Source organism: Camellia sinensis, chromosome 6 (genome assembly GCF_055761805.1).
Source record: "Camellia sinensis isolate YWXY chromosome 6, ASM5576180v1, whole genome shotgun sequence".
Taxonomy (NCBI): domain Eukaryota; kingdom Viridiplantae; phylum Streptophyta; class Magnoliopsida; order Ericales; family Theaceae; genus Camellia; species Camellia sinensis.
This window is the reverse complement of record NC_138966.1, coordinates 189,825,711-189,891,659: the sequence shown is the minus strand read 5'-3', so window position 1 is coordinate 189,891,659 and position 65,949 is coordinate 189,825,711. Positions and strand designations below refer to the sequence as shown.

At 38.0% G+C, this 65,949-nt stretch overlaps 2 protein-coding genes, 2 long non-coding RNA genes and 1 pseudogene across 15 annotated transcripts; 1 reads left to right on the top strand and 4 right to left on the bottom strand.

The window, feature by feature from the left end:
- Positions 1-12,611: 12,611 nt before the first annotated feature.
- LOC114301932 (uncharacterized) lies at positions 12,612-14,433 on the bottom strand (annotated as a pseudogene).
- A 2,700-nt stretch (positions 14,434-17,133) lies between these two features.
- Positions 17,134-27,491, top strand: LOC114261318 (protein FAR1-RELATED SEQUENCE 7). Its single transcript, XM_028201565.2, has 3 exons — positions 17,134-17,654; positions 20,903-23,250; positions 27,212-27,491. Exon 2 carries the CDS (start codon positions 20,911-20,913, stop codon positions 23,230-23,232), a length of 2,322 nt encoding a protein of 773 aa, XP_028057366.1. The 5' UTR covers positions 17,134-17,654; positions 20,903-20,910; the 3' UTR covers positions 23,233-23,250; positions 27,212-27,491.
- Positions 27,492-28,855: 1,364 nt separating this feature from the next.
- Positions 28,856-31,590, bottom strand: LOC114261319 (uncharacterized). Its single transcript, XR_003628905.2, has 2 exons — positions 30,207-31,590; positions 28,856-29,352 (listed from the first exon to the last, which is right to left on the bottom strand). It is a non-coding gene; the product is annotated as an uncharacterized LOC114261319 (long non-coding RNA).
- Positions 31,591-37,041: 5,451 nt separating this feature from the next.
- Positions 37,042-40,653, bottom strand: LOC114261320 (F-box protein CPR1). 12 transcript variants are annotated; one of them, XR_014333698.1, is made up of 5 exons: positions 39,280-40,653; positions 39,028-39,146; positions 38,859-38,956; positions 37,727-38,149; positions 37,042-37,334 (listed from the first exon to the last, which is right to left on the bottom strand). XR_014333698.1 is itself a non-coding variant. In XM_082875679.1 (2 exons), the coding sequence occupies exon 1, from the start codon at positions 40,390-40,392 to the stop codon at positions 39,298-39,300; it is 1,095 nt and encodes a 364-aa protein (XP_082731805.1). In that variant the 5' UTR covers positions 40,393-40,651; the 3' UTR covers positions 39,005-39,146; positions 39,280-39,297. The 12 variants fall into 12 exon arrangements, 1 of the variants encoding a protein (XP_082731805.1); XR_014333693.1 differs by having other exon boundaries at positions 37,727-38,159; positions 39,280-40,651; XR_014333692.1 differs by lacking the exon at positions 38,859-38,956 and having other exon boundaries at positions 37,727-38,159; positions 39,280-40,651.
- Positions 40,654-43,256: 2,603 nt separating this feature from the next.
- On the bottom strand, positions 43,257-46,219 carry LOC114287872 (uncharacterized). Its single transcript, XR_014331893.1, has 5 exons — positions 45,994-46,219; positions 45,463-45,566; positions 45,149-45,222; positions 43,799-43,876; positions 43,257-43,434 (listed from the first exon to the last, which is right to left on the bottom strand). It is a non-coding gene; the product is annotated as an uncharacterized LOC114287872 (long non-coding RNA).
- Between the last annotated feature and the right edge of the window lie 19,730 nt (positions 46,220-65,949).

The window sequence follows — 65,949 nt, the reverse complement described above, 5'->3', positions numbered from 1 at the left end:
TGACCTGGTTATGATGTAATATGGTATAAATAAATAATTGAATATAACTAAGTTATGAGTTAATATGATAGTAGTTATAACTAATATGGTATTAGTTATGATATAAAATCATATAAGTTCATAACTAAATATATGGTACATCTAAATGTACCATAGCATCACCCTTCATTCAGCACAGTGCAGAAGTTGATTTCGAAAAAGGGTTTAGTATCTCAAAAGAGTTGGCACGGTTTCCTTGGGTGTCACCAAAGGCAGCAATAATATACTAGATAGCGATCGTGCTGACATAGATGTTTGTTTTTCCCTTTCTTCTACATCTGGTATCTGATCATATAAAGTTCATGGAGATTTGATGAGCACTAGCTGAAACAAATTGAAACTGTAAATATGTGTATTTTTTCTTCTCTGGTTTGTGTGTGTAGTTTAAAGTTTTATTTATGTTTAGTGGAAGAGCAAGTCTTTTTCCTATGGTATGTGTGTGGGTAAAAATCTGACCACACTGCTTTCTTAGTGATCAACTGGAGAGCACAGTCAGAATAGATGGCTTCAGCAACCTGAAACAGAAAGAAAAGGCTCCGGCGGTGGTTCTTCCACCCGAGGGCACTCCGACGATCAAGTCAGTATGTTTCTCAAAGATAATCAAGTGCAAAACTTAACACTTAAAACATAAATTGCATACCTTAGACCCACGGGGGTGCCTCTCTTTTATAATATACTCAATCCAAGTCCTACTAGAAGTATGACTTCTATGAACTCCAATTTACTGCTTACTCTGGACTCTTTAAGAGATAAAGGTAAACTCCCTTAAGAATTTTATCTAGGCTAAGTCCCCTCTTTGTCCTAGGACTCTTGTCCCTTATCTGCTTATCTCGGATTCCGATATCTTCGGGGATAACCTCAGCAACTCCGAGATCACCTCGGCTTATCTACCTCGACACGTGGCACCTCGGCTGACACGTCGGCGTCACCATGCCACGTGTTGGTATTCAGAAAATATATCCCCACAACTGCCCCCTAGGTTCTATTACCTCGGCATTCTGAGGTGATGGAACCTATATTGACATTTCAACATTTCTTTTCTGAGTAATGGCTCAAAAACTGTTTAGCCGAGATAATCCTCTTCCAGCCGACGTGTTCTCTTCGGAGAACAAGGTTTCGATCGTACTTTCCCACGCGCATGAGCTGTCATGCATATCTAACCGTTTCTTTCCACGTGTTTTGTCTTCATTGGAGCGTGTCTGTGACGCGCCTGAAAGCTGTCTGTCATTTGTCTGCGCCGTCTGACGCCTGCGTTGCTCCAGGCGTAATAATTGCCCTAATTTTGCCGCCGTTTCAAATTTTTGACAAAACTCTTTTTTGCCTTTATTTTTCCTTCACTTTTTCATTCTGATTTCTTGCTCTTTCTCTCTCCGAAAGCTCTTTCTTCTTCGAATCTGCCATTGCTTCGATCTCTCTTCTGGAACTGTCCTTAATCTCCCATTCTTGTGAAGCTTTCTTTGCTGTTGCAACCGATTTCTGAGCTCGGCGAACATTGCCCCGGCTTCATTTGTTCTGGTAAGATCCTTTCCTTTCATTCTTAATTTCCTTTATGTGCTTTTATCATTACTGCTTTGTTGCTCGATTTCTCCCCTATTTTGAACATTTATACTGTTTCAATATTTTTCTTGCCATAATTCTTGACCTTTATCCATTTGTATTCTTCGTGTTTCTGATAGTCCATCTTTGTTCTTGAATCTGAAACTTCGTCTTTGTTTTCTCTTTTTTGTATCTGTCCCAGATCTGTGCCTTCGATCTTGATCTTTATAGTTCTTAGGTTTGGGATTTGTGCGTAGAACCTTCAAATTTAGGGAAAACTGAAACAAGCCTTATCAGCCCTTTCCTAGGTCTTTGCCGAGGTTCTTGTAACCCTTTAAAAACGCTCATCTTCTGAAACATATTTTAAGCTGACATAATGGGTATGTGGAGGCATAGGGTAAATACCCCAACAAAACCTGAATACTTTAGGCAGGAATTCTCTATCCCAGCCGATGTTCACCTTAAGCTAGCTGGGGATAATGATACCATCATGCCCACAGATCATACAATGCCTTTTCCTATAGTAGTTTTTACCGAATGTGGACTTCGGCTTCCACTTCACCCCCTTTTTCGTGAAGTTCTTTATTTCTATAGGCTGAACCCCATGCAACTTACTATCAACTCATATAGGGTGATTAACGGTATTATAGCTTTAGCTAGGCAGGAGAATCTTAGAATCACCCTGGCCGACCTTCAGTACTGCTATACCATGTGTCCCCTCAACCTGAAGGATAGGGGCTTCGTTTATTACCTTAAGCCGAGATCCACCCAGTTTAAAATTGTAGCCGACTTTCCAGACTCCAACAAGGGGGCTGGAGATGACTTTGTTATTGCGTCGAGAAATTGGGAATTTGACCCAGACGAAGATGTCCACCTCTACCCTCTTCCTCGAACAATTTCAGAGGGCAAGGGTAAGAGCCCTGAGCCAACACTTAGTTGTTTTTATTTAAGTCTTTAATACTTTCTGTTTTTGACATCTGTTTCTTTGTCCTGCAGATCTTCATCAGCCACCGAAAAACTTCCGCCAATCCTTCATCCCAGGAACAGATCTGAAAAAACTCCTTGACCTTCCAGTCCACAAACTAAAAGCCCCACTGTTACTAAACTTTATCCCTACATATAAATCCACTTTGCCCGACATCCCAAAAAGGAAGAAAAAGAGTCTCTCTCCACCTACTGCTACAACTGTAACCGCTTCTTCATCCCGAACAGACCAAGGATCCACCTCTGACCCAGCCGATCTTCTATCAACTTCGGCCCCCTACTTAATACCAATTCCGGAACGTAAACGTCGACGAAGACTTGTAAAGACTGCCGAGATGGTTCGTCCAAGGCCTGTCGTTCAAGATCTTCTTGCCGACCTTCCAACTGACGCCGAGGCTGTACCACCGCAATCAACGCTCCCACCAAAGCCAAAGAGAGTTAAAAAGGCTCAGCCCAAGGCCAAGGCTACAGACGCCGAGGCTGAGGATGCTTTGCCTATTTCTAAGCTGGAAAAAAGCAAAAAATCAACCTCAGCTGCCACCAAGAGATCTGCTGAGGGCCAACCCTCAGGGTCTACACAATCTAAGAGGCCAAGGTCATCGTCCGCAACGACCGCGGCGTCAAAGAGGCCCGACGTTCCATGGGCTCCTGAACTAACTCTGGAGGATAGACCCATCATGGCCAGTGAAAGTGCCGACGATATTAATGTTGGTGTCGCCCTCAGCACTGCTCTTCTCCTTCCAAATGATTTGGAGCGAAATGCTAAGCTTAGCGAGTATGAGAACTACGCTCTCATGCTCCAACACTCCGTTCAAGTAAGTGTTCCTGTTTGCACTTGCGATTTTTCCTTCTGTTTCCTACTGAGAATATTTTCTAACACTTCTGTTTTTCCTTAGGCCATTCAGCATGCCCATTCATTTTCAATGAAATCTTTTGAAAACCGGCAAAGATTGGTTGATATGAAGAGGGAAACATCTTCCATGAAGAAGGAGATCAGATCTCTTGAATCAAGGATGAAAAAATTGGAAGATCAGGCCGAGGCGGCTACTAAGGCCCAAACTTTAGCTCTTGAGAAGGCCGAATCCGCTGAGGCCGTGAAAAAAGCTGCTGAGGCCGAGAAAAGAGATGCTGAGGCTAAGAAGGCCCAAGCGGAGAAAGAACTTCAGCAAGCTCTGGCCACCAAAGGCCGAAGTCAAAGAGGCCGACGAAAAGGCCTATGCCCAGGGTATGGCCGACGTCGCAGAGGACTACAAACTTCAAGTTAGGCAGGCATGCAACAGGGGATTTTCCCTTGGTTGGATGTCCCTGATAAAGAAGCTTAATCTTCCTGCTGACTCGCCATTGCGCCAGGCCGACGTTATTCCTTTACCATTTCCTCCACCTCCTCCTGAAGGCGAATTAGAGACTGAGGCAGATGCTGAGGATGAGGATGAGGAGAAAAATGATGAGGAAGCCTTGGTGAGGAAATCCAAGGATGGTGCTGAAGCCAAGTCCCCTCCTCCTGCTGAGCAAGTTATGGACTTAACCTTGGATGAGGAAGGTGATGAGGTTGATGGGGCAACCAAGGAAATTGTCACTGAGCAGCTATCGTCCGATCTTCTCTTGATAGAAAGAAGTGTTGAGACAACAATCGCAGAGATTGATGCCGAGATACAAGCGGAAAAAGTGGCCGACGAGGTACCACCAGAATCGTCCGAGGTCCCAGTCCCTGTAGCTGCTGTTACTGAAGAGTCTTGATTTAAAATGCTTTTTGTACTTTGTTCCTTCTTTTTTCTGTACTTTGTATTTTGTACTTTTTTTTAGTTTCCAGACAATGTAAAACTCCTTTTTGTGGCCGATGTAACTTTTTCAATATGTAACTGCAACTGCTCTTTCTATAGATGCTTTTTAATCTTGTGATGTTCTGTTGATTGCTTCTGCATCGTTCTATACTTAGAAATTTTTGTATGCTTCTTCATGTTGCATCCTTTATGTAATCTTGTCGGGGTTACATACCTCGGGTATAACTACAAAACTTTTACTTCGGCAAAATACTGACCTGCAATTTAGCCTTTACTTCAATTTGTAAGTTTCTGTATACCTCGGCTGGTGACCATATGTCGGCTTAACATAAACTTGTAAATTGCTAAAATTTCAACAAGTGTTAAGCATCTTCCTTAGGGTTTAAACAACCACCATATTGCTATGAGAACTTAAGCAATAACCTCGGCTTAACTTCAACTTGTAAATTGCTACAAATTTCAACAAGTGAAGATAAGGAATTAGCTTAATTCCAACTTGTAAATTGCTACAAATTTCAACAAGTGAATTAAGGAATAACCTCGGCTTAACTTCAACTTATAAATTGCTACAAATTTCAACAAGTGAAGATAAGGAATCAGCTTAATTCCATCTTGTAAATTGCTACAAATTTCAACAAGTGAATTAAGGAATAACCTCGGCTTAACTTCAACTTGTAAATTGCTACAAATTTCAACAAGTGAATTAAGGAATAATCTCGGTCTTAACTTCAACTTGTAAATTGCTACAAATTTCAACAAGTGAATTAAGGAATAACCTCGGCTTAACTTCAACTTGTAAATTGCTACAAATTTCAACAAGTGAAGATAAGGAATCAGCTTAATTCCATCTTGTAAATTGCTACAAATTTCAACAAGTGAATTAAGGAATAACCTCGGCTTAACTTCAACTTGTAAATTGCTACAAATTTCAACAAGTGAATTAAGGAATAATCTCGGTCTTAACTTCAACTTGTGAATTGCTCGGCTTTTCTTCAACTTGTAAATTGCTACAAATTTCAACAAGCGAAGACAAGGAATCAGCTTAATTCCAACTTGTAAATTGCTACAAATTTCAACAAGTGAATTAAGGAATAATCTTGGCTTTTCTTTGCCCCCAATGTGAACCTGAGTTTGACTTGGGTTCACATTAATTATGTCTTCAATAAATATCAATGCATAACTTTCTTAATCATGTGTGTTGAAAGAATACTGAAAGGACTTTATTGATGATATCGGCCAAAATATGATGTACATCTAATGATAGAAAAATTTCAAATTACAAGTATTCCAAGGTCTGGGCAGTGCTTTGCCCTCATTGTCCTCAAGCCGATATGCTCCATTGCCTAATATTGAAGTAATTCTGTAGGGTCCTTCCCAGTTTGGGCCAAGCTTGCCTTCCCTGGGGTCCTTCTTGTTTCCGACGACTTTTCTCAGGACTAGGTCGCCGACTTGAAAATCTCTTGGATTGACCTTCTTGTTGTAGGCTTTGGCAAGCTGTTGCTGGTATACTGCAAGCTGAACGGCAGCTTTCTCTCTTCGTTCTTCAATTAAATCCAGATCTCGGGCTAAGAGTACGTCATTGGTGCCATTCTCTACTCCCTAGGTTCTGATCCCTGGGATGCCAATCTCCAATGGGATGACTGCTTCTGTGCCATAAGCCATGGCAAAGGGGGATTCTCCTGTTGATCTTCTCGACGTAGTCCGATATGCCCAAAGTACATTGGGCAATTCGTCTACCCACTTTCCTTTTGTTGCCTGCAGCCTTTTCTTTATTCCATCCAGAATTACTTTGTTGGATGCCTCTGCTTGCCCATTGCTTTAGGGAAAACTTGGTGTTGAGAAATAATTCTTGATCTTGAATTTTGCACAAAAGTTCTTGATGAGTTTGCTATCAAATTGTGTTCCGTTGTCGGCAACTATTGCTCTTGGAATCTCGAATCTGGTGATAATGTTTTTCCATATAAAATTCTTGACGTCCACATCTCGGATTTTGGCAAGAGGTTCTGCCTCTATCCATTTTGTAAAGTAGTCTGTTGCTACCAGTAAGTATTTTCTCTGTCCAATTGCCTGGGGAAGTTGTCCAACTAGATCCATGCCCCATTGGGCAAACGACCAAGGGCTGGATACTGGGTTTAGGTCAGCAGCTGGCTGATGTATCAAAGGTGCAAACCTTTGGCATTGTTCGCACTTCTTCACATAGGCTTCGGCATCCTTTTGCATGTAGGGCCACCAATACCCCTGGGTAATGGCCCTGTGGGCTAATGATCTGCCCCCAACATGGCTTCCACAAATTCCTTCATGGATTTCGTAAAGAAAATCTTCAACCTGCAAAGGGTGTACGCACCTTAAAAGCGGTCCAGTGAAGGACCTTCTGTAGAGATGGCCTTCTGCTGTTAGGCTGAATCTGGCCGACTTCAGTCTGATTTTATGTGCTTCCTTATGGTTTTCTGGCAGCTTCCCCTCTTTTAGGAATGCAATGATTGCATCCATCCAGCTTGGTCCCAAGTCTACGCACATTGCTTCTTGTTCGGTGCTCTCTTTGTCTATGCTCGGGGCCGACATGTAATCGATCATAATTGTCCTTGTTCTTCCAGTTTGAATTGAACTGGCCAGGTTAGCCAACGCGTCGGCGTGGGTGTTGTCATCTCGGCTAACTTGGAGTAATCTGCAGTTCTGAAATAAGGTTGCCAGTCGGATGACTTCCTTTGCATATGCCGACATTCTTTCGTCTCTGGCTGCAAATTCTTCTGTTGACTGGTTAACAATGAGTTGTAAATCACAAAAAACAATTACCTCGTCTGCCTCTGCTACTGCTGCTAACTTTAGCCCTGCAATTAATGCTTCATATTCTGCTTCATTGTTGGAGGCTTTGAACCCCAGACGGATGGACTGTTCTACTATTTCTCCATCTGGAGATATCAGCAGTACTCCTGCCCCTGCTCCCTGGCGGTTTGAACTTCCATCGACGAATAGTCTGAATGAATTGCCGATGTAGATGCTGCAGGGTCTGAGCTTCTCTTTCTCTTGCTTTTTTGTCTTTGGCTGGGATTCTTTTTGCTTGTTGGGACAATGCTCATCTTGGCTCGACGGAGCCCGATGTGTGATGGCCTCAGGTGTGAGTTCTGCGACGAAGTCGGCCAAAACTTGGCCCTTTATTGCATTTCTCGGCCTAAACTCCAGATCAAACTGGCCCAGTGTTACTGCCCATTTTGCTATCCTTCTTGTTAAATCTCTTTGTTGCAATAAGGACTTCAGTGGGTGCTCTGTTAGGACCACAATCTTGTGTGCCTGAAAGTAATGGCTCAATTTCTTTGAAGCCATTACTAAGGCTAGCATTAATTTTTCCAGTGGTAGGTATCTTGTTTCTACGTCGGCCAAAGTTTTACTTACATAATAAACAGCCTTTTGTTCTCCTTTTTCCTCTCGGATTAGTACTGCACTGACTGCGTGTTCTGAGACTGCTAAGTACAAAAACAGTTCCTCCCCTAGTACTGGATTGGAAAGAACCGGAGTTGTGGTCAAGTACTTTTTTAGGTCGGTTAAAGCGGCTTCACATTCCTCTGTCCATAGGAAGTCCGTGGCTTTTTTCACCAGGTTGAAGAAGGGTCTGCACTTATCTGAGCTTCTGCTGATGAATCTGTTTAGGGCTGCGGCCCTTCCAGTAAGCACTTGAACTTGCTTTGCTGATGTCGGGCTCTGTAAGTCCAGGATGGCCTTGATTTGGTCTGGGCTGGCCTCAATGCCCTTTCTTGTTACCAGATATCCTAAGAATTTACCTGATCCGACTCCAAAGGCGCATTTTGAGGCGTTGAGTCGAAGCCGATATCTTTTGAGTATGTGAAAGACCTCTTTTAGGTTAGCAAGATGACCCTTTGATTCCCTTGTCTTTACGACCATATCGTCGATGTAGACTTCTACTGTTTTGCCAATCAGGTGCTTAAACATCTTTGTTACTAACCTCTGATAGGTTGCTCCTGCGTTTTTCAACCCAAAAGGCATTACCTTGTAACAGTACAGGCCTTTAGGGGTGATGAACGCGGTTTTCTCCTCGTCTGGAGGGTATATGGCAATCTGGTGGTACCCTCTGTATGCATCCAAAAAACTCATCCTTTCATGTCCTGAAGTGACGTCTACCAGTTGGTCGATTTTGGGCAGAGGAAAGCTGTCTTTGGGGCAAGCTTTGTTGAGGCTGGTAAAGTCTACACAAACCCTCCATTTACCATTCTTCTTTTTTACTACTACTGTGTTGGACAGCCATGTTGGGTACTGAACTTCTCGGATGGCCCTGGCCTCCAGGAGTTTGTCTACCTCTTCTTCTACTGCTTCGGCGTGCATCAACGTCGGTCTTTTGGCTCGTTGAATCACAGGTTTTGCCGATCTGTCGACATTTAGTTTGTGGCAAGTGACCTCGGGGTCAATGCCTGGCATTTCATAAGGTGTCCAGGCGAACACCTCTATGTTTGCCCTTAAGAAATCTTCCAGTTCTTTCTCTTCTTCTCTAGCTAAGCCTGAGCCGAGAAGAAAGAAACGCTCTTCGTCGTCCTCTTGGACGAAAACTTTTTTTAGAGCCTCTTCGCTCTTTTCGGCTGGTTCCTTCCCGACGTCTTCTAGGACCTCCATGTCCTCATCTTCAACTTCTGCGTTCCTTGGCTCCCGTATACTACAGGTGGATTTCATTGCAGTCATGGAGCAATTTTTTGCTTGTAGTTGATCCCCTCTGACTTCTTCAATCCCATGCTCTGTTGGCAACCGTAGTAGTTGATGTAACGTTGAGGGAACTGCCCCCATTGCATGCAACCACAGCCTTCCTAAGATGATGTTGTATGGTGAAGGCGCGTCAATTACCAGGAATTCCGTCTGGATCTTCTTAGTGCCGGCTTGTACCTCCAAGCTTGTTGCACCCATTGGCCATGTCGGCGTTCCATTAAAGCCGACCATCGGGCCGCTGGATTGTTCTAAGTCATCAGGGTGAAGGCCTAGTTCCTTGTAACATCTGACATACATGATGTCGCAGGAGCTGCCTTGATTTATTAGGATGCGTTTTACTTGGCACTCCCCAACCTGGAGGGATACTACCAAGGCATCATTATGTGGATGTTGGACCAATTCCAGGTCGGCTTCAGTAAAGGCTATCATCGGTCCTTGGCATTCTTCTGGCCGATGTCTCTTCTCCCCGACTTGGTAGATATGCTGTAAATGTCTTACCCTCTGGGTCTCTCCTCTGACTTCGTTTTCGTTGACCCTAGAGTGGATCACATTAACTACTCTCAGTCCTCCTGCTGGTGGTAGTTGTGCTGGGGGAGGCGGTGCTGCTGGTGCTTGAGGCAACCTTGCCTATTCTTCCCTGGTCCTGGCCTCATCGACCAGGTCCCTCAGAAGGCCTTGTCTTACCAGGTCCTCCAAGTGTGCTTTCAAGGCTCTGCAACCTTGAGTTGGGTGCCCTTCTTCGTTGTGGTAGGTACAACGTCTACCAACGTTTCTTCCCATGAATTCCCCTGGTGCTCTTGCCGGAGCCCTGAAATAGGGTTGATTTCGAATCTGATCTAAGACTTTATGGATTGGGATCCGGAATACTGTTGTTACCGCCTGTTTATTTCTCAACTCTGTTTCTTGTTTGGTCGGTCCATTGTTGCCTCGGCTTCGCATCGGCGAGCCGTTTCCCTTTTCTTGTTTTATCTCTTTGTTTCCCGATGTATCTTCTTCGGCTCTGGCATACTTCTCGATTCTTGCCATGAGTTCTTCCATGCTTTTTGGCAATGTTTTTGCCAAAGACTTCTGTAGCGGGCAGTCATCTTTCAGGCCGTTCTTGAAAGACACGACCGCTACCTCTTGGTTGCATTCGGGTATTCGGTTGAACACCTCGTAGTACCTTTTCGCATAGGCCCTAAGGCCTTCTTTTTTGGCGATTCTTAGAGCCATCAAAGCATCAACCCTCAGGGGTTGCAGCTTGTTGGTCACGAACCTGGCCACAAACATCTCGGCCAGGCCTTCCCATGTCTTTATGTTTCCCTTTGGTAATTTATGGAACCAATCAGATGCAATTTCCCCAAAGGATGAGGGGAATACTTTGCAGAGGAACGGCTCGTTCCCGCTATATAACGCCATTGAATTCAAGTATAGTCCAACATGAAAGTTTGGATCTGACTTGCCATCATAAATTTGGAACCTCGGCATGCTGAATCTCTTTGGTGGTTCGAGTTTGTCCAGTTCCATCGAGAAGGCTGTCTTCGATTTTACTGGGGAGTTTACCTCGGCTTCAGCATTCTGCTGCCTCCTTTTGAGGTAGTCCCTCAGGTCTTCTTTGCTCCTCCCTGGAGCTCGACTGTCTTTGGATTTTAGTCTTTTTGGTACACTGCTTTCGACCTCATGGTGGGTCCGTTTGGATCTTTCTTCATGGGTTGTGTCAAAGCAGAGTGCTTGCTTTTGAACATGCCGATGTTCTTTGGGCTCTGGATTCTTCGTGGGGTGCGTCCTTCGGGACTCCTCTTGCCTCGGTTCTTCTCATCCGACTTCCCTGGAAGGCTGGTGAGAATGCCTTCCGCTCCTGGTATGCTGAGGGACGTCGGGGATTGTTTTTCTTCCGCCCCTCTGGGCGTTGGTTGTTGGCATCGGCGTATCTTGTAGCGGGTATGGTGGCTGCATAACATTATTTTGCATCATGAAGTTGACGACTGACTGAAGGTCTGCCAGCTTGTTCGCCAATTCTTTTACTTCCTCATCCCTCCGCAGGCACCTGTCCCTCCATACCTGGAGGTTATCTTCATTGTAGTACTTTCCTTGGCCTTGGTTTGTCCTTTTTGACGTGTCGCCTTCCGGGATGACGTCGTTCTCTTTGTGACCCTAGTTGCGGGCTTCCGTATTGTGGTTGTCTCCTTCAATGTCAAGGTCAATTGGTCTGCCACTCCCAGCGGGAGCGTCATCCCCAATATTTTCCTGCTGTCCGTTACTGGCCATCTATTCTTCCTTCGTTCCCACAGACGGCGCCAAATTGTGTGGGTAAAAATCTGACCACACTGTTTTCTTAGTGATCAACTGGAGAGCACAGGCAGAATAGATGGCTTCAGCAACCTGAAACAGAAAGAAAAGGCTCCGGCGGTGGTTCTTCCACCCGGGGGCACTCCGACGATCAAGTCAGTATGTTTCTCAAAGATAATCAAGTGCAAAACTTAACACTTAAAACATAAATTGCATACCTTAGACCCACGGGGGTGCCTCTCTTTTATAATATACTCAATCTAAGTCCTACTAGAAGTATGACTTCTATGAACTCCAATTTACTGCTTACTCTGGACTCTTTAAGAGATAAAGGTAAACTCCCTTAAGAATTTTATCTAGGCTAAGTCCCCTCTTTGTCCTAGGACTCTTGTCCCTTATCTGCTTATCTCGGATTCCGATATCTTCGGGGATAACCTCGGCAACTCCGAGATCACCTCGGCTTATCTACCTCGACACGTGGCACCTCGGCTGACACGTCGGCATCACCATGCCACGTGTTGGTATTCAGAAAATATATCCCCACAGTATGGTTAAAGATCCTCATTGCAATGGCTTTGGAGGAATGGATTAAAAAACTGCCTTTTCTGTTAAATGGTGTTTACCAACTCACCACATGGGCATGCCAATCCTTTTCCGTGTACAGTTTTTTTGTGTTTTTTAGTAAAATTGGTTGGAGGGGAATAGGGAAGGAAAAGTTGCATAGTGCAGACTCGAAACCAGATATTTCGCCTTGTTTTGCTAAACTTTCGAAAATGAGAAAACTTTAGTTGGAAGTAAAATTATTTTTAATTTGTATGCTGATTGAGAAATTCACATTTTTTAATCTATATTTATCGATTCTTGCAAATTTACAAAAGAAGATAGACGAGAGAAAAAATTAATTTCTGATTCAATCATCAACAGCTGAAAAGAGGATGAACTGATTAAAAATGAAGAATGGGTCTTAGCCTCTATAGTTTTTAGTTAGTTACTTGTTAATTCATTCTGTACTTGCTAATGTACCCATACAATTAATTCAAAGGCTTCTTGTGCATTAGATTGAGCATTTTGTTTCTTGAAATTGTTAAACAGTTACATGCTGGAATAAACCAAAGTTAAAGACTGTCTATACTAATTACAAGCAATTGAACCAGTGGTGAATGAGTTGAGGTAGATTTGTTCATGAATTTACTCCAGTTGTTTCCACAGCTCTAAATTTTTTTGACAAAAATGTATAACAACCACAACATAGTCCTGTAAATTGATGATAATAAAATAAAATAAATAAAAATGTGCCTAGAAGACCTCAGATGCTGCAGTATCTTTCTGCAGAATACCACTTAGACATGTCTCAACATGGTCGGAATTCTGTTCACAAAGTTTATCAACCAGAGAATGGCAAATACATTCACGGAGCGTGTAACCCATACTAAACATATAATCCAACACAAGTATAGCCTCATCCAGCTTATCTCCTTTGTGATAGACATTGAATTAGTCTCTCAAAAGTTTGCTTTTGCGGTTTGAGGTTATGTTTCAACATTGCAGTCAACCATTCCATCCCCTCGGCAACATACCCTTTATTGCTCAATCCAGTTATGATGAAATCATGAGTACATACTGCTGGTTCCACGCCCCTATTCTGCATATCCTCCCACAACTCTTTTGCTTCATCCACATCACCCATCTCACAAAGTTTTTCTATGAGGGCAGTATAAGTAGCAGCTGAAGGTTGCATACCCTTCTCTAAAAGTTCAGCCAAAAGATTTATACTTTCATCTATTTTCCCTTCCTTGCAGAAACCCTAAATCAAAGAATTGTACGTGATAATATCACGAGCAATTCCCTTCTCAGCCATTTCTTGAAACAACACATGAGCTTCCTCTGTTCTTCCATGCAAACACAGCCCTCTGATCATAATGTTGCAACTCACTGTGGTCTCTTTATAACCTTTACAACACATTTCATTGTACAGCTCCTTCGCCTCTTTGAGATTACCAATCCTACATAACCCATAAATGAATGCATTGTACGTGTATTCATTTGGAACTATTCCTTTGTGAACCATCTCAAACCAAAGCTTCCGAGCCTCCCCAATCCATTTCATTTTGCAAAGACCATGTATCATCGTTGTATACATGACCCTATCCGGAGCATACCCTCTATCCTTTAAATCATTGAAAATCCAAAATCCTTCATGCCGCATTCTTCTCTTGCATAGCTCTCTGATAATTTCCTGATATGTAAAGATATCAGGGCGTCGGTTCTTTCCAATCATAGCATGAAGGAGAGCAGACACTCTCGAATAGTATCTATCCTTGCAAAATCCAGATATCAATTTATTAAAAGCAACATTACTGGGAACAAACCCATCTTCCAAAACTTGCCTAAGAAGCCTAAAGCCTTTCAAAACATTGTTATCAATACAAAAAGCTTGAATCAAATACTCAACTGTATCCACATCCCCTGCAACACCACTGCCCATCATCTCTCCATACAACTTCCAAACAACATCGGTTCGCCTAGCTCTAACCGAACCCAACAAAGCCGAATTCCATGTTTCTAACAACGGGCAAATACCAAGCTTTTGCAATTCATCAAAAACCTTCAGTGCTTCCTCAATTGACCCATTTTCACACAGACATCTAACATAAGCCTCTAAAGAAGCGGGTTGAGGAGTAAAATCTACAGAAGTCAAAAACGATTTCGCAGCATTGGCAGCTTTAGCTTCTACAAGACCATCAAAAATCACATCACACGCCAATTTATCTGGTACAAAGCTACGTTGAGAGCTTAGCCAAAGATAGAAACGGAGAGAAAGAAGCACATTGTTTTGCTGCTTCCAAAGCTCAATAAAAAAGTTGGGATCGAAGTGATTGATTGAGGGAAAATCTGAGAGTAGAGTTTGTTCCCACCTGGGTCGAGTCCGAATGACCCTCGAAACCTCTTTGGCGATTTGGGTTAACCTCTGTGTCTTCGGCTGTTGATGGGTCTGAAAAAATTCTTCGCCGCCATTGCTGAGGCTGAGGTTTCGGATTTGGGGGCTAGGGTTTTGGATGGAGCGAGGGTTTTGGTGGCGGAGGAAGAGGGTTGTGAGAGATTGTGGAGGTCTTGCCATTCACTGTGGTGAGAGATGATTGTTATTAGGATATGAAAATGGACGGTTTTGAGTATATATACGGAAGGAAGCTCCAATCTTGTTCAAAAAAGGAAAAGGAAAAATGCATGGTATGGAAGCTCCGATCGAGTGATGAGGAATGAGAATGGATCGGATCGGAGCGGAACGATGAGCAAACGCTCGAATTCACTGCTCCAGATTGCTAAATCGTTAATTTTCTTATTTGGAGTTGAAAGATGGGTGATGAGGTTGATTTCAGTTGATTTTTACTTTTAGATTATTGTTAAATTATTTACTTTTAGATTATTGTTAAATTATTTATATAATGGGTAAATTACGCTCACCTCCCCTGAGATTTTTAACAAATACAGGGATCTCTCCTGTAATTTTAATAATTACAGTAACTTCCCTTACTTTAACTGACATTGTACAAATTCTCCCAATTCGTCAATTATACACAAACGACGTTACTTTTGTATACAAAATGACTATATTACCCTTCTCCTTCTTTTTTGCCGTTCACCGTCCGCTGCCCGCTTTTCCTCTCCTCTTCATCTTCTTCGTCTTTTTCTGAAACCCTAGCCCTAGATTTATGGTTTTGAGAGCGGTGGTGGACGATGATGGCAGAAGATCCATCAATGATTTTATAGAAGCAGAGAAATTGTGTATTTGTATCTTTTTTTGCTAATTTAGTGTAAGAAAGTTGAAAATTTTGCTTTAGATCATCTGGGTGTAGATTCCAAACACCACTAATTAGTGTAAGAAAGTTCAAATTTTTGCTTTAGATTAGTTAATGTAGATCTAGAATGTGCTCGGTAATGTTTGATTTTTGAAATCCAAACAGACAGTGAAATATATATATATATATATAAATATATGTTGGGTTTCAATTCTTTGCTAAAAATCCAAACAAGTGTATATGTATATATATAAAATATATGTATTTATATAAACATACATCTGGTAGACAAATTGTTCCTATGTTTATATATTTGTGTATATATATATATATATATATATCTGTTAGAAGAAAAAAAAATTATTCCCATGTTTGAATGTGTGTATATATACATATATTTGTTAAACAAATTTAGAAATTAATTTAATTGGATTTTATTTTCTTTGCTAGAAATCAAAATATATTTTCATGGGTTTCAATTCTTTGCTGAAAATCTAAACAAGTGTATATGTATATATATATAAACATACTTTTGGTAAACAAATTGTTCCCATGTTTATATATTTGTATGTATATATACCTGTTAGAAGAAAAAAAAAAATTCTTCACATGTTTGAATGTGTTTATATATATACATATATCTGTTAAACAAATTTAGAAATTAATTTAATTGGATTTTATTTTCTTTGCTATAAATCAAAATATGTCTTCATGTGTTTATATATATGTATCTGTTCTGTGACTGTTCTTTGCTAGAACTGTGGATGTTCTTCTTTATATGAAAACATAATTAAGTATTTGTTCATGTGTAATAAAGTTGTTCTTTAGATAAAGTTCCCATGTGGTTTCAAAAATGTTTTCATGGGTTTAAACAAAATTCCTTGTGGTTTTCTTTAGATAAAGGTCTTCTTTAGATAAATTACACAAACGACAGTACATATTTCATCCCTCTCTGGTTTTCTCAACAAGATACTTGAGGGCATTATAGACATTTCAACATATATCTTTAATGACATCAGCAGTTTCTGTTAGTTTTGTCAATGAAAGTAAAAAAATGGGGCAATCTGTACAATGTCAAGTAAGGTAGGGGATGTTACTGTAATTATTTAAACTACAGGGGAGGTCCTTGTATTTGTCAGAAACCTCAGGAGAGATAATGTAATTTGCCCTTATATAATTCATAAATATAAGATATTTAAAATATTTTATTTTGTATAAATGGTATCAAAACATTTTCTCAACTTCAACCTAGTTTCTCTCGACATTCTAATACAATTTATTTATGTTTTTTTTTTAAAAAAAATTTATTCATGGATTTGAAACTATTGCTTTATTAGTGCATTTGAGTCATAAGCCCCTAAATTTAATTTTAAAATTTTTAGAATAATAATCTTAAGTCCCAATATTTTGAGATCATAAGAATAATGAAAATTTAAAATCTCATATTACTTTTACATATCTATTCATATGTTATCGACTTGTCTACTTAATTAATATATTTGCCTATATTATTACCACCACCAGTCACCAGTCACCAGTCACGGCTAGCCACTCTAATGAAATTTTTTACAGCAACAATTTTTAGATGATCGTCAAATGGGCAATCCGATGGTGATGGGTACAAATTGAAAAAATTATCTTTCAAAACAATAATTTATTATTTATAACCAAATAATTTCATTAAATATATATTTCCAATCAAAATAAAACAATCCTTTGACCTAATCTCAAACCGGTGGTTACATGCACTAATTAGACTAATTAGTGTATTAATATTATTTATAATATTATTATTGATTATTGTTCATTAATTACATTACAAATATAAAAAATCTCTTAAATTATATTACAATATCAATTGATACACTAATTAATATATTAATTGATGCATGTAGTATTATTCAATCTCAAACACCTCTAAAAATAAATTTCTCCAACTATTTTCCCTTTTTTATATATTTAAAATACTTTATTATCAAACAAAAAATACTAATTTTAATTTGCTAGAAGCTCTACATATTAAGATGCTACCGCGGTGAGACCGTCAATCCATATCAAATGGTTACAGAAATTTTATGATCTGAGTTGGGCCCATCACATATCTCCTGCGAGTCCCACATATATATATGTGGTGTACGTACGGACCCTAGCCAGGGCTAAACCAACCGCACCGGAGGAGAGAGAAGATCGAACCCTGACGGAGTCGATAGCGACTCACTCTGCACATGAGAGAGAGAGAGAGAGGAAGAGGATATGAGTTGTTCTGTGTAGTCTAATGGATTCGCACAATTCGATCACGATTATCACCTGTTATCTATGATTCTCTGCTTCGTCAATCGAAATCACTCAAATTTCGCAAACAAAAAGATGCTGAATTGATCGTCCCCGCCACAATGAACCCATTCTCGGCCACAATGCATGTGATTTGTAGCCCTAGAACTGGCTCAGACACTTCAATTTCAGCTTGAACCACCTTATACATGCTCTTTGCTTGCTGTTTCGGCACAAAACCCTAACCGAGTCTCTGGACCGATATGCGAAGGTAAAACCCTAACACCTTTTCTGTTTTTCTCATTCATTGTACTGTTTTCAGGGTGAATTTTGTCTTTCTGATGGTTTTAATTGGGTATAGTTTTTGCTGTTGATTGAATGATCTCATGTTCTATGTGTATTTGTTCTTTGCCTAATTGAAATTGTTGATTAATAAAAAAAGTTGATGTTTTTTGAAATTACATTTGTGTTGAATTTGATTGGTTATCTGTTTCATGCTTGGGCTCATTTGGAATTTGGCTTCTTTAGTGGCTTTTTGGATTTTTATGGAAAAGACGGGCAAAAAAACGGAGACAATGGTTTGACAACATGCAGTGATTTTTTTCACTAAAATGTTTGGTTCCAAAACATTAATTTCGGTATGGCTGAATTATAATAATTATTTTTCTGGTTATTTATATGCTGTTATGTTATGCTTATTGCTCATGTACTGAAATGAATAAAATTGCGTGAGTGCCTCGTGACTTTAAGACCAAAACTCTTACATGCAGGAGTCATAGAGATGTGGAACAATAAATCAGTTGCTGATTTTGGCTATTACACTAAAAAGTTACTAATTTTTTTAGCAAGGGAGAATCATGCAAATTGAGTCTTAAGATTTTTGATGGGATAATTTGTTTCGATTGATCTATTAGTGTCAAGTTTGGTATGAGGCCTTTCATTTCATTATTTTATGTAATTATGTTGGAAATATAACATCGTGACTTGTGTTTCAACATTTTGGGCATTGGTTAGTTAATCAAAAAGTGTTGTTCAAGTGCTTATACAAGTTAGTAACTAAAGTTTTGTTCAATCTCGTGACAAGACTTGATGCAAGCTTTTGGATATGTTTTGAACAAGCACTAAGTACGTATGATGTATGAAAATCAGGGAAATTACTGATTTAATGAAGCACAAAAACCAAAAACTTTTACGCTTGAAATTTTTCATAGGGTCAAGAACACAAAAAGATTGGGCTGCCGTTCTATAAGAAGGTTGGGCTTAAGAGCTGCAAGATAAGTTTTATGTCTAACCACACTTGCTACACTTTGCATTAGTTGGACCTGCAGTTGAAAATTGCCATGTAATGAAAAACACAAATAGATTGCAAAGATAAGCTATAAACATTAAAAAAAACATGGTAATGGAAACCCTTCCTTTATTAATGCATATTTGAATTTTTTTTGGATTTACTTGAGGGTGTCTTTTCAACTGTTTGCTGACCACTCACAAATTGTGTGCACCAGTGAGTCTAGGGATAGATCTAGCAAGGTAAGTCCAGGTTTATCTCGAGATGTCTGGTTTTTGGACCATCTTGGCCAACTCACTTACATTTGTGGGCTTGTGCACCTTCTAATATTAACCACAAGTTAAAGAGGTACTCCATGTAAGCTCACTGGCATTAATTGAAGCTTGTAGGCCTTTATAGAACTTTTAGAGCAACCTTGTTAGTTCAGGAACCTGATTGGTGATCCCCAAAAATCTCACATGCTGTGCGTGAAGTTCTTTGACATGTGAATGACATATATGGAATCTCGTCTCATAACATTTTACATCTTCTTCTTAGCATGTTTCAAACTTCTCATGTGTCTGCTCAACTCAACAAGCCATTGTCCTAATTAGTTGAAATCAACTACATGGATCCAATTCCTTCAGTTGGCTCTACTAAAAGCCATATTTCAGTTTACTCCAAGAAGTTTCTTAACTTTTCATTATAAGTTACCAATCATTTACAGTAAGTTATTAATCATTAGTGTCAACAAAATTTTGATGTTCCCTCGAATGCAGGTTCACTTCTGATTAATTTCAAATGATACCAACCTAAATCTATTGAGGTTCTCCATGATCATTGTTGAGTTTCTATTAATAGTAGTATTTTTTTGTAAGCTTGTTTAAATGCCAAGGTCCTCATCCATGGATGTGTTTTCTTTTACAATTAGATTTTTAACATTAAATATCATTGAATCCATATGATGTTTGACTGAAATATCTGGGTTGTCCAAATTAGAAGAAATTAAAGAGATTTTTTTTTAAAATTAGAGAGAGGTGAATATTGGAACTTATGCTAGTGAAGCTGTTATATATATATATATATATATTTGTTTTTCTTTAATTTCATGCAAATAGTGAGTTCCAAAAATTTAAGCTAAGGAGCACAGAGAATTTGACTTGAGTCCAAATTCTTATTACACAAGGAGATGGGTCCATTTGCATGAGGATGCGAGGGTATAAAGAACAATAGGGTTTGCGAGGTATAAAGAAGGGGAGTTTGTAACGAGCTAATCTCGGTCTTCTGATTAATTATAGACCTCTCACAAGGATGTGAGGGTATAAAGAAAGGGGATGTGGATATGCAAGGCACCACTAGCTTGCTACCAAGTAATTTAGGCTTAAGCATTTTTGGTCATGTTGGCAGACCTACTTTCTTCAGGTTACTGGGGGCATGACAGGTAACCTACGTCATTGGGGCAGAATGGTTCAGAGTAGTGCATTTTTACTTAGTCAGATCACTGGACAGCTAACAAGCTTAATAACTTTTGTCGAGTTTTTGGGTGGAGGATTTATTTTGGGTCTATGCTTGAGCTCGATTGTCAATATGTGCTTAATAAGGATGTAAGATGCCCTTGAACGTGTCATTGGGTGACTCATGAATCAAATGATTTCTCTTTTCTCCTAAAATTTTCATGGTTGACTTTGAGTGTTTGAAATTATGAAATTTAATTTTTAAGTTATGACACGTTCAAGTTGCCTGACACAATTCAAGTGGTGTACAAGAAGTTGCGGCTTTGTAGGACATGGTACCTTTCTAGGAGTGTTTTTGCTAATTGGATTATTATCTGAATTAGATATGTTTTTTCTTTTCTTTTATTCTTTATTTATTTTTCAATAAGTGCAATACTGAAAGTTTTCATATCAGTCTGGTTCTGTCCTCTTTTCTTTTATATTCTTTTTGTTTTTACTTATTTTTTGGTGTGTGCATGCCAATTTGCAGTCCTGCCATCCTGTGTAGTTTATGCATAATGTATTCATTATCTTATTTGTGTTACGGATTGTAATAGTTATGTTGTATTTATTGCTTACAATCTCTTATGCTAATATTAATTTTGAGTAGAGTTTTACAAACTGGTATGTTGGGTATTGTTTTCAAATTGTTGTAATTCATAGTTGTTAACCCCCTTTGTTTACTTTATTATTTATTTATTTTTTCAATATTTGGACATTTATTTGTTGTTCTTTGTTATCTTTTGGCGTGGGGTTCAGATACTGATATGAATAGAGAAGAGCTTGGGAATGTCATGAATGTGAGAGTCAAACCAGCAGGTGGATTCGTTGTGAAAAATAATGGCCATAGAGAGGATGAAGGAGAGTCCAAACTTGAACCACATGTGGGGTTAGAGTTTGATTCAGCAGAAGAGGCACAGGAGTTTTATAATTTATATGCAGCACAAGCAGGGTTCAGAATTAGGATTGGTCAGTTGTACAGGTCCAGAGTTGACGGAGCGGTTATTTCTCGAAGATTTGTGTGCTCAAAGGAGGGTTTTCAAACCAACTCTAGAACAGGTTGTCCAGCATTCATAAGGGTACAAAAAAGTGATTCTGGGAAGTGGGTTCTGGCCAATATCAAGAAAGAGCACAATCATGAGCTCGGACTTCCAGGGGAAATTCGTCCACCCCATATACAAAGGAAAGTCCTTCCAGCTCCAAAATCGCCAATTGTAGTGTCCTCCAGGACAGGAATAAGATCACTTGAGGAGGAGGATGGACACCCAAGCCCATCAGGTGTCATTGATGTCAAACGCCTTAAGAGGGAAGAAACGGAAGGAATACCACACAAAGTAGAACCATACAAAGGTCTTGAATTCGGTTCTGCTAATGAAGCATACAAATTTTACTATGCATATGCAGCTGGTACAGGGTTCAAAGTCCGGATTGGTCAGTTGTTTCGTTCAAAACATGATGGATCAATTACATCTCGAAGATTTGTGTGCTCAAAGGAAGGGCATCAGCACCCTTCAAGAGTAGGTTGTGGTGCATTCATGAGGATACAGAGGCAAGAATCAGGAAGATGGGTAGTTGATCGTCTTCAAAAAGAACACAATCATGATCTTGATTCTCCAATGGATGCTAGTAGACTAATTAGTGCTGCTCCGAAGGGATTTAGAGATGAAGTAAGTAGTGGATTGGAAAACTTGGATTTAGTTGAAACAAATGGTGGCATAAACCTTGTCAAAAGAGGCCGTCAAAGTAATGTTGGAAGCGATTGGTATCCTGTGCTTCTTGATTATTTTCAGTCTCGTCAAGCAGAAGATACAGGGTTCTTCTATGCTGTAGAAGTTGATGATGGCAAATGCATGAGCCTTTTTTGGGCTGATGGCCGGTCTAGGTTTTCATGCAGTCAATTTGGGGATGCCATTGTTTTTGATACAGCATACAGGAGCAGTAGTTATTTGGTGCCGTTTGCTTCATTTATTGGAATTAACCACCATAGGCAACCAATGCTTCTTGGGTGTGCTTTGATTGCCGATGAATCAGAGGAATCTTTTACTTGGGTGTTTCAAACATGGCTTAGGGCAATGTCCAGGCGCTGTCCTTTGTCGATAATAGCTGATCAAGATAAGGCCATCCAACATTCAATTGCACAAGTTTTTCCTGGAACGCATCATCGTTTTTCTACATGGCAAATTAAAGCAAAGGAACAGCAGTATTTGGGTGCACTGCTTTCCATAAATACCGAGTTCAAATATGAATACGAGACTTGCATTTGTCAGAGTCAGGCACCTAGTGAATTTGATTCTGCATGGAACGTACTTCTTAACAAATATGACTTGAAGGAGAATGCTTGGTTGAAAGAAATGTACAGAACGCGCAAAAGTTGGGTTCCATTGTATATAAGGGGTACGTTCTTTGCAGGGATCCCTATGGATGGAAGCATGAAATCATTTTTTGGTACGTTTCTGAGTGCCCAAACTCCCCTTAACGAATTTGTTTTACGATATGAAAAAGCTCTTGAGCAACGTCGTGAGGAGGAAAAAAAGGAGGATTTTAACTCATTTAACATGCAATCTGTTTTGCACACAAAAGACCCCATAGAAGAACAAGGTAGAAGGCTTTACACAATCACAATGTTCAAAGCATTCCAGAAAGAGCTTTTGGAATGCTACAGTTATGTTGGAATAAAGATCAATGTGGAAGGTGCTATTAGTAGATATTTGGTGCAGACGTGTGGGAATGGGGAGGCAAGGAATACTGTTGCCTTCAATGCATCGAACCTTAATGTTAGTTGTAGTTGTAAAATGTTTGAATTTGAAGGTGTGCTTTGTAGACATGCGTTAAAAGTATTCCAAATAATGAACATAAGGGAACTTCCATCTCGCTACATCTTGCACCGGTGGACAAAAAGTGCCAAGTATGGTATTCTACGGGATGTTGATTCAGGAGGTGGCTCTCAAGATTTCAGGCCCTTGATGCTGTGGAGTTTAAGAGAAGAAGCTCGTAACTTTATCGAGTCAGGGGCTGCATCTCTAGAAAGATACAAACTTGCTTTTGAGATTATGCAAGAGGGTAGAAGAAATCTTTGTTGGCCAAACTGAGAAGTATCCTGGACAAAGGTCAGTCGTCTTCTTTTTTCTCTTTTATTTCTTGAAACTGAGGTCAGACATCTCTTTGATGCTGAATTCTGTAGTCTGAACTGCATGGGTAGCTAGTTCTCTGGTGTGTCTTGGCCATATAATTAGAGGTCAGTGACTTGCTATGGATCCTAATAATTTATAGTTCGAAAGAGAGTTATTTATTGAATTTTCAATTTATATTGTTATGGATTTTGATCTCAAATCTGCACTTGGATTGGAAGGGGTTTCCTTTGTGCAGATGCAATTCTTGAAAATAGGCCCTACGGAATTCTTGGTTGACCCCATAGTTTTTGGCCTAATTTTGTGTGCCAGGGGCCAATCATTCTGTAAAAAATAGATGTATTATTGATTGATTGTATTGATTTTTATTACAATGATTCATGATTCCTATATATAGAAGAGGGTGAGTGCGTAGTAGGTTAGGAGTAGGTGGAGAGTAGGTGAAGTAGGTGAGTGTGTAGTAGGTGGTAGTGGTAGGTGTGTAGTAGGTGGATTTTAACAGCCCCCGCAAACTCAAGGGGGATAGGAACTAACTAATTTGAGTTTGGAGAGAGAACAAAACAAGAAAATACATAAAAATAAAAGAGGATAGGAGACACTGTATGGTCGTGTCAGACCATTGGTGAAGACACTGGATGGTGGTGTCATAACGTTGTAGAGGACACTGTATGGGGGTGTCATAACGTTGTAGAGGACACTGTATGGTGGTGTCATAACGGTGTAGAGGACACTGGATGGCGGTGTCAGACCGATGTAGAAGACAGTTTATGGGGTCATGTCGGACCGTTGTAGCAGACAATGTTGTGACAGTTGTTGTGACAGTTTACAGAGTCTTGCTGGACCCTTGTAGAAACTAACCGGAATCAATGTCGGGACAGTTTACAGAGTCTTGTCGGACCCATACAGGAGCTAACCGGAATCAATGTCGGGACAGTTTACAGAGTCTTGTCGGACCCATGAAGGAGCTAACCGGAATTAATGTCGGGACAGTTTACAGAGTCTTGTCGGACCCATAAAGGAGCTAACCGGAATCAATGTCGGGACAGTTTACAGAGTCTTGTCGGACCCCTAAAAAGTCGCACCCTCAAAAGGTGTGCCCAATCTTTCAAAAGGCGTGCCATAAAAAGGCGTGCCCAATCCATAAAAAGGCGTGTCAGATATGATGGTGAGGCACGTGAGTGCCTTGGCTGGCGCGCCCGTTTGTCGTCTGGCGTCAAGTGGCGCGCGATACGCGTGGCTGCCTCGGCTATTTAACCAAGACGGAGGCTGAGGCTGAGGCTGAGGCTGAGGCAGAAGCTGAGATAGAAAAACTGAGAGAAACCTCTGAAAAATTCTTCGTTTTGCTGAGAAAGATACTCTGTAACACTCTGTTGTCCAGAAAAATGGCTTCGTCTTCCCGCGGTCTGCTCACTCTCTTTCCCGACCTCAACGAGTCAACAAGAGAGATAACTGGTGCGGTGGCACTGGAACCTCAACCAAGCGCCTCGGAGTTTGCTCCGTTGAACTTTCCTATGCGGTCTGTGGAGCAAAGAATGGCAGTGCAGTCGGATGTGGAGGCCAATCAGTATACATTGAAGTCATGTGTGGAAACCATGACTGCGGTTACAAATTTGTCGAACCGGCTGCAGAGTAGGACAAATGAGGTGCAGCAGTTAAACGCCCAACTGGCTATGCTCCAACGCATGTATAAGGATGCGCGAGCAGAGATAAGTGTACTAAAGGCGGAAAACAAGGAGCTGAAGCGAAAGGCCACCGTGATGTTCCGATTTGGAGGGCCGCCATATGCTGCAGTGGAGGAGCAGGGAGTAGTGATCGTGCCCAGTGGAGTGGGAAACATGGAGGCAACATCGGCAAGGGCCGCCCAGGACGGAGGCAAGAAGAAGAGACCTGCGGTACAGCAGAGAAGAAAAATGCCGCCTGTGGATGTGGTTGTTTGGGTTTTGGTTGTGTGGTCTTGGTTTTTTGTTTTTTTTGTTTTTGTTTTTGTTTTTTTTTTTTGTTTATTGTTTTTTTTTTTTTTTGTGTGATCGGGGTGGATCCCCAGCATGAAGAAATGACAAGGTTGTGGAATGTTGTTGGTGTTATTTTGTGTTGTTTAATAATAAAAATAAAAGAAAATAAAAATAGATAAAAAAAAAATATTTTTGGATGGGTTATTTGAGAAAGAGATATTATTATAGAGTGGATATTTGAAAGAGAGGAAAAGTGGTTTGGAGAAAATAAATAAAAATAATTGATTTTGAAATCAAACGGAAGAGATTGGGGAAATAAGGAAAGTGGTTCACATGGTTTTTTTTTTTTTTTTTGGAATGAAAAAGAGAAGATAAAATAAAATAAATAAAGGTAATGTTGAGGGCGGTGGTGTAGTGGTTTATGTGTAGTTGATACCAGCTTTGTCTGGTACTCATTACTTGAGCATTATACAACTCCAAATAAAATAAATAAAGGAAAAGAGGGGGACAAAACCCATGTGCTCTGCTTCACCGTCTCCAAACAAGAGAGAAAGAGGGAAAGACTGCAGCGCACACTAGCGCCAGGCCATTTTTCTTCTCTGGTTCGGTTTCATGAATTCTGCTCTCTCTACTCTCTTCTCTCCCTCTCTCTACAATTCAGTTGGAGGAGAGACTGTGTTGAGAGGTGTTTAAATGGAGTGATGGTGTAGAGTCAACCACCACTCGTTGCAACTACCCCCTCAGATGAAAAAGTTTGGTATAGGTGCAGCAAGTGTGCTGCCCTTCCAAAGGACTGCACCACCGTGCAGAAATGTTACATTGAGCTCTCCAAGCAAGTCAAGGCAAAGCTTGGAAAGGTGGATGAGTACTTCCTCAAGCTGGCTGACGCCATGGTCACATGGATTGAAGCGTGGGATGAACTCAACCCGGCTGAAGGAGAAGCAGTTGTACTAACCAAAGAATCCGGAAGTATCATACTGCAACCATTGATGTGCCTGGACCTGAAGTTCATCGATTGGCTGCTATGGCTGGAAAATATAAGATATATTTAGTGATGGGTGTGATAGAGATGACAGCGGAATAGGTTGAGGTCCGGCGGGCAGCTAAGGTGAGGTTGCCGCCCGCCGGGGAAGCGAAAATACTAGGTTCTAAACCTGCTCTGATACCATGTAAAAAATAGATGTATTATTGATTGATTGTATTGATTTTTATTACAATGATTCATGATTCCTATATATAGAAGAGGGTGAGTGTGTAGTAGGTGAGGAGTAGGTGAGGAGTAGGTGGAGAGTAGGTGAAGTAGGTGAGTGTGTAGTAGGTGGTAGTGGTAGGTGTGTAGTAGGTGGATTTTAACACATTCAAATCTTGTGCTTGAATTATTTCAAAATCTAATTGTCACTCATATTGTAGTGTTCCTTTGAGATCAGCTCGTACATTGATATATGAGGTATTGGCCATGCAATCTATCTCCCGAGTTTGGATGTAGAGAGTGAGTGGAAAAGAGATTTTCTTCATTCCTTATACTGTCATGTAGAGAAAATGAACAAAATTATTCATATTTGCTGGTAATAAATGAAGGCTATGCAGGTGGTTTGAGTGGGTGGCTTTACGAGATATTGGTTTTTTGGTCCCTTAATGTCTCATTGTTATGGCAAATAATGTTCAAAGTGAACTAGTGAAAATTTCCCTTTCTTTCGTTGTTTCATAATTTCATTACCTTAGGTTGTGTTTGGATCTTGGATTTGTGGAAGGAAGAAATACAGGAAAACTAATTTTTTTCCCCCAACCTTGGCCCCTCTTTTCTGTTTCCTCCACAATTCTAAGATCTGAACACTGTATAAATTGTCAAGTTGAAGGAATGTATGAATAATAGAATATCGATTGATGGAAATTTTTTTTCCCAACATTCTCTTTTTCTTTATAGTTTGCTTTGTGCAGTTTAATGAATATATCATCTTTAATTAAACATTTTCTTCTATATTTTCTAGGCAACCAAAGATAGCAGAATGACAGAGTTTATGATGTTTGACTGGTGGTGACTGTTTGAGGTCTCATGCTCAGACTGGTAACCTGGATTTTGTGTTTGCTACTCATTTTGAAAGCAGAAGAATATGTAGTATACACAGAATCAGCTATCTTTTTTTGTCATTGTGTTCTTGATCCTGTTTTGTTTGAAAGATTGACTGGAATTCTCTCATGTTCATTGGTTGTTAAATTGATGGTTATATTTCTTCAGCATATGAAAACAAAAAAGGAAATTGATTTCAAGTTTAGGGCACCAAATTCTATTGGATTGAATCTCGGGCCAGTAGGATAATTGTGCATAGATGATTTTTACGTGCTTCTGGATCTAAAAAATGGTGGGCGGTGTTTGTCAAACCCAGAAAAAAGAAATGGAAGTAGATTTATGAGCATAATCACCCCTTTTCCTACTTGAAGCCATATTTATGATTTAGGAGTTCTAAGATAATTAAACATACTGTTATTTTGTTAGCAAAAATTTTTCTTTTTGAAGTCATTATTCTTCAAGATTATATACACTGACCGATGCTTTTTTCCCCTTTTTGCCACCTGGTGAGTAACTTTTATGCTTACTAGTTTGCGCGATCTATAAGATAAATAAAAGTAGAGGAGAAACGGTATGAATTGTTTTTGAAAAATATTTCAAAGATTTTTTTTAGGAAAATGCTATAGATCTTAAATTTTTTACCAAATAAATGACTAAATGTTTTACATTCGTGTTGGGTTCACAAAATTGCGAACTCACACTCATGTGAGACATTTGGTTATTAGTTTGGTAGAAAATTTGATATCCCTAGCATTATCTTCTTTTTTTTTTTAAACAACCAATTTCTTTAAAGAAAACCAAAAATGAAAACGCAATCAAAGAAATTTCACTCTACAAATTAAAAATTCAGACAACATAGCTCGAGTACATGAAGAGAAATTGAAACTTCTGCGGATCAATTAGAAAAACACTCCTGCCATTGCATTGCTTATGGAAACCATAGTGTAGAAATATGGAAACATGTAGAAGTAAGTGCATTTAATTTTGCCAAGAAACTCATTTTTGTTTTTTGACCATAAATGCTGTGAAAGTTTTGGGCGCAAGATGGGGCAATTGGATGTAATCTTATATTTCTAGAGTTGCTTTGTGTCTATGTTGATTTAATCATGGGAGTGTAGCCACCTTAAACTTTGGAAATCATGCACATATGCTTCTGTAATCAATGGTCTTCAAATGAGCCATTGATCGGAACTATCCGTTGGCTAAAACCCTTGCTTCTTCATAGAAAGTAAGGGATTCGAATCTCCTTAAAGTTTAATCTTGTATTTGTTCGGAGTTTCTCTTTATTTGTGATTATAATTTCTTATATGGAAAAACCATTCTGGAAAATTGGTCAATAATTTTGATAATTACATTCATATTATTGTGTAAACATTTCAATTAAAAATATTTAAGAGCATTGCCTCTTTGGCTCAAAAAAAGAAATAGGAAAAAAAGGACAGACTCAGTTTTACTCCATTTCTGGAATAAATTTGCCAAAGCACATTCATTTATTTGTAGCAACATCAGCAGCTAAAACATAGGACCTTCAATAATGACGCAACCCACACAAATATGTAATCACGGATCTGTTTGGGTCAATGGTACTAATGACATTCGATAAATTTTTTCAAATACTACATTATATAACTGCCATGGAAGTTGGCATTGCTAGCAGTTGCATCACAAAATAACACCACACAATAAGGTGCAAACCTCACAAAATGGTCAAGCCACAAGTACAACTTGAGCATTTTTTGAAGCATAGTGAACCCATCAAAGATTGGTAAACTCACTTTTGGAAGCCCATCCACAAGAAAAATGACAAGAAACCAGTTAAAATGGTAAACAACCATCATTTTGTGGTTTGACAAATTCAATCCATAGCATGAACAGCAATACAGAAGCATGCCATCATCAACCAAAGCTAACATATTCACCACTAGAAAGTGTGACACAGACACAAGGTGATAGAACTATAGACATCAGTCTTGGAACTGGACATCCAGCCTCTATCTCTTTGCCTTTGACAAATATGCTTCAGCCTTGGCTTTACATGCTTCAGTCCATGCTTGGGGAGCCCTAGAAAAAAAAACACTTCCATTCAGGAAACCAAATGCAAAAAGAACTTTCAAAATGATTAAGGTAAGTGGCAAAAATTTGTGTTATGTTTGCTTACTTACATACCACTATGATCAGATCATTTCGACAAATATACAAGCGTAAATATAACAAAAAGTTCAAATGAAGTCATAGCAAAATGTGAGTGATTTTTATTCAAGAAACAGAGGGAAGATGAGTACAAATATTCACAATTTTGCATAAAAAATAAAATAATATATATGGTCATTGGCTTGTTGAAGCTGAACAAACAAGGCAGTAGGAAAAACCAAAGTGAAGGGGAAAGATATAAAGGAAATATGAAAAGAGGAAGCCTAATACACTCACTGGAGACTATCAATCACTTGGTACAGAGCATCTTTACAACAAGAAACTATGGCCACAGGGCAGCAGAAAACTCCACCTCATATAGTTTGAGGAACTAAGAAAGATAGGCCCTTGCAAAATTTTACCTTACAGCAGTATGTTGAGATATCGTGCACTAGCCTTGCGCTTCTGTAGTTTGCAAAAGTTTTTAAAGTAACCATATCCTGACCAACTGAATCGTGTATATATATAATTAATTTGGTGTTAGAAAGAAAATTATGAGATGGAAAGAAAGACCAACAAAATGAAGATGATAAACTCAAATCATCTTCAAAATCTAACCAACTACACCATGTGGTTGACAGATTCACTTGCAGTTGGCCAAAAACGAAAAAAATAAAATAAAAATATGGGCATGGTGAAAAATGATTCATGTAGCTAACCACACTAGATTGAGATTTGGGACACAACACTTTGTTTGGTTTGGCCTTGAATTGTGTCAATTTAACCTTATTTTGTTTATCTGGCTCTCTCTATCTGACAATCGAAGCAAGCACACCAACCACGGGAATTTGAACCTAGCCACTTGAATCCATTTAAGCAAAAATTCTATGTTAACAATATAAACTCACACTATTCTACTTAACATCAATAAAAAAGAGACAACAATGCAGCAAAATAGACATATAAAAGTAAAATTGAATGACAAAAGACAGTTTAGTTCAATCATTCATGTTGCCCATCCAGTAGTAATCTTTTATGCGATGCTTGGCATTGGCTGCATTGGCTCTTGATCATATTGCTGCAATTGGGTGAAGCAAGGCTCTCAACATAAGTTTCGACACCAAAATGATTTAGCCTACCTCAAACCACTAGTTCCTTAGATTCCTTCTCCTGTGGATTGTAGAAGACTAGCTTATTTGCGTGCATATCCAACAAAAATTCGCCTGTGGTTGATAAACACAACGGCCTCCAAAAGAAAAATCACTAAAATAGATTGTAATTTTAGTCCAAGAATCCCTCACACCGTAATCTTTCATCACCCAAACATCTTTACGATCATCATCATGAGAAACAAGCAAATATAGGCACCCTTGAACAACACAAAGCTCGGGATATAGGTTCAATTCATTATCAGAAGAACAAGGAGATGGCAAATGCAGAAATTTTTTGTCTCATAAATCAAGTAAAGCAATTACATCCGCCTTATTTGAATGCACGCGACTACTCACTAACCAGTGGAGAGCCCCGCTAATTAGAATCCCCGGTGAAGACCCGTAAGCAAATAACTACAATCCTTAATCCTTCTCCATGAATTGGTTCTCAGATTATACACAGTGACTATATTATCAACAATATTGCAATCATATTCATAATCAATAATCCTCACAACTTTGTAATCATAATCAAACCCATAACTATCTAAACAATATTTATACTCGATTGAAAAAGGAGATTCGGGTAATTTTCTAGATTGTCCAGTAGATGGGTTCACCAAAAAGTAAGAGTTATAGCGATTGAGCATCAATAACAAGCCATCACAGGAACCAGAAATCTCCCTACAATTAGGGTTTTGGTTTGGGGGAATGTGAGGCCAACGGCCACGAAATTGTCGCGGGAATGGAATGATTTGAAATCCACGGATTGGGAAATGCAGGATCTAGAAACGAGAATGAATCGCTTGTGTTCGTTTTCGTCGTTGGTGTTGCGAGTGAGTTTGAGGTGGGTTTTGATGAAATGACGATCGGAGAAGAGAGAGCCATGGCTTCGAAACGCACCTAGAGAGGTGATTGGGAGTCTCAAGAGTATGTCGAGGATGATCTCTTCTGGAAGGTTCGGCATTGCCATTTGGGAAGCTTCAACTGATGGCGGTTAATCATTCTATTCCTTTCCATTGCACTATCTCAACTTTATTTTTATTTTTATTTTCAAGTAAGATTAGTTTCTTACAAAATTAAATAGAATAAATTATTAAATATATAATAAAAATTTAATTATAGAATAAATATATGAGATAAAATTTTAGCTCAAATGAGTAGATTTTTTGTTATTATTTTTTATTAGAATGGAATAATGTGATATCACACACAAATAATCATATGGTATCACCGTTAATTTTTTTTTTTTTTTTTTCATTTGTAAAAATTTATTTTTAGATCTGTGCATAACACAAGCTATTTTTATGATGAATTTATATTTCCAAAATGTAAATCTTATAACAAATTATCCTACTTGGTTTGATTTTTTAAAAATTATTTTTAGACAGGTTTTTATATGTTTTAATAATTTTTTTTTATATTTTATTCAAATTATTCTTATTATTTTACAATTTCTTTTTGGGATTTTTATTGATAAGTCCAATTTAGAAGTGTTTTAACCCAAGAAGTCCATGAAGGAATTTTTTAACCCATTTAGTCCCATGTATGTATAGTTTTATTCCATAAAGTCCATTTTCTTGATTTACACTATTTTCGTGGACACTTATGCCCTTATATTTAATTTTGATACCCTTATAAATATTTTTTGAATGATTAGCAATTTAATGATGTGAACATTCATATTTTAAAATTTATATTGGTAGGAATGTAAAATTGGGCCGTGGGCGGCCCGAAACCCGGCTGCGAGCCGGGGCGGGCCCGGCCCGTTGACAATGTGAATATTCACATTGACATATTAACATTCACATTAATAGAAGTGTAAAATTGACTCCCGTCCCGTGGCAGCGCGAAACCCGCCCGCGACCCATGGCCGGCCGGGGCGGTCCCGGTCCGGCCCGTCGACAATGTGAATATTCACATTGACATGTTAACATTCACATTGATAAGAGCATAAAATTGGGCCGTGGCCCATTGGTGGCCAAAAGCCCGCCCGCGGCCCGGGGCGGGCCCGACCCGTTGACAATGTGAATATTCACATTGACATGTTAACATTCACATTGATAGGAGTATAAAATTAGCCCGCGCCTCGTGGCTGCCCAAAACCCGTCCACGGCCCGTGGGCAGGCCCGGCCCGGCCTGTTGACAATGTGAATGTTCACATTGACATGTTAACATTCACATTGATAAGAGTATAAAACTGGATAGCAGCCCAGGGCGGGCCCGACCCGGCCCGGCCCGTTGACAATGTGAATATTCACATTGACATGTTAACATTCACATTAATAGGAGTGTAAAATTGGCCCCCGTCCCGTGGTGGCGCGAAACCCGCCCGCGGCCAATGGGCGGCCCGGGGCGAGCCCGGTCCGGCCCGTTGACAATGTGAATATTCACATTGACATGTTAACATTCACATTGATAAGAGTATAAAATTGGCTCGGGGCCCATGGACGGCCAAAAGCCCGCCCGCTGCCTGGAGCGGTCCCGGCCCGACCCGGCCCGGCCCGGCCCGGCCTGTTGACAATGTGAATATTCACATTGACATGTTAACATTCACATTGATAAGAGTATAAAATTGGCCCGCAGCCCGTGGGCGGCCCGAAGCCCGACCGCAGCCCGAGGCGGGCTTGGCCCGACTCGTGACAATGTGAATATTCATATTGACATGTTAACATGCACATTGATAGGAGTGTAAAATTAGCCCGCGCCCCGTGGCTGCCCGAAACCCGCCCACGGCTCGTGGGTGGCCCGGCCCGACCTGTTGACAATGTGAATATTCACATTGACATGTTAACATTCACATTGATAGGTGTGTACAATTGGCCTGTGACCCGTGTGCAGCCCGAAGCCTGACCTCAGGCCGGGGCAGGCCCGGCTCGTTGGCAATGTGAAGATTCACATTGACATGTTAACATTCACATTGATAGGAGTGTAAAATTGGCCCGCAGCCCGTGGGCGGCTCGAAGCCTGATCGCAGCCCGAGGCGGGCTTGGCCCGACTCGTGACAATGTGAATATTCACATTGACATGTTAACATTAACATTGATAGGAGTGTAAAATTTGTCCGCTGCCCGAAGCTCGCCCGCGGCCCGGGGTAGGCCCAGACCCAAACCCGGGCCGCCCACGGGCTTCAGGCCGCTCGTGGGACGTGAGTCAATTTTACACTCTTATCAATGTGAATGTTAACATGTCAATGTGAATATTCACATTGTCAACAGGCCGGGCCAGGCCCGCATCGGGCCGCCCACGGGCCGTGGGCGTATTTCGGGCAGCCACGGGGCACGGGCTAATGTTACACTCTTATCAATGTGAATGTTAATATGTCAATGTGAATATTCACGTTGTCAACAGGCCGGGCCTGCCCCGGCCCGGGGCCGGGCTTCGGGCTGCTCATGGGTCACGGGCCAATTTTACACTCTTATCAATGTTAATGTTAATATGTCAATGTGAATATTCACATTGTCAACGAACCGGGCTGGGCCCGCCCTGGGCAACGGGCGGGTTTCGGGCCGCCCACGGGCCACGGGCCAATTTTACACTCCTATCAATGTGAATGTTAATATGTCAATATGAATATTCACATTGTCAACGGGCCGGACCGGGCTCGCCCCGCGTCGCCCACGGGCTTCGTGCCGCCCATGGGACACGAGTCAATTTCACACTCTTATCAATGTGAATGTTAACATGTCAATGTGAATATTCACATTGTCAACAGGCCGGGTCGGGCCCACCCCGGGTCGTGGGCTAGTTTTGAGCAGCCACGGGGCGCGGGCTAATTTTATACTCTTATCAATGTGAATGTTAACATGTCAATGTGAATATTCACATTATCAACAGGTCGGACCGGGCCCACCCAGGGCAGCCCACGAGTCACGGGCTGGTTTCGGGCCGGCCACAGGCCGCGGGCTAATTTTACGCTCATATCAATGTGAATGTTAACATATCAATGTGAATATTCACATTGTCAACGGGCCGGGCTGGGCCGAGCCCGGGCTTCGGGCTGCCCACGGGTCATGGGCCAATTTTACACTCTTGTCAATGTTATTGTTAATGTTAATATGTCAATGTGAATATTCACATTGTGAACGGGCCGGTCCGGGCCCGCCCTGGGCGGCGGGCTGGTTTCGGGCCGCCCACGGGCCGCAAGCCAATTTTACACTCCTATCAATGTGAATGTTAACTTGTCAATGTGAATATTCATATTATCAACAGGCCGAGCCGGGCCTATTTTTTTGGCCTATGGGCCGGCCCGGCCCGACTCGAATTTTTCCGAGCACCCACGAGGATCGACATGGGCCGGGCCCCTACACATTGATGATAGAACATTTACGTTGACGGTGTGAACATTCACATTAAGGGTATTTTGGTAATTATGTCACCCATAGGACTTATTGAAATATAAGAAAATAATGTGAACTAAATGGAACATAAGTAGATGAAAAGGGTATTTTGGTCTTCTTATCTCAAATTGGACCTAATGGAATAGTCAAAAAGAATATGGGTTGGATGGAATAAAGCTCTTAGAAAATGGATTTATCAAAAAAGTTTCCTTTTTTTTATTATATTTATTCGGTTAAATTAAAGATTCTAATAATGAATAGTAGTAATTTCTAGTATTGTAAGGGCATTTAATAGTTTAAACAAATCTCAGGGATGCATTTATAATTTATCTAAAATCAAAATATTTATGTTTCATAATGACTAAGAATATTTACATTATTACGAAAAACCCTTCACTCAAATTAGTACCACTAATATTGGTAAATATATGACCAAAGAACGGGGTAAAACGGGAAGTCAAATTATAAGTTATAATTAGTAAATTACAAAATAAGAAGAAAAAAAAAAACCTCAAGGGTGCATTTATAATTTACCCAAAATCAAAATATTTATGTTTCATAACTGACTAAGAATTTTTGTATAATTATGAAAAAATCTTCATCCAAATTAGTGTCACCACTATTGGTAAAAAATACAAAACAAAAGGGTACAATGGAAAAATTAAAGTGCAAGTCTCTAATAGTAAATAATTTCAAACAAAAGGGTAAAATTAGAGAAAAAAAAAGTAGTCTCAAGTAGATAAGTGCTTCTTATATATATATAGATATATTAATTTAATGATTATATTCATATATTTTAATGATATTTATATGTGAAAAAACTGATGGATACTTATCATTTCCAGGTTAATTTGATTTTTAATGTCCTACTCTAATTTATATAATAAAGTAGGAGGGTTTTTGAATTTTTAATATATTTTTGTCTTACTAGGACATTTAGATGGTTTACTGTTCAAATTATAAAATAATGACTGAAATATATTTTTTAAAAAATGTCATACATGTACATTTTCTACTTTTCTGTTTCTCTTTCTTACTTTTTCCGTTTCTCACCAATTTTTTCATGATCTCATGATCCCACCTTCTTCTTTCTTCCCTCTTTTCTTTTTATTCTTTGTGCTTTCTCCCATTTTTATTTTTTTCTCTATTTGTTTATTTTTTTTATTTTCTCCTTTTTGTTCACTTATTTTTATTCACATCATATCTTCAAGTACGTCTCATATACTAGTAGTTAAATACAACAAGATTTAGGATTATTTTGAGAAGTATAAAATAAGTTGACTTTTTTACTTATTACAAAAATATATACAAAAAATAAAGAGATAATGTGATTCAAATAAATTAAAAAATTAATAAAATTAAATTATAAATCACTTTCCAAAAAGACCTTAATCTGTTGTGGAGCTCAGAAGATCTAATAATGTTCAAAAAAAGATCTAATAATATACTTTCTGTAATTGGAGAAAAGCCTAAACAAACAATAATTTATACTCAAATGTAATTATGTAATTTATATATATATATATATAATCATTATATTGCAAATAACTATGTAATAATTATAAAATTTTTAATCATGTTTTATTTATTATTTCACTGAATTGCATGATTTAGTGATTCCAGCACTATATGTGTGTAAAAATAATTTGAGAAGTATATTTAAAAAATTTCCTCCATTTGCAACAGTTCAATGAAGAAAGTAAAATTTCACCATCTCTATAGGGAAATAACTAATGAAATGAAATAAAACCATCTCCATTTGTTACTTCATATAAAGATTGAGATTTGACAATTTAAACAAACTTCATAATCTAACTACTATTTCTAGTTATCATCAAAATGAAATGAGTCCCTCCTATGGATATGAAATTGTGAATGGATTCATGGATCCACCAATATCAAAGAATTCACTTACTGTGAAATTCAACACGACAATTTGTCGTGTTTTGAAGAGGCTAACAAATTTGACTGAACCAGAAAAAAAGAAGGAACAATTCAACTGGAATCATCCAAGATCTTTGCCCTTCTTTGCCAACCACAGTAATATAGTGAGACAACAGTACGGCAAATACTGCTCTCTTATACTTCATAATAGAAAAAAAGAACAAATAAAAAAATGACACAATAACCAATCCAAGCTGGAAATAGCACTTGCAAAGCATAACATAAATGAATATCATAATTACACTAATGTAAGAAAATTCACATTTATGGGCACCACAAAACATTATGGAGTAACATCAACAGAGAAAAAGTACAGGCTTCACTCAAGCTTATCTGACTAAGACATTTTCCGTTCCATAGCTTGGAGGCAAAACGAGCGCTCTAGGAATTGGATGGCTCATCCAACCTACATCGCTTTGCCATTGAAAAATCTGATTCAGTCTCGGCTTCACATGCTTCAGTTCGTGCTTGGAGAGACCTAATAAGAACATTGGTTAATAAAGGAACATTTTCGATTCAGGAAACAAAATGCAAAAGGAGGTTTTATAATCATTACGGTAAGCTGCATTTGCAATTGACCAAAAACGAACAACAAAAACGGACATGACAGGCTACCCACACAGTCAAACAAAACATAAGCTTTGCCAAATATAAAAAACTTGAAAGGCCTTGAATTGTGTCAATTCCACTTGAACCCAGTTAAGCCAAAAATCTATGTTCAAAATATATAAACAAACTCCATACAAGACCTCAAATTAAACTCATACAACTAACATCAAGGAAAACGGAACAACAATGCAGCAACATAGAGATATATACAAGTAAAATGGAATGATAAGAGAAGGGTTAAGTTCGTTTCAATCATGGTACCTATCCCGTAGTGATCTTTTACGTGATGATTGCCATTGGCACTTGATCATATTGCTGCAATTGAGTGAAACAAGGCGCTCCACCACAGAAGAAGTTGATGTATCAACTTGAGTAGGACTGCCTCAAACCACTAGTTCTTTACATTTTTTCTCTTCAGGGTCGAAGATCACTAGCTTCTTTTGTCTCACGTCCAACAAAACTTTGCCAGTCCTTGGTAAGCACAAAGGTTTCCACAAACAGAAATCACCATAATTGATTGTAAATTTGGTCCGGGAATCCCCCGCACCATACTCTTTCATCACCCAAACATTGTGACAATCACCACTGTAAAAATCAAGGACACAAAGGCACCCTCCAAGAACATTGAGCTTTAGTTGTATGATTAAGTCATCAACAGGAGCTAGACATGGCACACTACAAAACCTGGAAGGACCTAATAGGAACATTGTTTAATAAAGAAATACTTTCATTCAGGAAACAAAATGACAAAAGGAGCTTCACAATGATTCGGGTAAGTTGCAGAAAATTTTGTTAATTATGCTTAATTACTTACATGTATCCCTATCATCAGTTTATTTTAACAAATGTATAACTGGAAGAATAAATGAAAGTGCAAATGAAATCATGGCAAAATGTAAGAATGGATTTTTATTCAAGAAACAAAGAAGAGTATAAATAATCACAACTTTGCATTTAAAATATAAAACATGTTGTCTCAACTCAACCACTAGCCTCTGGGCATCTGTAGTTCTCAATAAATTCAAGGACCAACAAAAAATTCTGCCATTTCTTTTAACCGCCTCTAGGAAACTTTCCCTGAAAATATTGATGAGTCTTTGTCATATTGTTATTGTTTGCAAAAGCCAATAAAGCATCATATCCTCACCAACAGAACCATATAGGACATATATATTATTTGGTGTTGGAAAGAAATATATGAGATGGAAAGAAAGATCAGTAAAAAGAAGACGATAACCTCAATCATCTTCAAAATCTAACCAACTATGCAACATGGTATGGCAGATTCATTGGCAATTGACAAAAATGAAGATGATAACATGAATCATCTTCAAAATCTAACAAGCTATGCCAGGTGAAATGGAAAGAAAGAGTGATAAATGAAGATGATAACCTCAATCATCTTCAAAATGTAACAAACCAAGCCACGTGGGTCACAGATTCATTAGCAGTTAACCAAAAACAAACAACAAAATAGGCATGACAAGTTACCTGCACAGTCAAACTAAACATAAGCTTTGCCAAATGTAAACTCAAAAGCCCTTGAATTGTGTCAATTGTACCTTATTTTGTTTATGTTGTGGTCCCTCTTTGTCTGTGAGCATTGATGACAAGCACACCTAAGTTGAGAATTTGACCCCAGCCACTCGAACCCAGTATGATCGAAATATATAAACAAACTCTAAACAAGATGACAAATTAAACTCTCACCGTTCTACTTATTATCAAGGAAAAAGAGACAACCATGCAGCGACATAGACAGGTAAAAATAAAATGAAAGATAAAAAACGGTTTAGTTCAATCATCCATGTTACCTATACAGTAGTAATCTTTTATGTGATGCTTGGCATATTGGGAGAAACAAGGGTCTCCATGTAAGTTTCTGCATCATAATAATCTGGAATGCCTTGAACCACTAGTTCCTTAAATTTTTTCTCAAGTGGATTGCAAAGGACAAACTTATTTCCACTTGCCTCAAACAAAAACTCACAAGTGCTTGATAAAGACAACGGTTTCAACCAAGTAAAATTAGCGTAATTGATGGTAAATTTGGTCCAAGAATCCACGACACCGTACTCTTTCATCACCCAAACATCATCACAACCACAATGGCGAGGAATAAAAACACAAAGGCAGCCTCCAACAACACCAAGTTGTTGAACAACAATAGAGTCATCAACAGAACCCGGACACGGCACAATATGAAAAGTTTCATCCGCTAAATCAAGTGAAGCAATTACACTGGATGTATTCGAACCCACAACACTCGTAGTAACCCAGTGAAGAGCCCCATCAAGAAGAATCCCCGGTGAAGGTTCGTCACGTGAATGGTCAAAAGGAGAGTCCCCAATCCTTCTCCACGAATCGGTGCTTAAGTTATACACACTAACTATATTATCAGCGCAATCAACCTCATAGTCATAGTCATGATGAGAAATTCGGACAACTTTGTAATCATGACTGGATGAATCATAACCAAACCCATAACTATCTAAACAATATTCAGAGTTGACTGAAAATGAGGATTTGGGTAATTTTCTAGATTGTCTAGTTGATGGGTTCAATAAAAAGCAATCGAAAAAGTCATCGAGCATCAATAACAACCCATCAAACGAACCCCAAATCTCCATACAATCACTTGGGCTTTGATTTGGTGAGAATTTGAGGTGCAAAGCCTCGAAATGATCGCGGAATTCGAAGGATTTGAGATCGACTGAGTGGAAATCGCAAGGTTCTGAAAGGAGAATGAGTCGGTCGTGTTGGTGTTTTTCGTTGGTGGTGTTGCGATTAAGGTGGGTTTTGATGAAATAAGGGTCGGAGATTAGAGAGAGCCATGGCTTCGAAACACACCTGAATCGGCAGAGAGAGGTGATTGGGAGTCTCAAGAGTATGTCGATCATGATCTCTTCGGGAAGCTTCACCATCATCGCAGTCTGTCTGGGTCTGCGTCTGGGTCTGTGTCTGTGGAGAGCTCATCATATCACATCTGCTTTCTATTTATCCTGGGATGATTCTCCTATTTCCATGTACCAAATTCTATCAGATCTTATGTTTCACTTAGTACACGTCGATCATTTCAAAAAAATATCTCGTCATATTTATCATTCAAATCATACTCCTAACCTTTGAAGCTTGTTTGGTTGGGTTCTCGTTAAAATACTCCTAGTCAATTAAAATAAAACGTTCCAATCATGTCTGGTTACTTCTTATTTATTTATTTACTTTTTGTCATTAATATTATTAACATATTATCCGTGCAATGTATGAATTATATTTATAAATTGTGATTTTTAATTTTTTTTAAAAGTTTTTTTTTTCTTTTTGTTATATTAAATTAAAGTTTAATATTTTGATAATAATCATATGTGTTGAACTTTTCAAGGAATTAAATGTCTTTTTTTTATTATATTAAATTAAAGTTTAATATTTTGATAATAATCATATGTGTTGAACTTTTGAAATTTTTTTTTTATGATTGTTCTTAATGAATTAAAGTGTTATTATGAGGGATAATAATCGTATATGTTGGGACTTTTCAAGGAATTCATATGTGTTGGATTTCAAAGAATTTTTTTTATACTTGTTCTTAATGCATTAAAGTGTTATTATGAGAGTAAACTTGGGAGTTGGGAGAAGTTAATTAATGCTAATATTTTTTTTTTAAAATCAAAAAATCAAAAAATTTAGATTGAGAGATTAGAGCTCCCAGAAGGCTTGAGGTTAAAAATCCCCTTTTACTTAATATATAGTATAGATAGATTGCCACCGCCACTCTCATCTTCTACCATTATCGACCATCATTATCAATTTATCTAATGTTTTGGTAGCGTTGGGTAACATTTACGTTTTTGATTTATATTTATAAAAATTTTATAAATTGATTTTTATTTATTTTTAGAAAAATATAAATTATAAATGTGTTTGGTTTGAACAAAATATTTAAAAAATTTTAAAAACATAAACTAAAAAATATGTTTATTCAGGCTTAAAATATTTATATTATTTATGATAATGGGATCACACACATTATAATTGAAAAAAATTAATTAAAAAAAAATATTTGGAAAAAATTAATTGGAAAAAAAATTAATCGAAAAAAAAAATGAAAAAAATAATTGAAAAAAAAAATTTAATTGGAAAAAAAATATTTGAAAAAAAATTAATTGAAAAAAGATTAATTGAAAAAAAATTATTTGAAAAAAAAATTGAAAATAAATTATTTGAAAAAAAGTTAATTGAAAAAAAAAATTAAAAACTGAAAATGTAAACTCATTTTTTGAGTTTACGTTTTTTTCTCAAATTTATAAACTGAGACAACCATTTATAAACAAAAAAAATTATCAAATAAGTTTTTATGATAATTTTTAAAAATTTTATAAATATAAATTAAAAACTGAAAATTGAAAACGAAATTACCAAGCAGACCCTTAGTGTTTATTTTTGCTATTCATTATTATTTTTTAAATCTTAGGCATCACAACCTTTATGTCTATACAGTTCCATTAACCATGAATATAAAATCTTACAGAGTTAGAGAAGAAATTAAAGAGGATAAAGTTGAAGAAGAAATTAGAAAAGATGGCGTCAGAGAAAGAGTAGAGGAGGTCGCTACCACCAATGGAATGGTGGGAGAACAGAGCTTAGCAATTAGAGTTTTGGTTAAGAAAGATAAAGTTATTTTAGTAATTTTATTGCACACTACAACAAAATGCACATTTGGCGACTAAATTTTTAGTCGCCAAAAGTACAATTTTTAGTCGCCAAATGCTTTGCCCGACTAAATATTTTGGTCGCTAGACTAGTCGCGGAACACTTGTCGGGGAAGGCATTGGCGACTAAATATTTTTTAGTCGCCAAAAGTACTATAAATGGCGACTAATATTTTTAGTCGCCTAAAATAAAATTTTAGTCACTAAAAATCTTATTTTCAGCTACTAAAACTTTGGTCGCCAAAACTTAAAGTATCTATGGCGACCAAAGTTTTAGTCGCCAAAGGGTTTTTTTCATCTTTTTTTTTTATTTTTTTTCATTTTATTTTTTTAGCTACTAAATTCTTAGTCGCTTAAAGTCTGCTTTTTTTTTTAGCTACTAAATATTTAGTAGCCAAAATTTTTTCTCCATTTTATTTTTATTTTTAGCTACCAAATATTTAGTAGCCAAAAGTTTTTCTCCATTTTATTTTTATTTTTATTTTTAGCTACCAAATATTTAGTAGCCAAAAGTTTTTTTTCATTTTATAAATAAAATTATCTATATACTGATAAAATTAGCAACCATTCCACAACACACACATTTCACTTTCAACCATAAAAAAAAAAAATCATATTTAACATCAAATTAATATTTCCAAAAAAAATTCTATACAAATCAAGTATAATCCAATCTGAAAAATATAATTCCATACATAACAGAGAATTAAACAAAATTAATATCTAATTGTTAATTTGGCAAGAAACCAACTAACAAAAACACCAAAAACATAAAAAGTAAAATAAAATAAAATAAAAACTTGTGATGAAGCCAGCTGCAGTCCAACCCTCAAAGCAATTACTGAAGCAAAACTGAAAGTTGCATATTCACTGCAGTCCAACCGTTGCATTGCAATGACTGTCTCGGAACCAATGCAGTCGAGTCACCAGAGTTGATCCTCACCCTTTAGGTTTCGATAAACTACGGCCCAAGAAAGCCTTGTCTACATATTCACACCAGAGGAATGCAAAAATCATAACTGCATACATGTCACCAAGTTGCCAAAATCTTTCCAATTGTTTTTTCCGTTAGGAACTTAGGACCCTTTATTAAGCATCAAAAAATGGGAACAACAACAAAAACAACAACAATGCATTTTATTTTTCTCTAAACATTCATCGGTTATGGAAGCAATCACCATCCAAAATGTCTTCACGGCTGGCGTCACTGTCTATCCTCTAAACTCAAGGTGACTCTATACTTCTAACAAACTTCTTAGCCTGTTATGAGAAAAAAGAACAAAAAAGAAAAAAATTAGCAACCTAACAAAGGAAATCAAGCTTCATTTTCTTGACACTGCCAAAAGTGACCACATTAAATATGATGATAAGCCTACTATTGAGATAGTTGAAAGCAAAAGGCCCCTGCGTAACATAGCAAGTAATATTGAGACAGTTTTTTTTTTTTTTTGATCAAATATATGACAATCCATTTTATTCTCTGTTTGATTATATTAGGTATTTGTAGAAAGGCACAAAAGCTTTCAAAAGAAAACATCTTGTCAAATCATCATGTTCTTTCATAAATATTGAAGAAAAATGATGAACAATGTATCAAAACAGGGTAGAAAGATGATGAACTTACATCGTTCTTTAAAGTCTTGATGAAACAATCAAGAGTACTTTTATATGCAGAACAATCCCCCATCATTCTTGACTTAACCTACAGCATTTAATTATGTAGATTTGCATTGTTAAGCCACATGCAGATCAGACCCACTCTCAATCCAAGTATACTTTCAAGGAAGCAAAATTTGAGTAAACCTCACACTTAAGATTGTTAAGAAACAAAATTAAAATCTGTCTACTTATCTCAACAGCTAGGAAGAGTGATATGATCACCGTAAATGGAAATGGGCATATGCAAAGGGGTAAAAAAGTGAACAGATAACTACCAAATCCAATGTCTTTGAAAGAGTGTTGCAGCAGAAATTGACAGAGCGGAGTAGCAGGGGGAAAAATGAACTTGTTTAATTCAATTGAGCATATAGCTCTTGACAGAGCGGAGTAGCAGAAAAGGATTTATGTTACCGACTTCATTTGATTGGGAAACAAGGCTTAGTTTCGTTTGGTTTGATTTATCTCAACTATATACCAAGACGCATTTCGAAGTTCAGACCATGTATATCCATACATAACAGAGGATTAAACCAAATTAATATCTAATTGTTAATTTGGCAAGAAACCAACTAACAAAAACAACTAACAAAAACACCAAAATGGTCAAACCGTGGGTTTTTATTTTTTTTGTGTGTGCATGTAATTTTCCCTAAAAAATAAATAAATAAAAAAATGAAAGAGAAAGTAGATAAGACATCAATTGAAAAAAGAGGGGAGAAAGTGGTCCATGCTTTCAAAGTTGATCCACCCTTTGATAGGAGCATGTGACCATACAGTCATATTAAAATGAAGGACATACATTGCATTCAACATACTAAAACATGTTGGCCTATTAAAAGAAGTGAAATAAGGATGCAACAAAAGAATGAAACATATTATGGCATAGTCTCACAATTCATAACACAACTAGTTGAGGACATGTTCCTCACAGATATCCACAGCTCTCCTTCCTGCCAGCCACTACTACTTGCTGATTTTCAGCTTCAATAAGGGCCATAAGGTTACCATGCATAACATGCATGACTTATGGATCCAAGATTTCAACTTGCGATTGTATTTCATGTAAATTATATAGGTCCTAAACCACAGATTTAAAGTGTATCAAAGACCCACATGCTTGTTTCTCTTTTTTAAATCATGACATATATTATCTTACTTTATAAAATTGCCAAAGCACAATTAGAAGGCATTCAAATTCTTTTTCTTGAAATTCTTACACCATGTTAGGTGCATGTGTATTTTATTTCTCACTGCATTATTCATGACAAAATCTAACACAGTAGAATGATGGCAGCGGATATAAGGAAAGGCTTACATAAGGAATTTCTTTCTCTTTCCCCTTCAAAAGCAGGACCTTTTTCTTCCCAGTATCAGTGCTTCCAGAAATTCCTGAAACAGAAACATCAAAGGTAGACAAAATTACTGAAAGATAAATTGATGTAAGTTACTTATCAGTGAAACAAAAACAAAAATTGAAGAAACCAATGATACTCATTCTAGTGTAGTCATCACACAAATTTACAATGAACAGAAAATTATGCATTTTTAACAGGGGAACCGACTATTAATTTGCCTACTCAAAATATGTATATATATAGACGAGTATATCAAGTGATGAAAAGAGCATACCTGTTGGATGAACAGCGTGCAAAGCTCCTTAAAATTTTGAGATTTGTGCGATCTACCACAGAGTTCTAAAGTTGATATATACTAATTCTACAGAGCTATAGAACCTGAAACAAAATTCAAAATCAAAACAAACCCAAAAAAACTGATCAGTACTTGCAAAACAAACTCAAAATCAATTGTCGAAAAAATAAACAAATAAAAATTGAAATCGAAAAGGAAAGAAAAAAAAGAAATTAACCCATTTTGTAAGGGGGAAAATCGAAACATCGATAAAACATACAAACTGTGACAATCTTTTCAAAAATGAAAAACCAATAAAATAAAATAAAATAAAGTGCATAAAGATAATCAAATGCATCGAATTGAAAGGGAATAAATCGAAAGCTACCACGATGATAAAGGTTGATGTGTGTATATAGTATGTATGTATTGATTTTTAAGATCAAAAGTAAAAATCAAAAGGACCAATCAGATCTTTAAGATCCCCACAAGAAACCTCTGAATATTTTGAGAGAGAGAGAGAAAGCATACGCGAGACGGAGCATCAATGGAGCAGAGTTCATCTCAGCGATGAAGCCTCTGGATCTCGCGGCGGTGGATCTGTGAAGATTGGCGGAGGAGGAGGAGGCGGCGGCGTGAGGAGGAGGTGCTTCGGTTTCCGTCGAAGGCGAAGAAGAGCGGCAGTGAGAGAGGGAGGGGAGAGGAGTAGCGGAGATGGGGAGGGAGAGGGAGAGGGACGCCGAATGGAGAGAGAGAGAGAGAGGCGCAGATTATTTTAGGGTTTGGTTTGGTACAAAACATATATATATATATATATATATATATATATATATATATCATTTTATACAATTGACGACTAAAGTACCTAATGGTCGCCAATTTCTTATTTGTGACACCATTAGCGACTGAAAACTTTAGTCGCCAATTACTTTTATAAATCCCTCAAATTTAAATTAGAAATGTCTCCCTCCAATTTTTTATTTTTTGGCGACTAAACCAATTTTTGGTCGCTGAAAATATGTTTTGGCGACTAAACTTTTGGTCGCCAAAAGATAAAAAATAAATTTTTAATTTTACATTTGGCGACTAAATATTTTAGTAGCCAAAGCTCAACATACACCGACCAAAATTTTTTTTTGTCGCCAATTCTAGTATTTTCAGCGACTAAATTAATTTTTAGTCGCCAATAATCAATATATCCCGACTAAAAAAATTTGGTAGCTAAATTTCATACTTTTGGCGACCAAAAAAAAGTTTTAGTCGCCAATTCCAAAACTTTTGGCGACTAAATTTGTTTTAGTCGCCAATTTTAGTCGCCAAAGGTGTATTTTGTTGTAGTGGTAAGACAAAATGGTTATAAAAAATGATTCATTAAATACATGTATAAAGAGTGTTGGTGTATATAAATAGAAATATCCTTTATTATTCATGTTTCTCCGATTTTTTCTATTTTATTTTTGATAAATTATACCTACACTCTTTTGTTTTATTTGTTTGTTTTGTTTTGTTTTTTTATTTTTATTTTTTGACATCTCTCTAGTTTGTTCAAATAATATTGACACCCCTACATTATCTAAAAATATCATTACTCTCACTTTCTTTAAAATTTTGAATAACGCTTACTTTTTGTCAATCTACCGTTTGTTAACTTAACATATATAGTTGACGGCATCAAATTTGTGAAGTGTAAATAAATTTGATATATTTAAGCTCCAAACCTCCATATGCAATAAATTTGGTAAAACTAGACTATCACGAAAGGGAAGTAACCAATATGTCAATTGCTACCTTATTTATACATAGATTTGAGATTTGATGATCAAAGCAAATTTTATTATTTAATTACTAATTTTTAGTAATCTTGTTTGGTGATTTTTTTCCAAGTAATATTCAGTGTGTTTGATTTTAATTTTTTGAATTCAGTTTTTTGAAAATTAAGTTTTTTATTTTTCGTATTTTTTTTTGTTTTTGGTGAATATTTTTAAAATTTTAAGCAATTTTTACTTTTATAGATGTACCTTACTTAGATGCATCTAAATAGTAAAATATTTGTTAAAAAATATTTTAAAAAATTAATAAATACACAAAAATACAAAAAATGTATTTAATTTTTGTATTTTTTTAATATTTTTTGTATTTAGTGAATTTTTTAAAGATTTTTTTTTACAAATATTGTACTTGTTAAACGTATTTACGTTAAGTGTGTCTAAAAATTAAAAAAATTACTTAAACTATTAAAAAAATTCATTGAAAACAAAAAAATATGAAAAATAAAAATTTAGAATTTTTTGGAAACCAAAATCAAATAAGCTGATTAGGTTTTTAAAAAACTTATCAAAATTTTACACAATAATTATATATGCGTAGAACTCAAACAAAATGAGAGTCACACTTATAAAATACAAGAGTATTGCGTAAAATATTTTATAATTTTTTAAAGTCTCAACGTTTTCCCACTGAATTGTAATTTTCATTTTAATTTTCGGCAAACCATCAAGAACTTCTAGGGATATTTGTTAATTAAATTTTTTAATTGTACTTGTTGAATTTTGTTTCCTGCCTTATTTCAAAAGAATAATGCTTGGGACCCCCTTTTGGGGGTCACCCCCTCACCCCCTTTGCCACGTGGCAGGGGGTGATTGGTGGAGCAGGAAAAAAAAGAAAAAGAAAAAGAAAAGGTAACCAATGAGAGAGAGAGGGGGTCAAAGGGGGTGGGAGGAAAAGGGGGATGAATCATTACTCATTTCAAAATTAGAGTAGCTACTAAGGCCAGCTCGACTAATTTGCACTACAGCACAGTACTGACATTGGCATAAGCCAAAATGTGCCCTTTTATAATTCATAGCCTGAAAAAAAATTCAACCAGAATAAAAAAAAGAAAAAGAAGACATACACATACACCAATCCAAGGTGGAGAAAGTACTTGTACAACATAACATAAACAACAACGATAGAGACCATTAAAAGTGATGTTTTAAAGCACTACTAATGAGTTGACGCTCACTTTGTTTTAAAAAAAAAAAAAAAAAAAAAAAGCACAATAACACTATAGCAGTGGGTAGGACCTACTGCCACATCATTAATAGTAGCACTAATTAGTGCTCTCACTCATTTTCCTAACATAAATATAAAAATGACACTAATGTTAACAAATTTACATTACTGCAGACACCACGATATAACATCAACCCAACAAAAAAATAGAAGTCAAGCCTCGTCTAGGAAGATGGTTTGTGGCTATTTTAACCACAAAAGACAAAATAGGCTATTTTAGCCACAATAAACAAAACATCACATCCAATCCATAATCATTACACTATTCTTTCACAAAAAAAATCAAAAAAGCTAAAAAGCCCTTCCCAAACTAAATTTTTTAGCCAATAAACAAAATATCATATCCAACCCATAATCATTACACTATTCTCTCACAAAAAAGTTAAAAAAGTCAAAAAATTAAAAAACTCTTCCCAAACCAAGCCATCATCCTTTCCACACACATCATGCTTCCATCTGTGCTTGGAGGGACCTAATAGAAACATTGTTTTAATAAAGTAACACTTTCATTCAGGAAATAAAATAAGTGAGGAGTTTCACAATAATTATGGTAAGTTGTAGAAATTTTTGTTAATTATACTTATTTACTTACATGTATCCTATGATCAGTTTATTTCAACAAATATATAACTGAAAGAATAAATGAAAGTGCAAATGAAATCATTGCCAAAATGTAAGAATGGATTTTTATTGAAGAAACAAAGAACAAATGCGTAAAAACATTCACAAAAAAATATAAAACATTATTGGTCCTGTTTGGTACAGTTTAATTTCAGCTTATTTCAGCTTTCAGCTTAATTTAAGCTATTTTGATGTGTTTGGTTTAGCTTATAGCTTATAACTTTGTGGAAGTCAGAAAACAGCTTATTCTTTGAGTGGGGCAGGATATGCTTTAAGAATAAGCTGAAAATCAGCTTAAGCTGAAAGTTATAAGCTATAAGCTGTTTAGGCATAAGCTATAAGCACTTTCCCACAGCTCTACCAAACGGGACTATTGTCTCAACTAGCCTCTGGGCACCTGTAGTTCTCAATAAATTCAGGGACCAATAAAAAAAATTCTGCCATTTTTTAAACCGCCTACGGGAAACTTTATCTTAAAATATTGATGCAATGTCTTGTCACATTGTTATTGTTTTCCAAAGCCTGTAAAGCATCCTATCCTGACCAGCCCAACCATATAATTTGGTGTTGGAAAAAAATATACGAGATGGAAAGCAACATTGATAAAAAGGTAAATTACACTAACAATTTTTATGAAAAATGTTTTGGAGCACTAATTAGTGCTCCCACTAATTAGGTGACAGTGGGTCTCGCCATTAATGATGTGATGTTTTGATCTTGAAGTTGTATTTTTTTTTTTTAACTTTTTTAATGCATTAGTACTATTAGTGGTGATGTTTTTAGTGGGATGAATCATTGTTGCAATTTTTATAATTTGAGATTTGTGTCATTTTAATTATTAATTTTTTAATTGTAATATATTTGATGTTAAATTTTAAATTTTATTTTAAATAAAGATAATTGAAGATATTATTACTCAATTTGAAGGATAAAGTCATCAATTTGATAAAATATAAATTAATTTGACAAAAATAAATGTCAAAATGAAAATTTTAAAATATTTCTACCCACCAAAATAAAATTATGTGAAATTGATAAATTTTTTACATATTTATTTATTTATTTATTTATTTATTTTATCAAATTAATTTTTATGATGTGTTTGGATGATGATTATGTAATGAGTGGCTGTTTTTATTTTCATTAAATTAGTTTTATTTTTTCATAAGTCAAATATTGGGATAATTTTGATATCATTATTAAACTAATTTATTGAATCAAAAAATCCAAAACTAAAAACACTTAATATATTAAAAATATTGATTATACATTAAAAACATCATAACACCCATTACATGATTATCATCTAAACAGAAAATAAAAATTAATTTGGTAACATAAAAAATAAATAAATGCGTAAAAGATTTATCAATTTTACATAATTTTATTTTTGGTAGGTAGAAATAATTATTAAAAATTAAAAAATATTTTTTTGACATTTATTTTTGTCAAATTAGTTTATATTTTATTAAAATTACGACTTTGCCATTGAAATTGAACAATGATATTTTTAATTATCCTTTTTTAAAATAAGATTCAAAATTCAAGATCAAATCTATTACAATTAAAAAGTCAAAAATCAAAATGATATAATTTTTAAAATTAAAAAATATTTTTTTGACGTTTATTTTTGTCAAATTAGTTTATATTTTATTAAAATTACGACTTTGCCATTGAAATTGAACAATGATATTTTTAATTATCCTTATTTAAAATAAGATTTAAAATTCAGGATCAAATGTATTACAATTAAAAAGTCAAAAATTAAAGTGATACAAATATCAAATTAAAGGTATTGTTGGTGTAATTCATCCTTGAAAAAAAATCTAACCAACTATGCCACGTGGTATGACAGTTTCATTGCAAAAATGAAGATGATAACCTCAATCATCTTCAAAATCTAACCAATCAAGCCATGTGGTTCACAGATTCATTAGCAGAAAACCAAAAACAAACTGCAAAATCGGCGTGACAAGGTACCCGCACAATCCAATTAAACATAACCTCAATCGTCCTCTACCTTGTTTTGTTTGTGTGGTTGTTTCTCTTTGTCTGTGAGCATTGATGACATGCACAGCTAAGTTGAGAATTTGACCCGAGCCACTCTAACCCAGTTAAGTCAAAATTCAATGATCAAAATATATAAACAAACTCCAAACAAGGTGACTGTGGGGATATATTTTATGAATACTAACACGTGGCATGGTGACGCCGACATGTCAGCCGAGGTGCCACGTGTCGTGGTAGTTAGGCCGAGATGATCTCGGAGTTGCCGAGGTTATCTCCAAAGATATCGGAATCCGAGATAAGCGAATAAGGGACAAGAGTCCTAAGACGAAGAGGGGACTTAACCAAGATAAGGATAAAACTCTTAGGGAGTTTATCTTTATCTCTTAAAGAGTCCAAAGTAAACACTGAATTGGAGTTCATAGAAGTCATACTTCTAGTAGGACTTGGATTGAGTATATTATAAAAGAGAGGCACCCCCGTGGGTCTAAGGTATGCAATTTATGTTTTGAGTATTAAGTTTAGCACTTGATTATCTTTGAGAGATATACTGACTTGATCGTCGGAGTGTCCCCGGGTGGAAGAACCACCGCCGGAGCCTTTTCTTTCTTGTGGGGATATATTTTATGAATACCAACACGTGGCATGGTGACACCGACGTGTCAGCCGAGGTGCCACGTGTCGTGGTAGTAGGCCGAGATGATCTCAGAGTTGCCGAGGTTATCTCCAAAGATATCGGAATCCGAGATAAGCGAATAAGGGACAAGAGTCCTAAGACGAAGAGGGGACTTAACCAAGATAAGGATAAAGCTCTTAGGGAGTTTATCTTTATCTCTTAAAGAGTCCAAAGTAAACACTGAATTGGAGTTCATAGAAGTCATACTTCTAGTAGGACTTGGATTGAGTATATTATAAAAGAGAGGCACCCCCGTGGGTCTAAGGTATGCAATTTATATTTTGAGTATTAAGTTTAGCACTTGATTATCTTTGAGAGATATACTGACTTGATCGTCGGAGTGCCCCCGGGTGGAAGAACCACCGCCGGAGCCTTTTCTTTCTGTTACAGGTTGCTGAAGCCATCTATTCTGCCTGTGCTCTCTAGTTGATCACTAAGCAGGCAGTGTGGTCAAATTTTCACTCACACAATTTGGCGCCGTCTGTGGGAACGAAGGAAGAATAGATGGCCAATAACGGACAGCAGGAAAAAATTGGGGATGACGCTCCCGCTGGGAGTGGCAGACCAATCGACCTTGACATTGAAGGAGACGACCACAATACAGAAACTCGTGACTAGGGTCACAGAGAGAAAGACGTCATCCAGGAGGGCGACACGTCGAAAAGGACAGACCAAGGAACGTACTACAATGAAGATAACCTCCAGGTATGGAGGGACAGGTGCCTACGGAGGGATGAGGAAGTGAAAGAATTGGCGAACAAGTTGGCAGACCTTCAGTCAGTCGTCAACTTCATGATGCAGAATAATGTTATGCAGCCACCATACCCGCTGCAAGATACGCCGATGCCAGCAACCAACACCCAGAAGGGCGGAAGAAAAACAATCCCCGAGGTCCCTCAGCATACCAGAAGCGGAAGGCATTCTCACCGGCCTTCCAGGGAAGTCGGACGAGAAGAGCCGAGGCAAGAAGAGTCCCGAAGGACGCACCACATGAAGAATCCAGAGCCCAAAGAACATCGGCATGTTCAAAGACAAGCACTCTGCTTTGACACAACCCATGGAGAAAGATCCAAACGGGCCCACCACGAGGCCGAAAGCAGTGTACTAAAAAGACTAAAATCCATAGACAGCCGAGCTCCAGGGAGGAGCAAAGAAGACCTGAGGGACTACCTCAAAAGGAGGCAGCAGAATGTTGAAGCCGAGGTAAACTCCCCAGTAAAGCCGAAGACAGCCTTCTCGGTGGAACTGGACAAATTCGAACCACCAAAGAGATTTAGTATGCCGAGGTTTCAAATTTATGATGGTAAGTCAGATCCAAACTTTTATGTTGGACTATACCTGAATTCAATGGCGTTATATAGCGGGAACGAGCCGTTGCTCTGCAAAGTATTCCCCTCATCTTTTGGGGAAATTGCATCTGATTGGTTCCATAAATTACCGAAGGGAAGCGTAAAGACATGGGAAGGCCTGGCCGAGATGTTTGTGGCCAGGTTCGTGACCAACAAGCTGCAACCCCTGAGGGTTGATGCTTTGATGGCTCTAAGAATCACCAAGGAAGAAGGCCTTAAGGCCTATGCGAAGAGGTACTACGAGGTGTTCAACCGAATACCCGAATGCAACCAAGAGGTAGCGGTCGTGTCTTTCAAGAACGGCCTGAAAGATGACTGCCCACTGCGAAAGTCTTTGGCCAAAACATTGCCAAAAAACATAGAAGAACTCATGGCAAGAATTGAGAAGTACGCTAGAGCCGAAGAAGATACATCGGGAAACAAAGAGGTAAAGCAAGAAAAAGGAAACGGCTCGCCAAAGCGAGGCCGAGGCAACAATGGGCCGACCAAACAAGAAACAGAGTTGAGAAGTAAACAGGCGGTAACGACGGTATTCCGAATCCCAATCCATAAAGTCCTAGATCAAATTCAAAGCCAACCTTATTTCAGGGCTCCGGCAAGAGCGCCAGGGGAATTCATGGGAAGGAACGTTGGTAGACGATGTGCCTACCACAATGAAGAAGGGCACCCAACTCAAGGTTGCAGAGCCTTGAAAGCACACTTGGAAGACCTGGTGAGACAAGGCCTTCTAAGGGACCTGGTCGATGAAGCCAGGACAAGGGAAGAACAGGCAAGGTTGCCTCAAGCACCAGCAGCGTCGCCTCCCCCAGCACAGCTACCACAAGCAGGAGGACCGAGGGTGGTTAATGTGATCCACTAAAGGGTCAACGAAAACGAAGTCAGAGGGGAAACCCAGAGGGTAAGACATTTACAGCATGTCTACCAAGTCGGGGAGAAGAGACATCGGCCAGAAGAATGCCAAGGGCCGATGATAGCCTTTACTGAAGCCGACCTGGAATTGGTCCAACATCCGCATAATGATGCCTTGGTAGTATCCCTCCAGGTTGGGGAGTGCCAAGTGAAACGTATCCTAATAGATCAAGGCAGCTCTTGTGACATCATGTATGTCAGATGTTACAAGGAGCTGGGCCTTCACCCTGATGACTTAGAACAATCCAGCGGCCCGATGGTCGGCTTTAATGGAAAGCCGACATGGCCACTGGGCGCAACAAGCTTGGAAGTACAAGCTGGCACTAAGAAGATCAAGACGGAATTTCTGGTAATTGACACGCCCTCACCATACAACATCATCTTGGGAAGGCCGTGGTTGCATGCAATGGGGGCAGTTCCTTCAACGTTGCATCAACTACTACGGTTCCCAACAGAGCATGGGATTAAAGAAGTCAGAGGAGATCAACTGCAAGCAAAAAATTGCTCCATGGCAGCAATGAAGTCCACCTGTAGTATACGAGAGCCAAGGAAAGCAGAAGTTGAAGATGAGGACATGGAGGTCCTAGAAGACGTCGGGAAAGAACCAGCCGAAAAGAGCGAAGAGGCGCTAAAAAAAATTTTCGTCCAAGAGGGCGACGAAGAGCGCTTCTTTCTTCTCGGCTCAGGCTTAGCTGGAGAAGAAGAGAGAGAACTGGAAGATTTTTTGAGGGCAAACATAGAGGTGTTCGCCTGGACACCTTACGAAATGCCTGGCATTGACCCCGAGGTCACTTGCCACAGACTGAATGTCGACAGGTCGGCAAACCTGTGATTCAACGAGCCAGAAGACCGACGTTGATGCACGTCGAAGCAGTAGAAGAAGAGATAGACAGACTCCTGGAGCCCAGACCAAGGAATCAAAGGGTCATCTTACCGACCTAAAAGAGGTCTTCGACATACTCAAAAGATATCGGCTCCGACTCAACGCCTCGAAGTGCGCCTTTGGAGTTGGATCAGGTAAATTTTTGGGGTATCTGGTAACAAGAAAGGGCATTGAGGCCAGCCCAGACCAAATCAAGGCCATCCTGGAACTACAGAGCCCGACATCGACAAAGCAAGTTCAAATGCTTACTGGAAGGGCCGCAGCCCTAAACAGATTCATAAGTAGAAGCTCAGATAAGTGCAGACCCTTCTTCAACCTGGTGAAAAAAGCCACAGACTTCCTATGGACAGAAGAATGTGAAGCCGCCTTAACCGACCCAAAAAAGTACTTGACCACAACTCCGGTTCTTTCCAACCCAGTACCAGGGGAGGAACTTTTTTTGTACTTAGCAGTCTCAGAACACGCAATCAGTGCAGTGCTAATCCGAGAGGAAAAAGGGGAGCAAAAGGCTGTTTACTATGTGAGTAAAACCTTGGCCAACGCAGAAACAAGATACCTACCACTGGAAAAATTAATGCTGGCCTTAGTAATGGCTTCAAAGAAGTTGCACCATTACTTTTAGGCACACAAAATTGTGGTCCTAACAGAGCACCCACTGAAATCCTTGTTGCAACAAGGAGACTTAACAGGAAGGATAGCAAGATGGGCTGTAACCCTGGGCCAGTTTGACCTAGAGTTCAGGCCGAGAACAGCAATAAAGGGTCAAGTTTTGGCCGACTTCGTCGCAGAACTCACACCTGAAACCATCGCACGTCAGGCTCCGTCGAGCCAAGATGAGCATTGTCCCAATAAGCAAAAAGAATCCCAGCCAAAGACAAAAAAACAAGAGAAGGAGAAGCTCAGACCCTGCAGCATCTACATCAACGATTCATTCAGACTATTCGTTGATGGAAGTTCAAACCGCCAGGGAGCAGGGGCAGGAGTACTGCTGATATCTCCAGATGGAGAAATAGTAGAACAGTCCATCCATTTGGGGTTCAAAGCCTCAAACAATGAGGCAGAATATGAAGCATTAATTGCAGGGCTAAAGCTGGCAGCAGCAGCAGAAGCAGATGAGGTAATTGTTTTTTGTGATTCACAACTCATTGTTAACCAGTCAACAGGAGAATTTGCAGCCAGGGACGAAAGAATGTCGGCATATGCAAAGGAAGTCATCAGATTGGCAGCCCTATTTCAGAACTGCAGATTACTCCAAGTTAGCCGAGATGACAACACCCACGCCGACGTGTTGGCTAACCTGGCCAGTTCAATTCAAACTGGAAAAACAAGGACAATTATGATTGACTACATATCGGCCCCGAGCATAGATAAACAGAGCACCGAACAAGAAGCAATGTGCGTGGACTTGGGACCAAGCTGGATGGATGCAATCATTGCATTCCTAAAAGAGGGGAAGCTACCAAAAGACCATAAGGAAGCACATAAAATCAGACTGAAGTCGGCTAGATTCAGTCTAACAGCAGAAGGCCATCTCTATAGGAGGTCCTTCACGGGGCCACTTTTAAGGTGCGTACACCCTTTGCAGGTTGAAGATTTTCTTTACGAAATTCATGAGGGAGTTTGTGGAAGCCATGCTGGGGGCAGATCATTAGCCCACAGGGCCATTACCCAGGGGTATTGGTGGCCCTATATGCAAAAGGATGCCGAAGCCTATGTGAAGAAGTGCGAACAGTGCCAAAGGTTTGCACCTTTGATACATCAGCCAGCTGCTGACCTAAACCCAGTATCCAGCCCTTGGCCGTTTGCCCAATGGGGCATGGATCTGGTTGGACAACTTCCCCAGGCAACTGGGCAGAGAAAATACTTGCTGGTAGCAATAGACTACTTTACAAAATGGATAGAGGCAGAACCTCTTGCCAAAATCCGAGATGTGGACGTCAAGAATTTTATATGGAGAAACATTATCACTAGATTTGGGATTCCAAGAGTAATAGTTGCCGACAACGGAACACAGTTTGACAGCAAACTCATCAAGAACTTTTGTGCAAAATTCAAAATCAAGAATTATTTCTCAACACCAAGTTTTCCTCAAAGCAATGGGCAAGTAGAGGCATCCAACAAAGTAATTCTGGATGGAATAAAGAAGAGGCTGCAGGCAGCAAAAGGAAAGTGGGTAGACGAGTTGCCCAACGTACTTTGGGCATATCGGACTACGCCGAGAAGATCAACAGGAGAATCCCCCTTTGCCATGGCTTATGGCACAGAAGCAGTCATCCCATTGGAGATCGGCATCCCAGGGATCAGAACCCAGGGAGTAGAGAATGGCACCAATGACGTACTCTTAGCCCGAGATCTGGATTTGTTGGAAGAACGAAGAGAGAAGGCTGCAATTCAGCTTGTAGTATACCAGCAACAGCTTGCTAGAGCTTACAACAAGAAGGTCAATCCAAGAGATTTTCAAGTCGGCGACCTAGTCCTGAGAAAATTCGTCGGGAACAAAAATGATCCCAGGGAAGGCAAGCTTGGCCCAAACTGGGAAGGACCCTACAGAATTACTTCAGTATTAGGCAATGGAGCTTATCGGCTTGAGGACAATGAGGGCAAAGCATTGCCCAGACCTTGGAATACTTGTAATTTGAAATATTTCTATCATTAGATGTGCATCATTTTTTGGCCGATATTATCAATAAAGTCTTTTCAGAATTCTTTCAACTCATATGATTGATAAAGTTATGCATTGACGTTTATTGAAGACATAATTAATGTAAACCCAAATCAAACTCCGGTTCACATTGGGGGCAAAGAAAAGGCAGAGATTATTCCTTAATTCACTTGTTGAAATTTGTAGCAATTTACAAGTTGGAATTAAGCTGATTCCTTATCTTCACTTGTTGAAATTTGTAGCAATTTACAAGTTGAAGTTAAGCCGAGATTATTCTTTAATTCACTTGTTGAAATTTGTAGCAATTTACAAGTTAGAATTAAGCTGATTCCTTATCTTCACTTGTTGAAATTTGTAGCAATTTACAAGTTGAAGTTAAGCCGAGATTATTCCTTAATTCACTTGTTGGAATTTGTAGCAATTTACAAGTTGGAATTAAGCTGATTCCTTATCTTCACTTGTTGAAATTTGTAGCAATTTACAAGTTGAAGTTAAGCCGAGATTATTCCTTAATTCACTTGTTGAAATTTGTAGCAATTTACAAGTTGGAATTAAGCTGATTCCTTATCTTCACTTGTTGAAATTTGTAGCAATTTACAAGTTGAAGTTAAGCTGAGATTATTCCTTAATTCACTTGTTGAAATTTGTAGCAATTTACAAGTTGAAGTTAAGCCAAGGTTATTGCTTAAGTTCTCATAGCAATATATGGGTTGCTTAACCCTAAGGAAGATGCTTAACACTTGTTGAAATTTGTAGCAATTTACAAGTTTATGTTAAGCCGACATATGACCACCCGCTGAGGTATACATGAATTTACAGGTTGAAGTAAAGGCTAAGTATATTGTTTAAACACTTGTTGAAATTTGTAGCAATTTACAAGTAGGTTAGACCAAAATCACTGTTTAATACTTGTTGAAACTTGAGAAGAAGCTTGCAAAGATTACATTAAGTAGTATATGTTTTATACTTGTTAAAATTTATGAAAAGTTTGCAGGTCAGTATCTTGCCGAAGTAAAAGTTTTGTAGTTATACCCGAGGTATGTAACCCCGAGAAGATTGTACAAAGGAAGTAAAATGAAAAAGCATGCAAAAATTTCTAAGTATAGAACTATGCAGAAGCAATCAACAGAACATCACAAAACATCCATAGAAAGAACAGTTGCAGATACATATTGAAAAAGCTACATCGGCCATAAGAAGAAGTTTTGCATTGTCCAGAAATTAAAAGAGAGTACAAAAGTGCAAAGTGCAGAAAAAGAAGGAAAAAATACAAAAGACATTTTAAATCAAGACTCTTCAGTATTAGCAGCTGCAGGGACTGGGACCTCGGACGATTCTGGTGGAACCTCCTCGGCAACTTTTTCTGCTTCAATCTCAGCATCAATCTCAGCCAGCATATTGTCCAGATTTCTTTCAGCCAAAAGAAGGTCGGATGATAGTTGCCCGATGGCAATTTCCTTGGGTGCCTCCCCAACCTTATCACCCTCCTCATCCAAGGTTAAATCCATCACTTGCTCAGCAGGAGGAGGGGACTTAGCTTCAGCAGCATCCTTGGGTTTTCTCACCAAGGCCTCATCATCATTGTTTTCTTCATCCCCATCCTTGGCATCAGCCTCAGTCTCTGATTCGTCTTCAACCTGACTTGGAGGAGGAAATGGTAAAGGAATGGCATCGACATTACGAAAGGGCGAGTCAACAGGGAGATCAAGCTTTTTTATCAAGGACATCCAACCAAGGGAAAATCCCCTGTTACATGCCTGCCTGACTTGAAGTTTATAATCCTCTGTGACGTCGGCCATACCCTGGGCATAGGCCTTTTCATCAGCCTCTTTGACTTCGGCCTCCTTGGTAGCCAAAGCTTGCTGGAGCTCCTTCTCAGCCTGGGCCTTTTTTACCTCGGCCTCTTTCTTCTCAGCCTCAGCTACTTTTCGGATAGCCTCAGCAGACTCCGCTTTCTCTTCGGCCATCTGCTGGGCCTTAGTAGCCGCCTCGGCCTGATCCTCCAGTTTTTTCATCCTTGATTCAAGAGATTTAATCTCTTTCTTCATGGAAGATGCTTCCCTCTTCATATCAACCAATCTTTGTCGATTTTCAAAAGATTGCATTGAAAATGAATGGGCGTACTGAATGGCCTAAAGAAAAACAGAAGTATTAGAAAATATTCTCAGTAAGAAACAGAAGGAAAAATCACAAGTGCAAACAGGAACACTTATTGAACGGAGTGTTGGAGCATAAGAGCGTAATTCTCATACTCACTGAGCTCAGCATTTCGGTCCAAATCCTTCGGAAGGAGAAGGGCAGTGCTGAGGGCGACACCAACGTTGATATCGTCGGCACTTTCACTGGCCATAATAGGCCTATCCTCCAGAGTTAGTTGAGGGGCCCATGGAACGTCGGGCTTCTTGGACGCCGAGGTTGTCGCAGACGATGACCTCGACTTTTTTGATTGTGTAGATCCTGAGGGCTGGGCCTCAGCAGACCTCTTGGTGGAAGCAGAGGTTGATTTTTTGCTTTCTGCCAGTTGAGAAATAGGCAAAGCATCCTCAACCTCGGCGTCAGTAGCCTTGGCCTTGGGCTGATCCTTTTTTACTCTCTTCGGCTTTGGTGGGGGCATCGCATGCGTTGGTACAGCATCGGCGTCGATTGGAAGGTCGGCAAGAAGATCTTGAACGACAAGCCTTGGACGAACCATCTCGGCGGTCTTTACAAGTCTTCGTCGACGTTTACGTTCTGGAATTGGTATTACGTAGGGGGCCGAAGTGGATGGAAGATCGGCTGGGTCGGAGGTGGATCCTTGATCTGTTCGGGATGAAGACGCGGTTACAGTTGTGGCAGTAGGAGGAGAAAGACTCTTTTTCTTCCTTTTTGGGACGTCGGGTAAAGTAGATTTGTATGTCGGAATGAAATTCAGTAATAGAGGAGCCTTGCGCTTGTGGATAGGAAGACCAAGAAGCTTCTTTAAGTCTTTTCCAGGAAAGAAGGATTGACGGAAGTTCTTTGGTGGTTGATGAAGATCTGCAGGACAAGCAAACAGACATTAGGAACAGACAAAATTTTAAAGACTTAAATAAAAACAACTAAGTGTTGGCACTGGGCTCTTACCCTTGCCCTCTTTAACTGATCGAGGAAGAGGGTAGAGATGGACATCTTCGTCTGGGCCAAATTCCCAATTTCCCGAAGCGATAACAAAGTCATCCCCAACCCCCTTGTTAGAGTCTGGGAGGTCGGCTACAATTTTGAACTCGGTAGACCTCGGCTTAAGGTAATAAACAAAGCCCATTTCCTTCAGGTTGAGGGGGCACATTGTATAACAGTACTGAAGGTCGGCCAGGGTGATCCTAAGATTCTCCTGCCTAGCTAAAGCTATAATACCGTTAATCACCCTATAGGAGTTGATGGTAAGTTGCATGGGGTTCAGCTTGTAGAAATAAAGAACTTCACGAAATAGGGGATTAAGTGGAAGCCGAAGTCCACATTCAGTGAAAGCTACTATAGGAAAGGGCATCGTATGATCTGTGGGCATAATGGAATCGTCATCCCCAGCTAGTCTGAGGTGAACATCGGATGGGATGGAAAACTCCTGCTGAAAGTATTCGAGTTTTGTTGGGGTATTTACCCTATGCCTCCACATACCCATTACGTCGGCCTAAACAAAGAGGAATGTGTTTCAGAAGATGGGCGTTTTAGAAGGATTGCAAAAACCTCGACAAAGGCCTAGGAAAGGACTGATAAAGCTTGTTTCAGTTTTCCCTAAAACTTGAAGGTTCTACACACAAATCCCAAGCCTAAGAACTATAAAGATCAAGATCGAAGGCACAGATCTGGGATAGATACGAAAAATAGAAAACGATGACGCTTCAGAATCAAAGAGCAGAGGTATGGTTCTCAGAAAAGAAAGAAATACAGAAGTAAAAAAAAAAAGCAAGAAAAGTGGTGAAATAGTGCAAGTGTTCAAGATGTAGACACGATTCAAGATACAAATAAATCCAAGGCTTTGAACAAAAGCAAATAATGGCAACAGACAGACGAAAGCACATAAAGAGAACTAAGAGTGAAAGGAACAGAATCTTATCAGAACAAATGAAGCAGGGGCAATATTCGTCGAGATCAGAAATCGGTTGTGACAGCAAAGAAAGCTTCGCAAGAATGGAAGACTAAAGACAGTTTCAGAAGGGAGATTGAAGCAATGGCAAATTCGAAGAAAAAAGAGCTTTCGGAGAGAGAAAGAGCAAGAAATCAGAATGAAAAAATGAAGAAAGAAAGAGGCAAAGAAAAGTTTTGTCAAAAACTTGAAACGGCGGCAAAAATAAGGCATTTATTACGCCTGGAGCACCGTATACGTCAGACGGCGCAGACGGATGAAAAGACAGCCTTAAGGCGCGTCGCAGGAACGGACCAATAAAAATAAAGCATTTGAAGGGAACAGTTAGAAGTGCATGACAGCTCATGCGCGTGGGGGAGTACGTTCGAAACCTTGTTCTCCGAAGAGAACACATCGGCTGGAAGTGGATTATCTCGGCTAAACAGTTTTTGAGCCATTACTCAGAAAAGAAATGTCGAAATATCGGTATAGGTTCCATCACCTCAGAATGCCGAGGTAATAGAACCTAGGGGGCAGTTGTGGGGATATATTTTATGAATACCAACACGTGGCATGGTGACGCCGACGTGTCAACCGAGGTGCCACGTGTCGTGGTAGTTAGGCCAAGATGATCTCGGAGTTGCCGAGGTTATCTCCAAAGATATCGGAATCTGAGATAAGCGAATAAGGGACAAGAGTCCTAAGACGAAGAGGAGACTTAACCAAGATAAGGATAAAGCTCTTAGGGAGTTTATCTTTATCTCTTAAAGAGTCCAAAGTAAACACTGAATTGGAGTTCATAGAAGTCATACTTCTAGTAGGACTTGGATTGAGTATATTATAAAAGAGAGGCACCCCCGTGGGTCTAAGGTATGCAATTTATGTTTTGAGTATTAAGTTTAGCACTTGATTATCTTTGAGAGATATACTGACTTGATCATCGGAGTGCCCCCGGGTGGAAGAACCACCGCCGGAGCCTTTTCTTTCTGTTACAGGTTGCTGAAGCCATCTATTCTGCCTGTGCTCTCCAGTTGATCACTAAGCAGGCAGTGTGGTCAGATTTTCACTCACACAGTGACAAATTAAACCCACACCGTTCTACTTAGCATCAAGGAAAAAGAGACAACCATGCAGCAACATAGACAGATAGAAATAAAATAAAATGACAAAAGACGGTTCATTCATGTTACCTATCCAGTAGTAATATTTTATGTGATCCTTTTTTTTTTTTGATCGGTAAAAAAAATCTTTATTGATGAAAACATATAGGGTGCGTTTGTTTGGACGGACTGGATAAGGGGGTATTGTAATCCATCGGACTGTTAGTCTCGGGATACATTGTTCCCGGACTATTTGGTTGAACTGGATTTGTATCCTATGTTTGTTTAGTCATGGGATTATATGTCTGGATTGGACTATTTTTAATGAATCCAATGTTTGGTTAGACGGACTAGATAAAGATAAATGTTCAAAAGACTATTTTATCCTTATAATTTATAATTTTTATTTAACATATAATTTTAAATTTGTAATCTATAATTTATAATTTAACAACACTAAAAAAATTTAATTTATAAGGCCATAATTTTTAATTTATTATTTTCAATTAAATTTAATTTATAATTTATAATTTATATTTTTTATTTAATATATAATTTTAAATTAACAACAATAAAAAAATAATTTCATTTAATATATAAATTAAATTTTCAACAACACTAAAAAAATTTAATTTATAAGGCCATAATTTATAATTTATTATTTTTAAATAAATTTAATTTATAATTTATAATTTTTATTTAATATATAATTTTAAATTAACGACAATAAAAAAATAATTTCATTTAATATATAAATTAAATTTTCAACAACACTAAAAAAATTTAATTTATAAGGCCATAATTTATAATTTATTATTTTTAAATAAATTTAATTTATAATTTATAATTTTTATTTAATATATAATTTTAAATTAACAACACTAAAATAATAATTTTAGAGAAATATGTAAATTTAATTTTTTAACAACACTAAAAAAAATTAATTTATAAGGCCATAATTTTTAATTTATTATTTTTAATTAAATTAAATTTATAATTTATAATTTATTTTTTTTATTTAGTATATAATTTTAAATTAACAACACTAAAATAATAATTTTAGAGAAATATGTAAATTTAATTTTTTAACAACACTAAAAAAAATTAATTTATAAGGCCATAATTTTTAATTTATTATTTTTAATTAAATTAAATTTATAATTTATAATTTATTTTTTTTATTTAATATATAATTTTAAATTAACAAAACTAAAAAAATAATTTATAAATGTTCAAAAGACTATTTTACCCTTTCTAATTGTTTACTAAGTAATAGCATGGAGGGTAAAATGGACATTTTATCAAATAATCCCATGGGATACCAATCCCATGGTTTCTATCCCACACCCCCAATGGGATAGAATAGTCCCATATTTGTGGGACTAATAGTCCCCCCGGACTATTAGTCCGGAGCAAAATTTTGCAAACAAATAATGGACTATTAGTCCGGTGGGACTAATAGTCCAATCCCACACCCTTATCCCTAAAAACAAACATGCTCATAAGGTATGATAGATTACATCAATAAAGAAGAACTTGGAGGTAAAACAAAGCTCTAAGCGTCAGTTGGTGAGGAACCAACAAAAAAGGGAGCAAAATCCTTGGCATTGGCTGCATTGCCTCTTGATCATATTTGCTGGAATTGGGAGAAACAAGAGTCTCCATGTAAGTTTCTGCATCATAATAATATGGAGTGCCTTGAACCACTAGTTCCTCATAGGCATCCCTCTGTCCGAGAAGTAAAGGTTCGGGACCCCAAACAAAATCTGGACAAGGCACACTATGAAAACTTTCATCTGCCAAATCAAGTGAAGCAATTACAGTCAATTTATTCGAACCCACAACACTCCTAGCAACCCAGTGAAGAGCCCCACTAAGAAGAATCCCCGGTGAAGCATCGTCATGTGAAAGATCAAAAGGAGAGTCCCCAATGTTGGAAAAATGGTTTAATATAGACATATTTTTGAGTCAAAATTTTGAGTGGATCCGAAGAGGTGAAGTGTTCCTTGTCGCGTGGCAAGTCACACGGTGAAGACGGAACGTCAAAACCATTTATGAGTGAATGGAAAGTTGACGTCGTTTTCGGGTCTAACATTAATTTTTTTAGATAAAATTCATTTGAATTTTTTCAATAAAAATTATTGTGGGAATTTAATTTAATTCTAAAATTCAAATTTTAGGTTCCTAAGTGGTTTTCTAAAATTTATAATTGTGAAAATTTAATTTAATTCTAAATTCAAATTTTAGGTTCTTAAAAAGTTTCTTAAAGTTTGTACCTCTTTATTTATTTATTTAACTATTTCATTAGTTATATATATATATATATATATATATATATTTGAAATAGATAAAATAAATAAAGTGGCAACAGGTTTGTTTTGGTCCACCAACAGTTCACTTTTCATTGGTTGAATATTGTGTTCTTGCACCAACGGTCAGATTTGTTTGAATCAACCGTTGCATCTGTTTATTCACTTTTTAGGACCTGTTCGGGGCAGAGATTTTTTCCTATATATACAGCCATAAATCCAGCATTCGAGACCCCCGGAATATTGAGTCTTGGTAATCTAATTTTCCATCCGAGATTTTCAGTCTGAAATTTTTCTCTTTGCTGTCCAGATTTCTTTTAGTGCATTATTCTTCATTTATAATTTTAGGAATAAATATTCAGAGAGTTAGAACACAGGTTTGGTTTGTCGAACAAATTGTTTGGAGTACTACTACAATTTGTGAAGATCATTGTATCTTAAGAGATAGAAGCCACTCAACCGTAAGTACCGTAGCGGGGCGAATCTGTCTTAAGGATAGAGTGTCACATACTCGACTTGGTCTTAATTTTAATTCGGTTCGATAAATAAATCCGGTATGTTATTTATTTGTTTTGTTTGAATTTATTTCAACTTATTTTATTTACACAGAAGATTGTTCCAACAATCTTAAGACAGATTCGAATTATTCTGTTTACAGAATTTTTCGTTTGTTTCCCTTTCTCTTTCTTCTTTTAAAGAAATTTTTTTCTCTTGATTTACAAAATAATATTCTGGTTGGAAAAACAAATAGTGATTATATGCTATTTGACAGATAGTAGTAATATACTGTCTCTTTTCTTTGACAACAACTAATAGTACGATACTGGTGTCATTAA

Excerpts from the sequence above, each read along its gene's own strand:
- LOC114261318 (XM_028201565.2), top strand. The coding sequence starts at position 20,911 with ATGAATAGAGAAGAGCTTGGGAATGTCATGAATGTGAGAGTCAAACCA.
- LOC114261320 (XM_082875679.1), bottom strand. The coding sequence starts at position 40,392 with ATGATGGTGAAGCTTCCCGAAGAGATCATGATCGACATACTCTTGAGA.